This window comes from Thalassophryne amazonica, chromosome 5 (assembly GCF_902500255.1).
Source record: "Thalassophryne amazonica chromosome 5, fThaAma1.1, whole genome shotgun sequence".
Classification (NCBI taxonomy): Eukaryota; Metazoa; Chordata; class Actinopteri; order Batrachoidiformes; family Batrachoididae; genus Thalassophryne; species Thalassophryne amazonica.
In genome coordinates, this window is record NC_047107.1 from 24,609,133 (window position 1) to 24,681,221 (window position 72,089).

A 72,089-nucleotide genomic window follows, 5' to 3' on the forward strand; every position below is an offset into this window, starting at 1 on the left:
TTAGCAAAAAGGAAAGTTTTAAGCCTAATCTTAAAAGTAGAGAGGGTGTCTCCCTGATCCGAATTGGGAGCTGGTTCCACAGGAGAGGAGCCTGAAAGCTGAAGGCTCTGCCTCCCATTCTACTCTTACAAACCCTAGGAACTACAAGTAAGCCTGCAGTCTGAGAGCGAAGCGCTCTATTGGGGTGATATGGTACTATGAGGTCCCTACGATAAGAAGGGACCTGATTATTCAAAACCTTATAAGTAAGAAGAAGAATTTTAAATTCTATTCTAAAATTAACAGGAAGCCAATGAAGAGAGGCCAATATGGGTGAGATATGCTCTCTCCTTCTAGTCCCTGTCAGTACTCTAGCTGCAGCATTTTGAATTAACTGAAGGCTTTTCAGGGAACTTTTAGGACAACTTGATAATAATGAATTACAATAGTCCAGCCTAGAGGAAATAAATGCATGAATTAGTTTTCAGCATCACTCTGAGACAATACCTTTCTAATTTTAGAGATATTGCGTAAATGCAAAAAAGCAGTCTTACATATTTGTTTAATATGTGCTTTGAATGACATATCCTGATCAAAAATGACTCCAAGATTTCTCACAGTATTACTAGAGGTCAGGGTAATGCCATCCAGAGTAAGGATCTGGTTAGACACCATGTTTCTAAGATTTGTGGGGCCAAGTACAATAACTTCAGTTTTATCTGAGTTTAAAAGCAGGAAATTAGAGGTCATTCATGTCCTTATGTCTGTAAGACAATCCTGCAGTTTAGCTAATTGGTGTGTGTCCTCTGGCTTTATGGACAAATAAAGCTGGGTATCATCTGCGTAACAATGAAAATTTAAGCAATGCCATCTAATAATACTGCCTAAGGGAAGCACAAAAACCAATCATATCTTAATGATGATCCATGATTAAATCATTAATCAACAATGATTTTGAGGACAGTGATCTGATGTTCAGGAGACCCAGGGTAAGGACCTCAGTGGGGATGACAGTCTCACTGTTCGGAACCCGGCGAAGCAAGCCCAGGTTCCGAGAGCGCCACTGGCGCACATCAATCCGGCGAAGACATGGACATCCGGCCCGACAGTCCTCAGAGCTGACCAGCGGCACCACACAGGCTCTAACCGGATCCACAAGGTGCCAGGGCAGCACAGATCCTGCCAGAATTCTGTGCACACCTCGTCCGGAAGCCAAACAGCAGGCCAAACAGAGCTTCAGCTTCACCAGACATCCACTTTGTCTCGCGCGGCAACGACTGTGCTTTCGGCCGAAAGGCAGTGCAGGAGCACGGCACAGAAAAGCCTGCATCTCCGATAAAAATGGAGGCGGAAAGTTCTGTCCACCCGCCGATAACCACACCGCACCACGAACCGGGGGCTGGAGATCCAGCAGAGTTTGGCGATCATACACCCGCAGTGCCTCTGATTCAAAAACAGCATAAATTAAAAACAATAAAATAACAAACAGACTGGAGAGCAGCAGACGAGCAGCCAGACACAACGGCGCCATCTTGGCACTCCCTCAAACCAATGAATGGAGCCACAAAGCTCTATGATGTGATAGCTCGATGTGTTATCCTCTCTCCTCTGGAAAGAAAACTTGGCCTTCTTCAATGTCATGACAGATCCATACAACCACAAAAATATAAACAATGACAAAAAATATATATATACTAGAAATGTTGTAAATTTATTCAAGTTTTTGGATCTTAAACAGAATCAAACACTGGTATCCGCCATAACCAGAAATAACACAGCAATCAGAGATTTAATATGTCACATCACTCCATGCATATAGTCCATACTAAAAGTTGACAGCGGTAACTTCTGCTAAATTCTTTAGCAGTTTATTGGTTTAGTGTTATAAAAGTTAACATTTCAGTTAGCTTTTTTAAATTTGAGAATGGGTGCTGTAGTATTGTCATGTAGGTTTAGTGGTTTGGGTTGTTTAACACACTTGTTACCTTTCTGAATTAGATTGTCAAGTGTCTACACATGAACGCTCATGTTATGTGGTTATGAACCTTTGCCGTGAGTTGCAGTTTAGCCGGCTAAATTTGATGTTGGCCGTACCTAACATTACTTAAACTCTCCCTATCCCTGATGGTCATTGAATAATTCACACTCTGCACATATTTGTCTACGGAACCTGGGAGAGGTCACTTAAAGTGATATTTTTTTCTGGCCATGATAATTTGTGCGCACGTTTTCCTTTAATTGAGCCCACAAATTAACAAAATGTGCTCTCAAATTAATAAAACGTGCGCAAGTTTTCCTGGCCGTGATAATTTGTGCTCACGTTTTAATGGCCGTGATAATTCGCGCGCACGTTTTCCTTTAATCGAGCAATCGAATTAATAAAACGTGTGCACGTGTTCCTTTAATTGAGACCTCAAATTAATAAAATGTGCACACATTTTCTTTTAATTGAGCCCTCAAATTAATAAAACGAGTGCACGTTTTCGTTTAATTGACCCTCAAATTAATAAAAGGAGTGTTGTATGGCTGGGGGGGCCTGGCTGCCTTTTGTTTCTGTCTTCTGTCCTGTCTTTTGTTTTTCCTTCCAGGTGGCTTGCGTTTAGGACTGAGTGGCTGTGTGGCTGAGTTACCAGGACCTCACCCTGATCACCTGAGGCTGATCAAGTGCAGCTCGTCAGGACTCACAGCTGTGGTGCATCTACATGGATTGGAGCATGGTGGCATTTAAGTCTGGAGTACACAGTGTGTATTTGCCAGAGACTCGACCTTGTGACCAGACGGGTGAGATCATCGTCTCGAGAGCCATCTCATCATCAGTGGATGCAGAGACTGTACCAGGTTTGACACCATGGTCTGTGAAAGAGGAGGGGGTGAGGTCTCACGCTCGTCAGCACACTTCCTGAGGTACGTTAGGTTTTGTGACTAACATTAGTACAGTCAGTAAATGTGGTGTCCCTCACACCTTATTATATTGAGCTGTTATGTTAGTCGTTTAATCATCTTCCAATGCAGTTTGAGTATGTGAACAAGGTGTTCCATGTCTGCATGGTGGGAAGCTGATTAGTAATTAAGCCAGGAAGTGTTTGCTGTGTATGTACACCTTTGAGTGGTCTCTCTGTGTGTGGAGTGTGGACTCACATGATGGTTTCTCCTTTCACAGACTCGGTTTGTCGCGGCCACCTGGGGGGTGTCGGCGGGGTCCTTGGGTCCGAACTGGTTCTGGCTCCGGACCGTTTGTGCTGCTAGGAGCGCACCGCAAATCCACCACGCCAGACCGCGCACTTATTTGTTTGTACTTTTTCACATCACTGTTATGTCATTAAATTTTGTTATCCTTTGTACCGTGCTCTGCTTATTTCATACTGGGTCCTTCAAACGCTGGTCGGTTCTCCGTCCTGCGTCCGACACATAACAAGGAGCGAGCGTTTTCCTTTCATTCAAAATGAACTCCATAATATGACCTAAATTGTCATCCTTATGACGGGAAGAAGCTTCGCACTCAGTGTCCTTTTTAATGTGCTTAAACTCCAGATGGTGTCATGCTGGGCAGCTGGAGTTCTCTGTATGTCTTTGTGCACCCAAAACATGATGATACACTCTGACCACATCCATTTCTAATGGGGAAATGTATTACACTGCTGGTTTGTTGACTAATAGCCAACATTTATGTGTCACGACAATATTGAATGCACGTTTTACAAATTGTGGCCACGTTTAAGTAGATAGTGCCTTTGTTTTATTCAAATGATGCTTAAAATGTGCGCACAATATAATAAAAAGTGCCAACAATATAATAAAACATGCGTACAATATAACAAAACGTGCACACAATATAACAAAACATGCACACAATATAACAAAATGTGCGCACATTCTCTCCACATGCAAAACATTTTGCGATGAGACTTCCAGGGCTCCGTATTTGTCCGCAAGATCACTGAATCTATTGGTTGATTTATTGATTAGAGTGTTTCGAAATAAAGACTTTGACACACAGAACTGGAGAGTAGTAATGTAACATTTACCATTTAAAATGCAGCAAGTCAGTTGATCAACCAAATTTCTGCAACTTGCATTTTTTTAAAAGTCACGTTTTAAAGATGCTAGATTATAAATGAAGGCAAGTGACTTTTTTTTTTTTTTTAGATCTGGCATTATTTTTGACGTGACAGAGCAAAATGACTCAGTGCTTTTAATGTGCAGGAAGAAACACATTACACACACACTGCCATGAGAAGTATTCTGTTCATTAGCCTCAGTTCTGGGAGTGCATTTGTTCAAATATGACTCCACATAATGTGCTTGATTTTGATTCCTCCCTGTCCATCAGTGTCTCTGCAGGCTTGGCACCCTGTACATCCTGGGTTCACTCTGCAGAGAGAATCCAGGCAGGTGTCCGGGCGGCCCATGGTTCCCATGGTGATAGGTTCTAGCGGCAGTGGCTCTGGAGGGAGGAAGTAGTCTTTCTTGGTCTCGAGGTGAGTTGCCACCATTTTTACCATGGTGCAGCCTCTGAGTGTTGCCATGGTTATCTGCTATTAGAGGATGAATGGCAACATTAGTATGACTTAATATGCTGCTTGTTATATTATTATTATTATTAATATGTATATGTCACGGGCATGAATGAGCGAAGCCCTTCAGCATCGGTTTGTGGCTTTTTATGACAATGTGGTCCGGTTTGTGGCTTTTTCGCCACTGGGAAGATTTTTTGTGCCATTTTTGGATTGTTTTGTGCCATTTCCCATTTGTGCCTTCGTCTACCATAGAGTGAGCTTTGCGCCATTGCACGGAGCTTCGCTCGTATTATTATCATTATTATTATTATTATTATAACATTATGGATTTTAGTCTGTTTTGCTGTTCAGAATCAGAGGAAGCACAGTAAAAAAAAATCCTTATATGAATGACACTTGGCTAATAAAATTACTTCTGATTCTAATTCAACAAAATCTCACAATTCTACAGTTTCAACAGTTCATACAGATAAGATTGTATTCTGGTCTTTACTTTGTTATCTGCTGTGTAATAACATGCTTAAAAAACAGATACATTCTTTAATGACTAATATGAATTGTATTTTATTCAGTTTTGTTTTCCTAGGTGTGGCGAGTTCTCTTTTTAATCCCATCTCACCTTTGTGTACTTGCAGTGAAGCACTGTTGTTCCTCTGGCAGTCTGCAGCTTTTCTGGCCTCTTCCAGATCCATGGCAGCCTTCATTGCTGCTCGTTTATTCTTCTTCTTGTTCTCTTCATTTTGCTCAAAAAGGGGTAAAAAAAAATGAAAAAGCTTTGTTCATTTTCAAAATATGGAGTTTTGTGTTTTATGACAATTTTATTTATTTATTTTTTCAAATGAAGCAATAGTTGAAATAATGTTTTTTCTCTCTCTTTTTAAATTACTTTGGTAACAACTTTTTAATGTCCAACTTAATCGGTGATATGAACAGCTGATGTGAGGTTGAAGCGCACAGATTCTGTCACTGTGCTGCCCTCTGCTGGCTGGCTGGCTGGCCTACACACCTACAGATACTGTACTAGACTGTCGTGGTGAGAAAAGTGAGGAGCCAGATGGCGAGGCTCTCGATTTACCAGTCAACTTGTGCTCCTACGCTCACCTATGATCATGAACCTTGAGTAGTGACCAAAACAACAAGATCACAGGCACAGTCAGTGGGACTCTGAGTAGAGCTGCTGCTTCTTTGCATCCAAAGCACACAGCTGGGGAGGTTCAGGCATCTGGTGAGGATGTCTCCGGGTCGTCTCCCTACCAAGGCCTTCCAGGTATGTCCAACTAGGAGGAGGCCCCATGGAAGACCCTGGACATGTTGGGAGGATTATATTTCCCACTTGGCTTGGGAATGCTTCAGGTTCTCCCAGGAAGAGTTAGAGGATTTAGCAGTAAATGGGGAAGTGTGGGATGAGCTGTTTCCTGTACTGCCACTGTGACCCCTACCCAATAAGTGGCAGAAAATGACTGAATTAATTAAGCTAAAGTGTCACAGTGGGAAAAGCAGGTAGACTATGTTCTATGGTTTTATTCTCTGTGATTAATAAGGAAAGTATTCGATTAATGGAGTCACTCAGTTAGTGAGTGAATGAATGGACTTGTAAATTTTCCATAAGTATTTCTTTAAAAACTACTGCTCAACTCTGACACTAATTGGTTCTGATAGAAACAGGTGAGGACCGATGAGCCTCCTATATATGGGTGATTCTTTAACTACGGGCACTATTGGCCTTGTAAATGTAATTTCCACCACACCATTGCCTTACAATAAAAAGCGCCTTGGGGCAACTGTTTGTTGTGATTTGGCGCTATATACATGTGCTCTGATGTCACTGTTTATCTCCATAGAAACTACCCAAACAATCTTTCATACAAACTGTTTAAAGGGACATTACAGTGTTGTGGTGGAAATTACGGCAATAGTGTGGGACAACTACATTTTGTTTAAAAAAATCACAACAGTTGTATGACATTGAATACCCCAATTATGTTTTGATTATTTTACTGATATTTTATTCAGAGATATTTTAAAACATTAGAAAAAACGTTTCTTTACCATTCATTTTTATCATTGAAGATCAAAAGTGTGGGTGTGGGACAAGCACAAAATGGCAATATTTGCATATAATGATGCTGAAAAAGGTGAAAAAGTCATCATACACTACTAGAACAAAGTTCTTAACACACTTTCATTGTAAAGATAACTACACTCAACAAAAATATAAACGCAACACTTTTGGTTTTGCTCCCATTTTGTATGAGATGAACTCAAAAGATCTAAAACTTTTTCCACATACACAATATCACCATTTCCTTCAAATATTGTTCACAAACCAGTCTAAATCTGTGATAGTGAGCACTTCTCCTTTGCTGAGATAATCCATCCCACCTCACAGGTGTGCCATACCAAGATGCTGATTAGACACCATGATTAGTGCACAGGTGTGCCTTAGACTGTCCACAATAAAAGGCCACTCTGAAAGGTGCAGTTTTGTTTTATTTGGGGGGGGGGGGGGGGGGGATACCAGTCAGTATCTGGTGTGACCACCATTTGCCTCATGCAGTGCAACACATCTCCTTCGCATAGAATTGATCAGGTTGTCAATTGTGGCCTGTGGAATGTTGGTCCACTCATCTTCAATGGCTGTGCGAAGTTGCTGGATATTGGCAGGAAGTGGTACATGCTGTCGTATACGCCGGTCCAGAGCATCCCAAACATGCTCAATGGGTGACATGTCCGGTGAGTATGCCGGCCATGCAAGAACTGGGACATTTTCAGCTTTCAAGAATTGTGTACAGATCCTTGCATCCTTATCCTGCTGCAACATGAGGTGATGTTCTTGGATGTATGGCACAACAATGGGCCTCAGGATCTCGTCACGGTATCTCTGCTGTGCATTCAATATGCCATCAATAAAATGCACCTGTGTTCTTCGTCCATAACAGACGCCTGCCCATACCATAACCCCATCGCCACCATGGGCCACTCGATCCACAACATTGACATCAGAAAACCGCTCACCCACACTATGCCACACACGCTGTCTGCCATCTGCCCTGGACAGTGTGAACCAGGATTCATCCGTGAAGAAAACACCTCTCCAACGTGCCAAACGCCAGCGAATGTGAGCATTTGCCCACTCAAGTCGGTTACGACGACGAACTGGAGTCAGGTCGAGACCCCGATGAGGATGACAAGCATGCAGATGAGCTTCCCTGAGACGGTTTCTGACAGTTTGTGCAGAAATTCTTTGGTTATGCAAACCGACTGTTTCAGCAGCTGTCTGAGTGGCTGGTCTCAGACGATCTTGGAGGTGAACATGCTGGATGTAGAGGTCCTGGGCTGGTGTGGTTACACGTGGTCTGCGGTTGTGAAGCTGGTTGGATGTACTGCCAAATTCTCTGAAATGCCTTTGGAGACGGCTTATGGTAGAGAAATGAACATTCAATACACGAGCAACAGATCTGGTTGACATTCCAAGATGATCTGCAATGCCCTCTAGTGGATGTTTTGGTTAACATCCATGCCAGTGTACGAGGTCTATTAGAAAAGTATCCAACATTATTTTTTTCAAAAACCATATGGATTTGAATCACGTGTGATTGCGTCAGACAAGCTTGAACCCTCGTGCGCATGCGTGAGTTTTTTCCACGCCTGTCGGTTGCGTCATTCACCTGTGAGCAGGCTTTGAGTGAGGAGTGGTCCAGCCCCCTCGGCGGATTTTCATCGTCAGGAAATGGCGTAATGATTTGGGCTTTTTTTCCATCAGAATTTTTTCAGAAACTGTTAGAGACTGGCAGCTGGAAACCATTAGAAAAATTTATTGTTGGAGAAAGTGTAGTGACACGGACCCACAACAGGGGGCGCAAATGAACGGTCAATAGATGAGCCAAAAGGTAACAATTTAATGTTGTGAATGTGCACAACAAATATACAGACAATCTCAGAATCTGATAGCAGTCAATACACAAAGGTGACGTGTGGGCAGGCTCGAGGATAGAAGACGTCTGTCCTGAGAAGAGCCGGAACCACACGATTTCCGCCGCCACCAAACCTGGTGAATACTGGAGCCGCCAAGTCCCGAATTCCCAGGTGATCACCGTCCCCGACTGTCGGATCTGGTACTGCTGGCGAGGAGCACAGTGAGATGTGGGTGTGTGCACACCCAGTAACAAAAACAGAAGGTGGAAAGTCACCTCCACCTCTAATCACACACTCGTGCAGCTCCTGTTCTAACCACTTATCTGGTTGGAGTGTGAAGCGAAGCCGTCGCGGATCACACTTTATGCCAATCTCACAGATAAGGACACACCAACAGGAAAACGGCTGCAAAGAAGAGTTTAGACTAACAATACAGTCTCAGAATAGCAGAGAATATTACCTTCACAGGTAGATGATATCTCGGCAACGAGGTGGAGATGACGTCCGGTCTTTATGGAGTGAGATGATGTAGTGTAGATGGGTGACAGCTGTCAAGAGATAATGAGTGACAGCTGTCACCCCCGGCTGTGTCCGTGGCAGCAGCGCCCTCTCGTGCCTGAAGCCCGCACTTCAGGCAGGGTGCCTTCTGGTGGTGGGCCAGCAGTACCTCCTCTTCTGGCGGCCCACACAACAGGATCCCCCCCTCAACGGGCGCCTCCTGGCGCCCGACCAGGCTTGTCCGGGTGACGGCGGAAGAAATCGGCCAGGAGGGCCGGATCCAGGATGAAGCTCCTCTTCACCCAGGAGCGTTCCTCGGGTCCATACCCCTCCCAGTCCACCAAATACTGGAACCCCCGGCCCATCCGACGGACGTCCAGGAGCCGGCTTGGACGGTGCGCCGGCTCCTGGAGCACAGAGGGGTGAGGTGTGGTGAGGTTTGAGCCTTGACACATGAAAGACCGGGTGGATCCGCAGTGAAGCCGGGAGTTGGAGCTTCACTGCGGCAGGACTGAGGACTTTGAGGATTTTGTATGGTCCGATATATCTGTCCTTGAGTTTCGGGGAGTCCACCTGGAGGGGGATGTCCTTCGTGGATAGCCACACCTCCTGCCCGGGCTGGTAAGCAGGGGCCGGGGATCGCCGGCGGTCTGCATGGGTCTTCGCCCTCGTCCGGGCCTTCAACAAGGCAGAACGGGCGGAGCACCACACCCGACGGCACTTCCGCAGGTGGACCTGGACCGAGGGCACACCGACCTCTCCCTCCACCACGGGAAACAATGGGGGCTGATACCCCAAACACACCTCAAATGGGGAGAGGCCGGTGGAAGAGGACACCTGGCTGTTATGCGCATACTCGATCCAGGCCAGATGTTCACTCCAGGCCGTTGGGTGTGCGGACGTCACACAGCGCAGGGCTTGCTCCAATTCCTGATTGGCCTGTTCTGCCTGTCCATTGGTCTGCGGGTGATACCCAGACAAGAGGCTCACAGTGGCCCCAGTTCCCGGCAGAAGCTCCTCCAGACGTGTGAGGAGAACTGGGGACCACGATCAGAGACGATGTCGGTAGGTATCCCATGCAGACGGACGACGTGGTGGACCAGGAAGTCTGCAGTCTCCTGGGCCGTGGGGAGCTTCGGGAGGGCCACGAAGTGGGCCGCCTTAGAGAACCGGTCCACTATCGTGAAGATGGTCTTCATGCCCTGGGACGGAGGGAGGCCCATGACAAAATCCAGACCGATGTGGGACCAGGGGCGATGAGGCACAGGAAGTGGCTGAAGAAGTCCCTGTGCCTTCTGATGGTCTGCCTTGCCCCTGGCACAGGTGGTGCAGGCCTGGATATATTCCCGGATGTCGGCCTCCAGGGACGCCCACCAGAAGCGCTGCCGGACCACTGCCACGGTCCTTCGCACCCCCGGATGACAGGAGAGCTTAGAACCGTGACAGAAATCCAAGACAGCAGCTCTTGCCTCTGGTGGGACGTAGAATCTGTTCTTCGGCCCTGTTCCGGGGTCCAGGCTCCGTGCCAGGGCCTCCTGGATGGTCTTCTCCACATCCCAGGTGAGGGTGGCCACTATAGTGGACTCCGGAATGATGGGCTCCGGTGGATCCGACAGCTCAGTCTTGACCTCATCTTCATGCACCCGGGACAAGGCATCCGATCTCTGGTTCTTGGTCCCGGGGCGGTAGGTGATTCGGAAGTCAAAATGCCCGAAGAACAGTGACCAGCGGGCTTGCCTGGGGTTCAGCCGCTTGGCGGTCCTGATATACTCCAGGTTCCGATGGTCAGTGAAAACCGTGAAAGGCACAGACGCTCCCTCCAACAGGTGTCTCCACTCTTCAACAGCCTCTTTCACCGCAAGGAGTTCTCGATTGCCGATGTCATAGTTCCGTTCAGCTGGGGTCAACCTGCGAGAAAAGTAGGCACACGGGTGAAGAACCTTATCGGTCTCTCCGCTCTGGGATAGCACGGCTCATATCCCTGAGTCAGAGGCGTCCACTTCAACCACAAACTGCACCAGAACTGGTGCAGACGAGAACCGGCGTTTCAACTCCTTGAACACGGCTTCGCACCGATCCGACCAAGTGAAGGGGACGTTTGGAGAGGTCAGGGCTGTCAGGGGGCTAACTACCTGACTGTAGCCCTTAATGAACCTCCTGTAGAAATTTGCGAAGCCGAGGAACTGTTGCAGCTTCCTACGGCTTGTTGGTTGGGGCCAATCTCTCACCGCCGCAACCTTGGCCGGATCAGGGGCGACGGAGTTGGAGGAGATGATGAACCCCAGGAAGGACAAAGAGGTGCGGTGAAACTCACACTTCTCGCCCTTCACAAACAGCCGGTTCTCCAACAACCGCTGCAGGACCTGACGTACATGCTGGACATGAGTATGTCGTCCAGATATACGAAGACGAATCGGTGCAGGAAGTCCCGCAAGACGTCATTAACCAAAGCTTGGAACGTCGCGGGGGCGTTAGTGAGGCCGAACAGCATGACCAGGTACTCAAAATGACCTAATGGGGTGTTAAATGCCGTCTTCCATTCGTCTCCCTTCCGGATCCGAACCAGGTGATACGCATTCCTAACATCCAGTTTGGTGAAAATTTGGGCTCCATGCAGGGGCGTGAACACTGAATCCAACAGGGGTAGAGGGTATCGATTACGAACCATTATGTCGTTCAGCCCCCTGTAATCAATGCATGGACGGAGTCCGCCATCTTTCTTGCCCACAAAAAAGAAACCTGCACCCATCGGGGAGGTGGAATTCCGGATCAGCCCGGCAGCTAATGAGTCCCGGATGTAGGTCTCCACTGATTCGCGCTCAGGACGTGAGAGGTTGTACAGCCTGCTGGACGGGTACTCAGCGCCTGGGATCAAATCAATGGCACAATCATACGGATGGTGCGGGGGAAGGGTGAGCGCCAGATCCTTGCTGAAGACGTCAGCAAGGTCGTGGTACTCAACCAGCACCGCCGTCAGATTGGGAGGGACTTTATCCTCCTCATTAGCATTTACACCGGGAGGAACCGAGGATCCTAAACACTTCCGGTGGCAGGTTTCGCTCCACTGAGTCACAACCCCAGACGGCCAATCAATCCGGGGATTGTGTTTAATCATCCATGGGAAGCCCAAAATCACGCGGGAGGTAGAAGGAGTTACAAAAAACTCAATCTCCTCCCGGTGATTCCCAGATTCCCGGTTACAGGTAGTGTCTTGTGTGTGATAAAAGGGAGAAGAGTGCCATCTAGTGCTCGCACCTTCACTGGCGAAGAAAGCACCACCGGAGGGAGCCCTACCTCCCTTGCCCATCTGCTATCCAGCAGATTCCCTTCTGACCCCATGTCCACCAGTGCTGGGGCTTGAAGGGTTAAATCCCCACTCAGGATTTTAACTGGGAGTCGTGTTGACAGATGTGTATGACCCACGTGAATGTTTTGACCCCCCCTCAGCCCAGTCACTAAGGGCAGGCGTTTGTGTTTTGACCGTTTGAGGCAGTCTCTCTGCTGATGCTCACTCGAGCCGCAGACAAAACACTCCCCGCGGACCAGCCTCCTCTGTCTGAATGTGGCCCTGCTCGTGTCCCTAGCACCGTCAGCAGGGGGAGCTGTAGCCACACGGAGCGCTGTGGCTGTGGAGCGTGGGGAAGACGGCTCTCTTTCGGACCCGGGAGGAAGAGGGACGGCTTGTGCCTGACCACGCCCTTCGCCTCGCTCCCGTCGGCGTTCTTCTAACCAATTGTCCAATCGTATAACCAAATCGATAAGCTCAGCCAAATCCCGCGGTTCCTCCTTAGCCACCAGGTGCTCCTTCAGGACCAACGACAATCCGTTTATGAAGGCGGCACGGAGCGCAGTCATATTCCAGCCGGATCTCGCAGCCGTGATGCGGAAGTCGACTGCATATTCAGCTGCGCTGCAGCGCCCCTGTCTCATTGACAGCAGCACGGTAGACGCGGTTTCGCCTCTGTTAGGGTGATCAAAAACAGTTCTGAGCTCCCTCACAAACCCAGTATAAGAGGCGAGGAGCCGTGAACTCTGTTCTCAAAGCGCTGTAGCCCAAGCGCGTGCCTCACCTCGAAGCAAATTAATCACGTAAGCCACCTTGCTGGCGTCAGACGCATACATCACGGGACGTTGTGCAAAGACGAGCGAACACTGCATAAGAAAGTCTGCGCACGTCTCCACAAAACCCCCGTACGGGTCTGGGGGGCTTATGTATGCTTCAGGGGATGGTGGGGGGGGGGGGTCATTGAACGACCAGTGGAATGTCTGTATTCGGCACCGGGTCGGCAGGAGGAGGAGCTGCAGCAGCGCCCTGAACGCGCGCTTCCACCTGCGCGGTGAGAGCCTCCATCCTGCGATTAAGGATGAAGTTTTGCTTGGTTATCAGGTCCATCCGAGCAGTAAAGGCGGTGAGGATGTGCTGCAACTCACCAATCACGCCTCCAGCCGACGCCTGCGCACCCTGCTCTAGTGACACGGACCCACAACAGGGGGCGCAAATGAACAGTCAATAGATGAGCCAAAAGGTAACAATTTAATGTTGTGAATGTGCACAACAAATATACAGACAATCTCAGAATCTGATAGCAGTCAATACACAAAGGTGACGTGTGGGCAGGCTCGAGGATAGAAGACGTCTGTCCTGAGAAGAGCCGGAACCACACGATATCCGCTGCCACCGAACCTGGTGAATACTGGAGCCGCCAAGTCCCGAATTCCCAGGTGATCACCGTCCCCGAATGTTGGATCTGGTACTGCTGGCGAGGAGCACAAACAGTGAGATGTGGGTGTGTGCACACCCAGTAACAAAAACAGTCAAAAGGTGGAAAGTCACCTCCACCTCTAATCACACACTCGTGCAGCTCCTGTTCTAACCACTTATCTGGTTGGAGTGTGAAGCGAAGCCGTCGCGGATCACACTTTACACCAATCTCACAGATAAGGACACACCAACAGGAAAACAGCTGCAAAGAAGAGTGGAGATGAGGTGGAGATGACGTCCGGTCTTTATGGAGTGAGATGATGTAGTGTAGATGGGTGACAGCTGTCAAGAGATAATGAGTGACAGCTGTCACCCCCGGCTGTGTCCGTAGCGGCAGTGCCCTCTCGTGCCTGAAGCCTGCACTTCAGGCAGGGCGCCCTCTGGTGGTGGGCCAGCAGTACCTCCTCTTCTGGCGGCCCACACAACATTTATCTGGCTTTCGGTGAAAATGTTACGGGCTTCACAGAGAATAAGGAGTGTTACTGTCGCTTTAAGGACGGCCCCCAGCGGCTGTGGGGCGCGCCGCGCTCCAAAGCTGCCATCGACAGGCTGAACGACCATTTCATTTCTAAACGGATGGCTGTCTGGATCCGTGACCATCGTTTGCCATTTCTCTGGTTATCACAAGAGCTGGACATCAACCATTTTCCAGCAGATTTCACTTTTAACAAGAGATTTTGTCATGGAAAGCCGAGCGGAGGCTTCGCGCGTCACGATGGATTCGCTACTGGAGCGAGACAAAACCATCTCCGTTTTGGTCTTACAGGACGGCTTTGAGATGGCGTTCAGACAGTTGTCGGTGGTTTTTCCATCGAGTGATTATCCGAGAAATTGTGGATGTGCCTGGACATGCCAGAACATGTCCCGTGAGGCTTCATCACGGCGTTGCTGTGCGCCATGCGGCACCACCGCGACGCGTGGAATTCCTCCGCACGTCTGTCTCAATGTGCCAATGATGTCCACGTCTTTTCACAAATCCTGTGCTAGTCAGACAACGTCCCGGATAAAACACAGCGTCCAGTTTGGAAATGAATGGCACATTCCACTGTTACAGGAGTTTTTGTCATGGAAAGAGGAGCGGAGGCTTCTCACGTCGCGGCGGTGCCGCATGGCGCACAGCAACGCCGTGATGAAGCCTCACAGGACATGTTCTGGCATGTCCCAAGAAGAGGTTCGATTATCTCAAGCAAGCCCTGGACCTTGTAGAGGCCAACACTTGGCTGTACGACTATTTCCCAGACCTGGAAAGGCTGGATGAGTTTTTTGCTGCAGAGAAACTCCCAGCCTGGATTGCACAGCCTGAGCTCCACCTGTCATCCAGCCTGTCACTCACAGACAGTGACTCCGAGTGGGAGGACATTGAGGATGAAATGTCATCTGAGGCTGAAGGTCAGGCACTTCAAGACATTGCCACAGTGTTTTTTAAAATACAGGACTTGTTTTTTGAGTTTTTGGGCTGTTCTGATCGGTGGCACAGTCAGAAGATTTTTAAGGCAGTCGATGAAATATTGCAGGCCGAGCCTGACATCGTTGTTGCATATCCGGACTTGGCAAACATTAAAACGCTGTTCAGGCAAGGAAAGATCCCTCCTTATATAGAGGACCACATGGATTTTTTGTTTGAATCGACAATCCACGATTCAGTATTGAACACGCTTCGTTTCATCACCCTCTCTGACACTGCTGTCTCACTTCCTCCTTCAGCAACTTCAGAACCTCGGCTGTCACCTGCAGCAAAACTGACCACGCCCAGCCCGCTGCCAACGCCGGCTCCATGGAGCACATTAACGCGAACGGCAGTCATGCCGCACCAGCCAGAAAGTCAGACGCACCGGCCGGTAGCAATACCATCACCGCCCACTCCTCGTCTGGCCCCACAGCCTGCACTAAGGAAGAAGCACTCGCCTCAGCTCCTGGCCTCAGCTCTTGCATGCTCCTCTGCCACAGACGCCAAAGCGCAATCTTTGCCCGACCCCTCTGGAGGGATGACATCAGTGGATTCACCCCCAGAGCCATTGGGAAAATCAACATCACCTTCGCGCACATCGGCACCTGCCTGGGCTTCCCCAGCATTCCTGCCTCCTTGCAGAGCTGAGCCGTCCACACATTCTGAAGCATCTGATAAAAATGACACGCCACCTGAGTATTCAGAAGTGGAGCGCTCACCATTTGAATCTTCTGCCAGGAAACATGCTGCATGCCCGCCACAAGGTGCGGAGCAGCTGATCTCACCAGCGTTAACCATCTGCTCTTCAGAGGAACCCACTCCGCTCAGTACCTCCAGCACGCACTCACTTCCAGAGCCGCCAACACTGCTCACGCCGTCTGAAGTGCCAGGTCTACTGGAAAACATCATAGCTTCACGTGTGGAATCTTCCGCAATGCGCCTTTCTCTGAAGTCATTGGCATCTTTGGGAGCACCCACGCCACACCCATCTCCGGGAACTCCGGTCAAGTCTGCATCACCAGCACTTCTACCCTCCACCAAAGTGACAGTACCGCTCCAGAAAAAGAACAAAGACGACCCTACTGGTAGGACTGTTAATTTTCCCCTTTGCTTAGTTATAGTTCTCGAAATACTTTTCCATGTATTGTGTCCGCTGGAAAAGCAGTCTTTCCTCTCCAGTCAGTACCTTTTCAGATTGTCTCTGGATATGGCCTCTAGGGGACTGATGACGTTTCCTTTAATTTTGTTTTTCTGTGTACCTATATGTTTATGGACCAGGCACCGTTCACATTTTTGTTTGAAACCAATCCGCCTCTCACTTTGTAGTTTAGCTAAGTTCTCACTCGGGTCCTTTTTTACATCCTCAGTTTTTGGTTTCTCCCTAAATATGGTTCACTGGATTTTTCTCTGTATGCAAGGTTTGGCTGATCAATTTTTTCTCCTTTTTTGTTCTTTTGTTGGTTGGTTCCATATTGGCAGCTCCCTCAGTCCTGTTTCTTGGTTTTCCCGGTCCTTTGCCCCACACTTCCACTCCCCTAGTGGTGCCTTTGTTAAATTATTGCTTTCCTTTGACCCCCTTAGCCTTTCATTTAGTTGGGTTTTTCCTTTTTTCTTAGTAACGTCCATTTATTTCTCAGCTCATTTTGCCACTTGCTTGTCTTTTTGTTCATTGGTTTATTGTTTTACTTTTTGTTGTCAGCAGAAGCGGCCCTTTTCTTGGTTTTCAGACATTGTTTGTACGTGGGCTGTGTTCACAGTATCTTTGGTCACATCCATTTTCTCCGAGCTACTTTTGTGGTTTAATTGTTTTACTTTAGTTAATATTTTGTCAATTCTGGTTGTTCCATACAGACGTTCCATTTATGAGAAGGTTATTCTCTCCATCAGCAATACTGTCAAGTTATTTTTTTTAAGGTGGCCGTTGCTGTTCCGTAGGTCCATGGCCCTAGGGGGTGTGGACCACTGTAACATTTTATGTACCTTTTCGGACCCCGGTTCACCCAAGGTTTCTGCCATCTGTCCCAGCCAGTCTCCTGGCTGCCCTCCTGAACCTTCCTTAGTTCTGTATAGTCGACAGGTCTGGCCCCCCAACTCGCCAGTGGTGGTCAGGGGGCCTTCCCATTCTTCCTTTGGTTCTGCTGGGGTCCATAGCCGGCCTCTGGCCTGACCTAATCATTTCGGTCTGCCTCATGGTCGCCCTCCTCTATACAGTTCTCCTGGATGCTGGCCCGTGTTCCCTTTTGGTAGTGCCCTCCAGCCATTCCCCCGTCCTCCCACCCGCTGTCGGCTTGGGTCTGTGGTTCTCTGGGGGCCGCCGGTGTCGGTCCGTTGGGGGGGAGTTACTGTCATGATCCAGCCCTGTTGGGCCCGACTGTTATTATTTTGAAGTCTTTTTTCCACTTTTGTGCTCTGAGCTTTCAGGCCATGTATCATAGTCATGCTTAAGCTGGTCTTGTTTCTTGTTGTCAGGTTTTCATGTTCATGTTATCATTGGTTTTGTTTGTCAGTCATCCTTGCATTTGTTCACTCTTGGTTCCTTATGTAGCTGTAGTTTAGTTCTGTTCATCACATTGTGTGTATTATGCTTTGGTCACAGTTTTTGGTGGTTATTTACCTGCAAGTGTTTCCTGTCTGGTTATGTTCCTTTAGTTATTTATTGCACTCTATCATTTATTTTGTGTTGCTTTATTATACTTTAGTCACAGGGTTTTGTTATTTATCTGCAGTGCTTCTTATTTGATTATGTTCCATTTGTTATTTATTGCATTTTCTGTTTATCTGTTATCTTGTTTTATTAATTGCATTATTCTCTAGTCACTGTGTTTGTTTATTCTCTGTTTTTCAGTTGTTTATTTTGCTCTTCTCATTTGTGTATTCAGTTCTTATGTTCAGGCTTAGTTTGTTACCGGTCATAGTTGTTCTGTGTTCTGTCCATGGTTTCTGTTATTGCCTCTTGTTCTTTGACTACTCCAGCTCTTGTGTCTTTGTCTCCCACACTTTGATTCAGTCTGCTTTGCATTTTCACTCACTCCCGCTCTTGCACCTGCTCACACATCTTTGTCTGTTTCATCACCCCACTCTGTCTTCCTGCCTTCACTATCTTGTCTCATGCCTATCTCTGTTCACTGGTCACACCCCCTTCCAGAACCTTCACCGACACCTGAATCTTATTTCACTAATCACACCACCAGTTATTTAAGTACTCACAGTCTCACAGTCCCTTGCTTGATTGTTGAATGTCTTTCACTTTCCAGCTGTTGTTTCCTGCCTCCTTTTGTCTTGTATTCAGCCTGCTGGTATTAGACCTTGTTTTGTCCTTGACCACGTTTTTGTCTTTGCCTTTGATTGCCACCACGCTTTGTATTTTGACCTCAGCCTGTTTTTTCGACAAAGCCTCAGCCTCACGTCTGTCGGTACCTTTGCCTCATTGCTGGACCACCTGTGAACTGAATCCCTGCCTTCTTCAACGATTAAACCTAATTCTAACTGCACCTGCTGTGAGTTTGCATTTGTGTCCACCTGGTTTGTGACCCATCCTGACACCACTAAACATTACAATTACCATTTGTAGTTTTTTCTTCAGTTCCATGTTGGCTTCTTTAGAACTTTTGGATGTGGACTGCAAATAATAAATGGCCAAGCTGAAAAATAAAACAGCAAATGAAATAGCTGTTAATAATCTAAAACTTTATTTTAAATTATGCCAAAATTATTATGCAGAAAATGGGGTTTTCACTTTCACACACTGTAAAACACTATAAGCTAAGTCACCACGAAGTGTAATTCTTGACAATCCTGGGCCATCCGGTTTAAGCTTGACGCCACCAAGCAGTCACACTAGTAGTCACTAGCAGTCAATACTGCTAAGACACTGACGCTACATCGTTATGACAGCGCAGCAGTATCTAGCTAGAACCATTTTAGTGCCAGGTAAATTATGTGATTACGGCTCACAGCCAAGGGTACAAGGGCCCCCGGTGGGGGACAAGGGAGCAGAGCCCCCTGAAGCTATTGGGTTTTATACCTCTAAAATGTTATTGGCAAGCCCTATTTTAACCAATTTTGTGTGGCATTTATGTAGTAATATTTGTAAAACCAAAGTTCTTGTTAAAATGTTTCTGTCAAAGTCTAAGTTACTAAAATAAATAACATTGAAAAGGTTAAAAACACATGAATATTTGATAGGCATATATCATTTGCGCTCTCCTTCTTCTCTTTTATGACAGTTTTTTCCAACATGTTTGAGTAGGATAGCTTCACTTAAAAAAAACAAACAAACAAAAAAAAACCCCAATATAACCATTGTCTTGTTTGAACAAGAGTTGAACCTGGACTGATTTGATTGTCAGTTTTTCACTGAGGCTCCCCCCTCTCTCTCTCTCTCTCTCTCTCACCATGCTTTCTCTTGCCCCTGCCCCCCCTCCTACTCCTCATCTCCTCCTCATCACTCTCACTAGCTACGTTTACATGGACACTTTATTTCTGATCTGATTGAATTCTATCCGATTGGTGGATCAGATTGTCCTGTTTACATGAACATGCCCTAAAGCGATCCGCTTGCTGTGCGTGTTTACATGCACCGTGGTTACGATCTGATTCAGTCAGTAGAGCAATCCCATAATGCTTTGCGTTGTGACGTCTGCTGTTTGTGACATACGCAAATGAGTTATACCCTGTTAATGCGGTTTTCGTCCAAGTCTTTTGGAAGCTGCTTTATCTGGAGCCTTTAAACTGTAAAACAAACCATAAACTTCTGACTGTATCAGCATCTACAGACACTGACACTCTAGATTATTTTAATGGAACATTTTAATGGAGTTTTTTTTTTTCCTTTAAGTCAGAGAGGAGAGAGAGGCACAGCGTTTCCACTCTGATCTGTCTTCAGCGAATGCTGAAAGCAGCTCACTGCTGATCTCTCTGCTGTTTGCGGCTGAGATATGAAGAAGATAAGACATATATTTCTTATTTCTTCAATTATTTGGTTGAAATTGCAAAATAAAACAAAATTACAATACTATAAGATTGAAATATGACTGAATTGGGACATTCTTCAGCAACATTTCAGTTCAATTTTTGGAAAATCCATGTCCAGCAGGACAGAAAATTTGAACCTGAGAGCCGGGAGGAAAATTGCAGTACTGGGTGGGTACTGCCCGGCACCACACACTGTAGCTAAAACCGTGATCATAACACTCCTCCACAATCTCAGCTAGACCTGACAAAACATTAGCAACAATCACCAGGAATTTTGATGACATCAATTCAAAACATCATTAATAATTTAAGATGCCAGTACTGTACAAGTCAAGATTTTGAAAAATGTCTCATCACAGCCTATCACGACGTGGTGCCCAACATCAGGGAAAGGTCAACAATGCTCACAAAGTCTGAGACTGGTCTGCAGGGTGGTGTGAAAGTGGAAACTCCCTTTAGGTATTGCATTGTGCAAAACTGTTATATAAAGTTCATGTAAACTACTGCTGAGCCTTTGCTGACTCACACCATAAGCAAGATGAAGGGCAACACCAGTCCAGGGTTAGAGGCATAGCTGAAGATCTTACTAAACCAGGCTGGAAAGTCTGACTCCAGTGTCTCATGAATTACATCAAACATGCGGTTCTTCCCACTAAAGAGAAGAGAACAAAAGTCTCTTAAAGGTGACTAAGTAGACAGTAAAGTCAATTGACTGATTCTTATCATCACCTGAAGGGTCCACAGTCAAAAGAAGGAGGAATAGAGACGATGGTGTAGATGGCAGGCAAAGTGGATAGGAAGAGGATGACCAACAACATGGCCATGTAGAAGTTGTTGGAGCCAGAAGCCTTGAACACCCTTTCCTGTGGCACATTACAGCACATCACAGCCCAGCACTGCAGGTACATGGAGACATGCAGCCGCAGAACATTCAGAGCTGGTAGGCAGGGTGCGTAGAAGGCACCCATCCTAGGAAAAAAAAGCAAGAAGCATTTACAGTGACCTTTGCCATACTAGAATATAACACAATGCTAAAATACCCTTGGCTGTATGAACATTGTGTTCTTTATAATTTGCAGTTGTTTAATTAATTAAGACCTATTGTCTTATATACACTTTGTACATGTTCAATAAAGCCCTTCTATCAATCAATCAATCAAAAACAATATTTACGTTTTAACGACATCTGCATGAGGCTTTGCCAAGAGCAGAAGTTGTAAATCAAATAATATTTGTAGATTACCTTCTGTGCAATTTAACTCCATAGGAAGTTAGCTTTGGGTTAGCAAAAGTTAATGTGCACGCTAACGTCTGCGATTTTGCTCCAGAGGTCTTTTTAAGTTTTCAGTTTTATAAGTATTTATTTATCGCTAGCGTTTGCATAACAAATGACAGCGTGGTGATATTAACACACAATCTAAACAGAGTTTTGGAGCTAGCTAAACCAGCCTGTGATGTCATCATGCTATCATTGGCAAAATGAATTCTAAATCACTTCAGAGGTGTTATTAGTTCCAAAACTAGTATTTTCACTTTTAGAAGTGTTTATTTCTCTCTAGCTTAACATAATATATGAGAAACATGTTGTATAAACACATAAATGAAGGGATTTTAGGCAGACTTGCCACTGACGTCATGGCGCAACTCTACTCTGACTGTCACCCCTGGCACTCAAATAAAACCCAAATAGATTGAAATAGAATGTGACTTTTTAACCTCTTAAAATACTTAATATAATAGGTCAAGGTTAGCGATCTTTGAACTTGACCAAGGTCTGTGTCCCAAGAATGTTCTGTGTGAATTTCAAGAATCTGGCAGTAATAGGACTGGGCTTACACTGAGCATGGACAGATGGACGGACGGACGCAAAGCCTTTGCAATACCTGATGGCCATATTTGATGGCCTTAGCTCAAATACAGGTTTGTGTATCATATGTGCCTTCTGACAATTTTACATCTTTTTAAGAACATTCTTCTCCGTTCCTCTCTACCACGTAGCTGTATAATTGCTTAACCAAAAGATAAAAGTTGTACTATGCGCAGTTTCTCCAGTCGCATCCACAGACGTTTATAAACCCTTTAGAGTTGTCATGGGCGTCTTGGTGGCTTCCCTCATGAGTGTCCTTCCACGGTCACCCAGTTTTTGAAAACTGTCCGCTACAGACATGTTCAACATATCTTGCCATACTGCTTGTATTTCTTAATGATTGGTGGAAATTTAATCCAGGACATATTCGTCCATTCATTTTCTATAGCCTCTTACTCCAATCAAGTGTCGGAGAAGGGGGGGGAGGGTCTGGAGCCTATCCTTGCAGTCATAGGGCAAGACACAGGGCACTGCATTTGTGAAGTAAATAAAAACAACAAAAATACATGTGTTTTGGACCCTCCTCATTTATAGCAAAGCAAATGTGTTTCTCCTACCATATCATGCCTTGATTGAAGATCAATCCCAAGACGTTTCCACTCACATCAAACTCTGAGTAAGATGGCTTTTAAAAACAGAAGAAAACAGCCAAACAGGCAAAAGATTAACTCTTTCAGAAAACAGATGCACATTGCTGATGACAATGAGATCAGCCATTCAAAGGTGACTCACAAATCCAGCCTCGAGGTCCCAGCACCAGCAGTGGTTGAGAAAACGAACCAGCACAGCTCTCAGGAAATCACCAATTAGCAGCGTGATGTAGGTTGTCATGGTGTCAGATATTATCAGCCGAACAAACTCCTACAAAGGATATAGCAATCATATCCTAAGTATTCTGCTGTATTATAACATAATAAATAGTGAATTTATTATTGTATTCTTAGTCATATTTTTTGTTCTTTTATTGGTGATGATCATTAAATGGATTTATCATTTTGTCCATCACTAACTATAATAAGAATTATTGCATTTGTGTGTGTATATGTGTGTGTGTATACATAAATATATATGACCCAAAAATAATTGATTTTTTAAAAATGTAATCAGAACTAATAAAACAAAGTTGTGGGAATTAAATTACATTATTCTTCATTTATGGGCTACTTTAACCTAATGTGTATGTGTGTGTGTGTGTGTGTGTGTGTGTGTGTGTGTGTGTGTGTGTGTGTGTGTGTGTGTGTGTGTGTGTGTGTGTGTGTGTGTGTGTGTGTGTGTGTGTGTGTGTGTGTGTGTGTGTGTGTGTGTGTGTGTGTGTGTTACTAGAGCCCGACTGATATATCAGCCGGCCGATATAAGTGTTGTGAAAATAATGTTTCCTTAGTGTTTGTGTTTCTTTCCTCTCACAATTACTTGTCTGCAACTGAAAAAGTTTTTCTACCTGTAATATAACCTATATCTAAGTTGCAGCAACAAGAGGTACAAGATCAGATGCATTTCACAACTCTTTTTAAGGATATGTATTTGCTAATTTCACAAAGGTTTAATTCTTGATTGCATTTTTTGAACTTGAAAATTCTTCTCTGTTATAAAGTTAATCAATATGAGGACAAAGCTTCAGCTTTTAGCTCATACCTTTTTTGTTAAGGGTCCAAAAAAGAACATTTTATTCATTAAAAAAAAATCATAATAATAATATTGGCTGATTTGTCGGCTATCGGCAAATCAGCCGATTTATCAATTATCTGCATTTTTTTCATCCAAATATCGTTATTGGCATTGGCCCCAAAAAATCCATATCGGTCAGGCTCTAGTGTTAACACATATTACAGGTGGTTCAAAAGGAGTGGTAAGATGGCCAATGGCAGCTTCAGCTTTTTCCATCATTTTACTCAGTCAGAGTTTTGTTAGCATTGTGGTTTCTAATTTATCCGTGATAACCAACAGGTGTTGCTAAAGTTCCATTTTTCACTGCGATCATCATCGGTCTTTCCGTTGTTTTTGAGGATGTTTTATCGGGAAAAACATCATTTCTGTCACGATTTTGGCCGGCTCTGGGCTTCAATCCTCATTTTTCCTCCTTCTTTTACTCACCGGCTGCCCCAGCTCTGTTTTATTAGCCATTTTTCTTGGGTTTATTGTGTTTTATTTTGCTTTGCTTCTTTGCTACTTTTATACTTTAGCCATTGTCCAGTTTTGTTCAGACAGTTTGTGTTTCCATTGTTTACCATTTGTTTATTTTGTCCATCTCATTTGTGTTATCAGTTATGCAGTAGTATCATGTTTTGTTTTCTGTTAATTATTAGTCTTTGTTTGTTTTGTCATCTGCTTGTATTCTTCAATCATAGTCAGCTCCAGTTCAGTTTTGTCTTAGTGTTTATTTTTTGATTCAGTTCTTATGTCATTTATCTTCTGTTATCTACTGGTTCGCTTTTTGTTCTCATGTTCATGCTTAGTTCTGGTCTTGTTCATTATGGTATTTTATTCTGTTCCAAGTTGCTGTTCATGCTCGATTCTTAGTCCTCTGTTTCTGTTTGATCTCTGTTCTGTTTGCCCTCACGCCCATCTGTTTTGGTTCACTTCACATCACTGCACCTGCCTTGTATCTTTCACTCACACTCTTGCCACCAGCTCATGTGTCTTTGTCTATTACATCACTCCACTCTGTGTTTCCCTTCCTTCACTATCTTGCACAGTGTTTAATCTTTGTCCACTAGCCACACCCCCTTTCTAGAATCTTCCCTCCACACATGCACCTTGTTACCTAATCAGTCTGCACATGCACTTCGTTTACACCACCTGTTATTTAAGCCTCCACAGTCTCACAGCTCACTGCCAGATTGTTGTCTTTGTACACTTTCCAGCACCCATCACAGTCCTGTTTTTGTCTTGCCCTGTACTGAACTTTGCTCTGTTACCTCGACCCTGCCTTTTGCCTCATCCCAGATGTCGGTATTTGCTTGTGCCTCTGACCCCTGCTTGTTTTTGACTGCGCCTCAGCCTGATCCTGTTGGTACCTCTGCCACGCTGACTGACCAAATGTGTACCAAACCTTTGCCTGAAATAAAGACCACGTTTTCTCTTTCACCTAAGTCAAGTCTGGGAGTCTGTATTGCGGGTCCAGCCGCCCCGAGTGACGGGCTCCTGCCCGTCCTGACAATTTCTTTATGTTGTTTGCAGACTCTGCAGCGGATCTGTAATCAACTGCTTCTGCAGCGGCTGTTCTTGAAGCTTGAAGCAACAAAGCAGTGTTCGGACCCACTGCTTTGTTGCTTCATTGCTTTTCTGCTTTTAAGAAATGGCAAGTCCGCTTCTTAGCCCCGCTCAAAAATGTCAATCGGGAGTCACTTTTGTGTGGATTAAACTCACTAACTGGGACTCTTCTTGCGGGCAAGAAATGAGAATCATCCTCCATTCCGTTCGCACAGCTCCAAACACTTACAGCTCTCTGCCAAATCAAGTTAGAGTCTGGCTGGAATTAATAACTTCAAAGCGAATCACCATTTTAAATCAAATGACACCTCTTTCCAAACGTTGTAACACAGACAATAAACTACAACAGAGTAAAATGTTTTTTCCTCCGAAAATAAGATGCCCTGCGTTCTTTATGAATTACAATGCTGTAAGAGCTCAGTTCAGAGGTATGGAGAGACATTCATGCCATTAATATCTGAAAGGAAATGGTTTTGACAAAAACTACAAATTTTGTTTATTTTTATTTCTGTCCAGAGATTAAGGATCCAGTGACCAATTTCATTTTTATTTACTTTAAGATTCAATAAAATGTTATTGACATAGAAAACCTGTAAAGCCTCCTTTCAGTACACAGAAAATTCACAGGAGGTATTGATAAGGGCGTTGTAATGTTGGCAGCATTGGCAGTGCTTATTATGCCTATGTCATGACGAACCTATAAATGGATAAAGAACTGGAGCGTGGGTGACTCACAGTGTGATGAAAGAAGCCTGAACACCCCCCTATCTTCAAGTCCAAACAAGCTAAATCCGAACAAGCTAAGCTAACAGTTCACCTCGGTTCGGGTGTTTATTAAATGATATTTTGGGGAACTTCCCGGTGGTTCTCATAAGTGTTTTTGTTGGTCTGGGCATTAAAAGTTATGAGCCACTTATTTTTAAGTAATTGTTCATCGACTTAACGGATGACGATACCAACAGCTGCTAAAAGTGCTAATGTGTGCTAACACTGTTAGTATAAAACATTAAATAAGAAGAGAATTTCACAGATGAGAATTTCACTCAGTGCAAATACTGCAGTACACTCAAAAAACTGACTTACTGGATTGGATTCCCATCTAATAAATACAATCCCAACTAAATTAAATTATCATGCACAGATGTGCTTTTTTCAGTTGGAAATCCTGCACATAATTGAATTGAGTTCATCCAATGAGTCTTTTTTTTTTTAGTGTAGAGACATCTTAGATGATCTGTTTCACTATACAACAAGTTGTATTATTGCAAGTGTTTGTAATAAAATCCTTAGACACAGGCCTCCACAACAGCTAGCAGCAGCATCAAACCGTCTCTGAGCGACCGATGCTGTGAGATTCAGATGCGCTGGGCTCATTAAGTGTCACTAAAAGCGACCACGCCCCTAATTATGCATAACATTTAGTCTTAAAACATCTTAAACTAAAAAGTTAGAAAAAAAATTGCCCTTGCACAGTTGTCATGGAGGAGGAAACTATCTCTCGAGACCAAAACTACTTTTTTTTTTGTACCAGGCTGTAAACATGTTTATTTCTGCTATAAAGTTGGACATTTTAACATGGACTTGAATCGGAACCTGTTTGCTTTGGAGCTTTTTCTTTTTTCGAGTGGGCTTTATCTGAGCCTGTCAAAGCTTACTGCCTGGTTATTGTGCAACGATATACAAGCACAAACTGACCTGGCCCACCATCGTTTCCCAACAGGGTCCTCTGGGCATGTCAGCGGGTTGGATTCTGGAGGGTGGAGCAGTGCTGTTTTCTGATACCGTGCCATTGTAAAGACTGGCTTCCCACGTGGTGACATTAAACTTAATTATCTTTTCCTCTTCCCTCTGTAACGTACAATCACATTTTAGTTTAATCACAATATACCATTACAGTAAAGCCTTACAAATTGATGCACAAAAGTTCTCACTTTGAGGTTGATTTCATCCATGAGTGCAATAATGAATGTGTAAAGATTTCCCAAAAAAAGGGCAAAGATGCGTCCCAGCTGCCACTGCAGGGCCACACGAGGGTGGTAGTTCTCCAAAGTGCTAATAACGTCAAACAGCATCGGGCAGAACATCCCCAGCAAAGACATGACCATGTTTACCTGAGAAACACAGTCCTCACACTGTAAAAGCTAAAAACAAAGCCATGTGCATATCAGTGTTGATTTGTTGAAATAAAGGAAACTACGAGGTCTGTGAGAAAAGTATCGGACCTTTTTATTTTTTTCAAAAACTATATGGATTTGAATCACGTGCGATTACATCAGACAAGCTTGAACCCTCGTGGGCATGCAAGAGTTTTTTCACGCCTGTCGGTTACGTCATTCGCCTGTGGGCAGGCTTTGAGTGAGGAGTGGTCCAGCCCTCTCGTCGGAATTCATTTGTCTAACAACGTGCTGAGAGACTGACGCTTTGCTTTATCAAAATTTTTTCAGAACCTGTGAGGCAGATTGAAGTGGACACCAGTTGAGAAATTCAGCTGGTTTTCGGTGAAAATTTTAACGGCTGATGAGAGATTATGGACTCACTCTGAGGCGCTGTCGTCAGCCTGTTTCGAGCTGAAAACCTCCAAATTTAAGCCTCTGTTGACCCAGGACGTCGTGAGAGAACAGAGAAGTTTCAGAAGAGCTTGGGATCTGCGGTTTATCCGGACATTCCACTGTTAAGGGAGATTTTGTAATGAAAGACGTGCGGACGGATTGGCGCGTTGGCAGGCGCCACAGGAAAAACACCTCCGTTGGAAGCCTTAAGGACAACTTGGAACATGTCCAGCTGTTAAACAATTTCTCAGATACTCACTCTACTGAAAGCCATCAAAAGCCGCCTGGTTTTTACAAATGGTTATCAACACGGAGGTGTTTTTCCTGTGGCGGCGCGCTGCGCCGGCTGCCTACCGACACGCCAATCTGTCCGCACGTCTTTCATTACAAAATCTCCTTTAACAGTGGAATGTCCGGATAAACTGCTGATCCCGAGCTCTTCTGAAACTTCTCTGTTCTCTCACGACATCCTGGGTCAACAGAGGCTTAAATTTGGAGGTTTTCAGCTCGAAACAGGCTGACGACGGCGCCTCAGAGCGCAGCACGACATCCTGCTCCGTGGGAAGTCCTTAAAGCGACAGTAAGACTCCATAATCTCTCATCAGCCGTTAAAATTTTCACCGAAAACCAGCTGAATTTATCGAATGGTGTCCACAAAGCAAAGCGCCAGTCTCTCAGGAAGTTGTCAGACAAAGGGATTCCGACATGAGGGGTGGACCACTCCTCACTCAAAGCCTGCCCACAGGCGAATGACGTAACCGACAGGCGTGACAAAACTCACGCATGTGCACGAGGGTTCAAGGTTGGCTTATGTAATCGCATGTGATTCAAATCCATATAGTTTTTGAAAAAAATAAAAAGGTACGTTATTTTTCTCGCAGACCTCATAAACAATAGCAGAATTACAAATCATTCATACATACTCCAATCGAAGGTAATGGGGACCTGGAGTGTATCCCAGCAGTCATAGGGCTAGAGACAGAGTACCCCATGGACAGGCTGCCAGCCTATCACAGGGCCACATATAGAGAAACACATTCACATGCACACCTACGGTCGGTTTAAAGTTTCCTATTCAGCTAGGGGTCTGAGACACGCTTTGTCCCCTGTTTACAATGGGGTACTCAGGTCAAAGCAGTTTCAGTCTTCTGTTCATGGTAATGAGTCATTCACGTCATCAGGAGACTCGTCAGGAAAGCCGTCAATAGGGGCGTCAGTAGAGGCGTCAGCCCCATCGGTAGGAGAGACAGCTACCCTGTCATTAGGAGGGTGCTAACTAGAGCACAATAGGTGCTAATTAAAGCTATTGTTTAGTCACTAGCCAATAGCAGTCTGCCTCTCGGTAGGAGGGGCCGGTTATGTTTAAAACTCCAGCTTTTGTGGCTTATGTTTGTTCTTCTCTACAAGAGTCAAGACAGAAGTCAGACTACCACAGCAAGAATTTTAGCTGAGGAAGCTTCTGCAATTTGAAGTGAAACGTCCTCGCATCAAGCAACCCAGTCCAGTCGAAGATTCAAGCTTCTCTACTATTCACCTATGTGTCTCTGGAATTGGGAGGAAGCCGGAATACCAAGAGGGAACTCACACAAACATGGGGAGAACAGAAAGGGATCAGGTCCCAGAACCCAGAACTTTCTCGCTGTGACTAACTATGAAACCACTGTGGTGCTACATGAAAATCATATTAATACTGCAAAAACATATGAATAAAAATGTGAAATAGTGATTTGGGATTAGATACTTAATTCTCAAATTCCACATTCAATGGCTACTTTGTTGGGAAGAAGTCCCTTGCAAGTCAGCCACCAGGCCATTTTGATCTAGATCGCTAGTGGTGTGACTATAAGTAAATTAAATTTTAGGGGTATGATGTCACTATGGTTTATTTCTCATTTATGATCAGCCACATCTGCTTCTTGGCCCAGATCCTAGTGATTTCACTCATGCATGATTTACAGTGGAGAGATGCAGCCATTTTCCATTTTCACCATTTTGGTTCGACTTCTTATAACTTGCTTACATTTGTAATTATGCATTTATCCAACATGACTTACAAGGGAAGAATAAAAATAATTATTATATTACTGCAATAATAGCAATAGATCAGAAGAAAATGTAAAAATAGTGTCACTGGACAGAAATGCTACTTATGGTGATGTTTATTTTATTTTTTCTGACACTGAGGAGCTCCTGAGAGTTGGGACTGATTCTGTTTTATTTTTCTCTCTGTCTGAGATGCGGTTGGATCCACATGCTGGATTGGATGATTTCTGTGGCGGATGTGGGACGGACTCTGCTGTAGGAACGGATCCAACAAGTAGCATGATGACCCCCCACCCCCACCCAACCCCTTCCCCCACTGATGGTGGACTGGACGCCTGCATGGACTCTTGTCAAATATTGGTGTGTTTTCTTCTGTATTGTTATCCTTTTTTGTAGCATGGCCCAAGCAGAGGGTCACCCCTTTGAGTCTGAACTGCTTGAGGTTTCTTCCACAAGTCATCAGAGGGAGTTTTTCCTTACTGCTGTCGCCTGTGTGCTTGCTCTAGGGGTTGGTAAGATTAGACTTTACTTGTGTGAAGCGCCTTGAGGCAACATTGTTGTGATTTGGGGCTATATAAATGAAATAAATTGAAATTGAAACTGGGACAAGGTTAAGGGGTCCTACTAGTCCTACAGTAGCTCAGGCTGGCCTTGAAACCTCTGTCTACTGCATCTCCAAGATCACCCAGATCTGGGTCTATACCCAGATGTAGATCTTTTTGGTTTCTATTTCCAGTGATATAATTCTGAAGAAAAAAAAAAACTCACTATCTAATGCCAATCCAGATCAATGAATGATGCAGATTGAACAATTAATCTTGACATGGTGAGTAGAAAATTGTAATGTGATAGATGATACTGCAGTTGAGCTGCTGTGATATCTTGGATCAAGAAGACATCACCAAATAATTGATAATTAAATAGTTCCAAGCAGAACAGCAAGTACAAGTGTTCCTAATAAAGTGGCCAATGAGCGTTGCTTGGATGACATAAAAAAACAGTTCTCAAAAACTTGCTGTAGTGCTTTTTGATGATTTATATTTTTGAAAATCACACCCATGCTGTCTTTTCTGCTACTAAAATTGTAGACACTTTTCTCTCTTTTCTCATGTCTACGGTACCTCATTTCTTTCCCACCACGTATGGTTTTCAAGTCCTTCAAGGGCAAACTTCTGAGAGCGCCGCACGACAAAATAGATGAGATATCCACTTCCCGCTAAGCAGCACAGGACCAAGAAGTTGGCAAGCACTCGCAGGAAACGCGTCAGATGGATATTGTCATCCTTTTGACTCTCTTGTTCCTCTAAAATCGCTTCCTGGAAGAAAAAAAAAAAAATCAGAAAGGGAGTTAAATTAAAAAATATGTAACATTTGGCACATGGTGTTAAATGTCTCCAACCAAGGTTACTTTAACCTTGAAGCTGGTGGTGATGGAGGCAAATTTGTTGTCTGCTGTTTCAGGGTTTCCTATCAAGTAGTCCCAGCTGGTAAACATTTTCCAGCTGAAGTTGAAGCTGATGTCATCTCCAATCCCTGTCTCATTGGCATTACGGGCCATCCTTCAACAAGAAATGATTAGGGATTGTTTGAAATAGTACTTTGATAAGATTTACTCATTTTACAGAACCGTAGTCATATTACGTAATTGGGTTGAGCACTTACGTTCTAATGACCACCATATAGCTATAGGCCACCGTGCTCACGCCAACCAGGAAGTAAGAGAGAGGCATACGGAACTTGAGCCAACCAATAGCACGCTGGTTGTTGTAGTAACCATAGAAGAGGACTGAATACTGAGCGTAACCCTGTCAACATCAATTTTAGTTGGAGTGATTTGGTCAAGTGACACTTAAAACCCAAAGGGTTGGGGGCAGAGTTCATGATTTTATGCTACGACTATTTCCTATGAACAACTATGAGGCTGGTATCTTGGTGTGGGAAAAATACTGATGTATACTGATGGATATTAGTAATGACATACAGTGCACCTGGAAAGTATTCACAGCACTTTACTTTTTCCACATTTTCTTATGTTACAGCCTTATTCCAATTATTATTTTCTCTCAAAATTATACTCACAACACCCATAATGACAACATGAAAAAAGGATGTTTTTTTGCAAAGTTATTAAAAATTAAAAAATTAAGAAATCGCACGTACGTAAGTATTCATCACACCCTTTGCTCAAAACTTTGTTGATGCAGATTTGACAGCAATTACAAGTTTCAAGTCTTCTTGAATATGATGCCACAAGATTGGTGCACCTATTTTTGGGACGTTCTGCCCATTCCTCTTTGCAGCATCTCTCAAGCTCCTTCAGGTTGAATGGGGAGTATTGGTGCACAGCCATTTTCAGATCTCTCCAGAGATTCAGGTCTGGGCTCTGGCTGGGCCACAGAGGAGCGTTCACGGCATTGTCCTGACACCACTCCTTTGATATCTTGGCTGTGTGCTTAGGGTCATTGTCCTGCTGACAGATGAACTGTCACCCCAGTCTGAGGTCAAGAGTGCTCTGGAGCAGGTTTTCATCCAGGATGTCTCTTTACATGTCATCTTTCCCTCAATCCTGACTAGTCTTTCAGTTCCTGCCACTGGAAAACATCCCCACAGCATGATGCTGCCACCACCATGCTTCACTGTAGGGATGGTGCCTGGTTTCCCCCAAACATGACACCTGGCATTCACGCCAAAGAGTTCAATCTTTGTCTCATCAGACCAGAGAATTTTTGTTTCTCATGGGCTGTGAGTCCTTCAGGTGCCTTTTGACAAACTCTAGGCAGGCTGTCATGTGCCTTTTACTAAGGAGTGGCTTCTGTCTGGCCACTCTACCATACAGGCCTGATTGGTGGATTGCTGCAGAGATGGTTGTCCTTCTGGAAGGTTCTTCTCTCTCCACAGAGGAATGCTGTAGCTCTGACAGTGTGACCATCAGGTTCTTGGTCACCTCCTTGACTAAAGCCCTTCTTCCCAGATCACTCAGTTTGGACGGGCGGCCAGCTCTAGGAAGAGTCCTGGTCGATCTGAACTTCTTCTGTTTACAGATGATGGAGGCCACTGTGCTCACTGGGACCTTCAAAGCAGCAGAAATGTTTCTGTGCCTTTCCCCAGATTTGTACCTCTAGACAATCTTGTCTTGGAGGAGTCTGAAATTTTCATCTTAGGTGCATGTCCACTGTGAGAGACATAATCTAAAAAAAAAAAAAAATTCCTTTTCAACTTTTTCACATTGTCATTATGGAGTATTGTGTGTTGAATTTTGAGGGGGAAAAATGAACTTCATCCATTTTGGAATAAGGCTGTAACATAACATGTGAAAAAAGTGAAGTGCTGTGAATACTTTACAGATGCACTGTATATTGACATGCAGTGATACAAGGTACAATGCAGTAAAATATATCTAACAAAGAATATTATACGAGTATGAGGTTGCACATTAACAAACTGACCCCAAAGTCCCATAAAACAGCGAAGTCCATGGCACTGGCCTCTTCAGCCCTTGGGACAGTCTTCCTTGGGATGCTGCCATAGGGTCGGCCCATTAGTGCCTGTTAGCAGAAAGCAGGGACACAAATCATGTAAACATGCAGAGTAAAAATAAATAAAGCAATGGCTTTATGTTCCAGTCAGGAAATGTACCTCTGGCACCATGACCAGGCCAAAGGTCAGACCGAACAAGATCATGTTGATTCCATACATCCACCTCAGGAAAATAAAGTAGGAAGCAACTGAGGAACCAAAATGACCTAAAATAAGAAATAAATGAGGGAATAAATATATTTTTTACATTAATAATAACTATGTAGAAGAAGGGGTACAGGAAATGACTGTGAAGCCTTCAAGACTAGAGCTCTTGGCGAAAATCTATTGTACCTTCATTAATGGTAAATATCCACCAGGTGGAGATATTGCTCCATTTCAAGAACCTTGAGTACAGGTTGCTGTGGGACACAACAACGAACCTGTTTTTAGTGATGCAGTGCAGCTCCACCACCTTTTCTGCTTCTGCTTATGGCTCGGAGTTACCGTTGCCTCACAGTTAGCAGATCCTTGGGCATTCCAGTGTATGCATAGGGTTGTTCCAAGCACTCCATTTCCTCCTAGTTTTCAAAGAGGAATTAGGCCAAATGCTCCTCGATGTGAACTGACATGAACCTGACCTGCGTATGCTACACTATGATTCCACACTACGGAACAGGATAAGTGGTGCAAAAAGTCAGGATGGAAGCTCAGTGGCATCCACCAAAGTCAACTGCAACTGCAACTTTTGCTTCTTCCAGGTGGCTTCTATCTGAGACCATCAAAGCTTACTGCTCGGTCACACCAAAGTACTCACCAATACAGGAATGAGACTTCGGCCTCAACAGAAAATAGATCAACATAGAAGCTGTCATACAGTTGGCCAAAAGTCTCACTATGTTTTAATCTCTCATTACTTGTGTGGTGCATTAGATAAACTGTCTTGTATTTTCTTTTTACACACATTTTTCATTCTTGAGAAGTGGAAATGAAGCATTAAAAAAATTTTAATATACCAGACTTACTTTCAATTTCCTTGATCTTCATCTCCCATGGAATGCAGGTGGTTTTAAAGTTTTCAAAGTCCCGTTGAAACTTCATCCATTTCTTTGAAAAGAAAGCATAATAACTTTGCACCATGCGCACCCATACAACTTTAACAATCACTACTGTCAAATGGATCCCTTGCCTTGGTCATCATGACCTTGTATGCGTACAGTTTCCTGCCTTTCCCTTTCCCCAGAGCTCCTTCATATTTCTCGACAAACTCCTGTGACTCCCTGCAAGACAGAAGATAATTAGGGAATAACCCTGTTGCGACTGTAATCCAGCATTAATGTCCACAAATCATCAGACACAAGAGGGTTATTCCCATTCTAATCCAATTCCATCGTTTGCACGGTTTGTTTTTCTGTAAGTAATTCGGTTGGCGAAGCTTGCCAGAGCAACAGCATCGTCGTCGCTGCTCCAGTTTCTCTCGCTCTTTTCTTTTTCTTATTCTTCTTTGTGTTTGATGGTGGTTGGCAGCCTCTCACTCTCAGCTGACGGCACAATTATTGACATCCGCGTAGCAACGTGTGCGGTCAGGGCTCGGAGTAATACATCATATGTGAAACGGTTGAATAGTTTGCCACCGCTGACGGTATATTTTATGGTCTGAAATTTCACACGATTAACCAATCAGATTTGCGGAACAAATGTAATTGGATTTGAATGTAGATTTTATGCCTCTGGTTTATAACTGGTCTAGGGGATTCAGATTCCTGATCTTTTCACATGTGCATGTCTATTTTAGTGACTTTTAAGGCCTTAAAAGTGCTTTTTATATATACAACCCCTGGCAATAATTATGGAATCACCGGCCTCGGAGGATGTTCATTCAGTTGTTTAATTTTGTAGGAAAAAAGCAGATCACAGACATGACACAAAACTAAAGTCATTTCAAATGGCAACTTTCTGGCTTTAAGAAACACTGTAAGAAATCAAGGAAAAATAATTGTGGCAGTCAGTAACGGTTACTTTTTTAGACCAAGCAGAGGGAAAAAAATATGGACTCACTCAATTCTGAGGAATAAATTATGGAATCACCCTGTAAATTTTCATCCCCAAAACTAACACCTGCATCAAATCAGATCTGCTCGTTAGTCTGCATCTAAAAAGGAGTGATCACCCTTGGAGAGCTGTTGCACCAAGTGGACTGACATGAATCATGGCTACAACATGAGAGATGTCAGTTGAAACAAAGGAGAGGATTATCAAACTCTTAAAAGAGGGTAAATCATCACACAATGTTGCAAAAGATGTTGGTCGTTCACAGTCAGCTGTGTCTAAACTCTGGACCAAATACAAACAACATGGGAAGGTTGTTAAAGGCAAACATACTGGTAGACCAAGGAAGACATCAAAGCGTCAAGACAGAAAACTTAAAGCAATATGTCTCAAAATTCGAAAATGCACAACAAAACAAATGAGGAACGAATGGGAGGAAACTGGAGTCGTCTGTGACCGAACTGTAAGAAATCGCCTAAAGGAAATAAGATTTACATACAGAAAAGCTAAACGAAAGCCATAATTAACACCTAAACAGAAAAAAACAAGGTTACAATGGGCTAAGGAAAAGCAATCGTGGACTGTGGATGACTGGATGAAAGTCATATTCAGTGATGAATCTCGAATCTGCATTGGGCAAGGTGATGATGCTGGAACTTTTGTTTGGTGCCGTTCCAATGAGATTTATAAAGATGACTGCCTGAAGAGAACATGTAAATTTCCACAGTCATTGATGATATGGGGCTGCATGTCAGGTAAAGGCACTGGGGAGATGGCTGTCATTACATCATCAATAAATGCACAAGTTTACGTTGATATTTTGGACACTTTTCTTATCCCATCAATTGAAAGGATGTTTGGGGATGATGAAATCATTTTTCAAGATAATAATGCATCTTGCCATAGAGCAAAAACTGTGAAAACATTCCTTGCAAAAGACACATAGGGTCAATGTCATGGCCTGCAAATAGTCCGGATCTTAATCCAATTGAAAATCTTTGGTGGAAGTTGAAGAAAATGGTCCATGACAAGGCTCCAACCTGCAAAGCTGATCTGACAGCAGCAATCAGAGAAAGTTGGAGCCAGATTGATGAAGAGTAATGTTTGTCACTCATTAAGTCCATGCCTCAGAGACTGCAAGCTGTTATAAAAGCCAGAGGTGGTGCAACAAAATACTAGTGATGTGTTGGAGCATTCTTTTGTTTTTCATGATTCCATATTTTTTTTCCTCAGAATTGAGTGATTCCATATTTTTTTCCCTCTGCTTTGTCTAAAAAAGTAACCGTTACTGACTGCCACAATTTTTTTTTCCTGATTTCTTATAGTGTTTCTTAAAGCCAGAAAGTTGCCATTTGAAATGACTTTAGTTTTGTGTCATGTCTGTGATCTGCTTTTTTCTACAAAATTAAACAACTGAATGAACATCCTCTGAGGCCGGTGATTCCATAATTTTTGCCAGGGGTTGTATATAAATAAAGTGGCAAGAAATTTTACCGTAAAGTCACAAGTTTCTTTTTCATGGACCAGGGCTTTCCCCTTAGACTTTGGATGAGTTTTTTCCTCTCGTCCACTGCCTCCTTCAGCTTCTCCAGCTCCTCTGGTGTCAGAGCCTCAGGCTTCACCTCCTCATCATTATCTTCTTCCTCACCATCATCTTCTTCACTTGACTCTTGCTCTGAGCTAAGAGAAAACACAGTTTTGTGTTTTGCATCTTGCTGTTCTTTTTGGGGTTATTTTTGTGCATTACAAAGTTTTTCTTTACACACAACCAGATCTGGGCCTGTACCCATAAAGGATCTCAAAGCTCTCTCAAGGAGCTCCTAACTTAGCCCTAAATTTCCTGGCAAGGAATCTTAGCCTAAGAGTGAGCCAGCAGGTGTCTGAGAGCAACTCTGTGCAAAGAGGGGACAGAAACTCCTATCTTTGTGAGGAGGCGGGGTTGACCCCGTTGCTAGATATGATGCAGTCCTCTAAGAGCTGTGATAGGTTGTCACGGAAAGGGGAGAAATGAAATAAACAAATGTGCTCTGCCCTCTGTCATGAATGGACAGAAAAATCAACCAGTCATATTAGCTGAACTGCATTAAGACGTGTAATCATGAAGCAATGAATTGCTACACAGCTTGAAAATGTTGGAGCATACCTCATTCACATGCCAAAGATCTATATATTAAAAGTGTGTGTGCGTGCTCTACTAGTTGATTTACTATGTTCATTGTGAGTACATAATATAATTGTAAATACATTAAAAATACATGCATGACACAAGAAAGTGAAAACACTTATTTCCACTGTGGTCCTTTTAATAATCAAATGACAAAATAAATGTAATAATAATATACAAATAATGAATGTTTATGAGTTCAGTGGTACAAATATTTCATGAGGTGAAAGCAGGAGCATGCCATTCAACGAGCCTCGTAGAATGGTATGTTCCGCTTTCACCGAATTAAAGTAGACCTGCATTGAAATAAATGCAGTCAGATCTTTGGACCAAAAAAATGATTTATATTTACACATAAGATCCTTCTGAATGCAGTAAAGTAAATCTGCAAGCTCAGATCTGTTATTCAACAGAAAAATCTTCGTTTAAAAATGACAAATTTACAGCTAAAATTTGGCCATCTGCAAAACTGTCATCACATCCGGGATGTTGCCGAGATGCAAGAGAGAAGACCCTATCCCAGCATGCATTGCACCCGCCAACTGTAATTTGTGGATTTACGTCAGTTTGCATCTCTTACAAAAGCACCTTTTTATTGTCTTATATGGAAGGATCGACTCTTTTTAAAACTTCATATTGTCTTGCGCTACGTTTGTTGAGTATACATTTCTTTTATTTTTGCTTGAAAATAATTTTTGGGAACTTTTTCATACGCCCATTTGATTGCGTGGTGTCGCATTGAAAATCTATTGTCTTTAGCCTCCGGTGTTACCGTCGCGGGGTATGGATGCGGGACCCGCAAAGAATCCAAGTCATTAAAAAGATACAAACCTCTCTCAGTGGCCACGGAGCTCTGTGGCTGCGATTACCAAGACCGTGCGGCGCTGCGGATATTTCCGCAAGAAGTCTGTCCTTGCGGGCGTCCGAAGCGCTCTGCATCAAAACAGCGAGTGTAGTCTCTGAACTTGTTGCCAAGTTGGCTGCACCTCCATTCAGTAGACAGGGAGGTGGTGCCGGCTGTACAGCAGACACGAGGGCAGTGTGAGTGGCCCACTGCGGCATTTACCGAGCCCGTAGACTCGGTAAGCGCATTGAAGGCAGTGAGAGCAAGGCGTAAGGGTCGGGGAAGAATGTCGCCCGCTGTCGATGTCGCCACTGATCTGAGCATGCAGAGCTGTATCTCGCATTCATTGCAGCTTACTTTTGGATGTTGAAACCAGGATGTGTATAAGAGTAACATTACTAACAGATAAAATCAATTTCAATGCAAGATCAGACTGAAGGCGCTAGTGCTCCGTCTTCTCCCTCACGTCACGGCAATGTCCCGGATGTACAAACAGTTTTCATGGAAGGCCAAATTTTAGCTGCAAATTTGTCATTTTTAAACAAAGATTTCTCCGCTGAATTACAAATTTGGGCTTGCAGATTTACTTTAATGCATTCATAAGGGTCTTATAAATACATATCAGCTATTTCTTTCTGAGATCTGACGACATTTATTTCAATGCAGGTCTTCTTTAAATATTTGTTCCATTGAAAGAATTTAAAAACATTCATTATTTGTTTTATATAATAGCTAAAATAGATTCTTGTCATTTCTGCCATCTCCTCTGCTTAAGATACTCTTATGCTTCTTAAAAGTCCTCATCCCTCTCTTATAAACCAATGCACGAATTACAGCTAATGGGCAGATGTCCTCAGAATTTCCCTTGAATAGATCGTCCCACCAGGCCTGCCCTTTATCTCCAAGTTTATTTCTACTTGCAATTGAACCTCTGGCAGAGGCAATCAGACAGGATCCTGCCATAAAGGGCTTTATGGTTGATTGAACAGTCCACAAAATTAGCTTATTAGCTGATGATATTATGCTGTATATAACAGACCCATCCCAATCCCTTATTCGGCTACAACATTTACTTGATTCATATGGAACTATTTCGGACTACAAAGTAAATTATGATAAAAGTGAAATTATTCCACTTACAACATCTGATTATTTGGCATGTAAATTAATTTTTGCATTTAAATGGACTTCAAGCGTAGAATACTTGGGCATAACTTTGGATGCCAACCTTTAAAATCTCTATAAATTGAATTATACCCCACTTATTAAAAAACTGAAGAAGACCTGCACAGATGGTCTAACCTACCCATTACCTTGATTGTAAGAATTAACTGCATTAAAAAGAACCATTAAAATGTAGATCCTACCAAGGATGCAGTATCTCTTTCAATCACTCCCCATACCCTTACTACAAGCTTTCTTTAAATCTCTTAAAGCTGTGAGACAGTTCACATGGAATGGTAAAGGGGCTTGGAGGTCTTTAGAAATGTTATCTTGGGATGATAAGTCAGGAAGGCTTCAACTACCTAATTTTAAAAAATATTACTTTGCCGCTCAAATGCGATTTATTTTTATCTTATTTGAAGGTAAAACTGTTCCCTTCTTGGGTTCAAATTGCGTTTCAGTCTTTGAAAGATGATTCTTATTGTGATTTTGTTTATAAGTACGATTCAAAAACTTTGTCTAAAGTAAGTGACAACCAAATTCTGTTGCATCTCATTAAATTATGGTATGACATACATAAATGTTTTGGACAAAAAAATGGACTGTCCCCAAAGTCACCCCTGAAACGAAATCATCTCATTCCATTGACTGTAAACAACAAGATCCTGGACATCTGGCATCAAAATGGAATACATATCCCGGAGGACTGCTTTGAGGAAGGAACTTTGATGGCTTTTCAACAACTGAAAAACAAATACAACCTGTCAGACAAAACTTTTTTCTGCTATCTTCTATTGCAGTCATTCCTTGGCAGCAGTTTGGGTAAAAATATGGCACTACCTAACCTTACAGAGCTCGAAAAACTGTTATATAATGGTGTGTCTTGTAAACTCATCTCTAAAGTGTATTCTGTGTTGATAAAAGAATGTCCTAAACCAGCATTGTGTAAATCTAAAATAAGGTGGGAATCGAGACTTAAACATTACAACTGAAGAGGACCTGTGGTCTGATTTATCTCAGGACAGCACGTCAGCCACAACAAATTCACGGTTTAGACTTCCATCCATCCATCCATCCATTTTCTTCCACTTTATCGCGGGGGCAGCAGCTCAAGCAAAGCTGCCCAGACCTCCCGATCCACACACACCTCCCCCAGCTCCTCCGGGGGAACCCCAAGGCGTTCCCAAGCCAGCCGAGAGATGTAGTCCCTCTAGCGTGTCCTGGGTCCTCCCCGGGGCCTCCTCCCAGTGGAACGTGCCTGGAACACCTCTCCAGCGAGGCGTCCAGGGGGCATCCGGAAAAGATGCCCGAGCCACCTCAACTGACTCCTTTCGACGTGGAGGACTTATCCATTATAATTTTCTTCACCAGTTGTACCTGACTCCAGAAAAAATCCACAGGTCTAAGCCTGAAATTTCTGATGTATGTTTTTGATGTGCAACAGAAACTGGCTCTTTTGTACATTGTACTTGGTCATGTGTTAAAATCAGACATTCCTGGCTCGACTTATGCAACACCCTGTCTAACATGACCAAGATTTCAATTCCGATGGATCCAGAACTTTGTTTAATTGAAAATTTTACAAAAATTAAAGAACCATTAAACAAGTTCCAAACTAAATTTCTAGAAATAGCTTTGGCAGTGTCTAGAAAATGTATTACTGTTACATGGAAGTCTGATTCCCCTGTCCCTAACAAAATAGTATGCTGAATTGAACAATTGTGTGCCATTAGGAAAAATAACATACAGTTTGAGAAAGTCATTTCAAAACCTTTCTTAAAATCTGGCAACCTTTCTTAGATTACACAGGCACAACTCTGTAAATCAATTGGCCCTACTAAAGATATATCTTTTTTGTTTCAAAATTAGAGCAGCCGTCTTTTCTTTGGAGCATAAAAATAATTATTATTTATTACTTATTGTCTTATTTTTAATTTTATTTTCTCAAGTGAGCAGGGGAGGGAGGGAAGGAGGGGGACTTGTGTGTATGTCAGTTTCTTTTGTTCTTTGTAAATTTCAAAACTGATAAATAAAATATTGCAAAAAAAAAAAAAAAAAGTCCTCCTCCCTCCTATTACCAGTTTGACACCTTAGGAGCTCTCTTAAGATCTAAGGTGCTTTGCAGACAACTTTCATCTTACCAAGGGAAGGGCCCCTTAACACATAGTGCAAATACATGCAACTCCAGGGCGACTCAGAGTGAAACAGTTCGTATGATCAAACCACAAAACATTGCGCCGACAGGGAGGCATGCACGATGCCTGTGCAATGGTTTGTGCATCCGAGAACACACTGCCAACAGGTGCACGATGTGAAGAAAAAAAAATGCATGCCTGTGGCAGCCGGTCTGCTTTGTGTCAGCCTGATCCCATCAGATCTCAGAAGCTAAGCTAAGCAGGATCTGGTTAGTACTTGGATGGGAGACTTCTTTGGAACACCAGCAACTGTGTGTGTTTTTCCAGGTAAAATTGGAGTTGCGTCAGGAAGGGCATCCGGCATAAAACTTGTGCCAATTACCTATGCGGATCGGGCTGTAACCGCTGTGGCGACCCCGAACAAAACCGGGAGCAGCTGAATGAACAACAACAACATGAATGTGATGGTTTTGTGCATGCAGGAACACAGCAGCTTTTCACAGCAGCTGTGCCATGTGTAATCACATGACACAGCTGCTGAAAATAAAAAATAAATAAAAATTACATGCCACCCACTGGACTCAAACCCACACCTTCCAAAAACTTTGATTGCCAGTCAGAAACGTAGCACTGAGCTACAACCGCAGTCCTATGAAAGTTGCTGGAACCTGCCTGATATGAGGAAGGAGATGGACATATTTAAAATGATATAAACCCACAGATCATATAAAACACTGCATTTATCAAGCGGGCAATACAAATACGATTTGTCTGTTCCCCTGTAGATGACCCATGGTCACAGACATACAGTCATGAAGGGGCTGTTAAATAACCCTGGTTAAATAAAAAGAAAAAAACACCACATGATTTGAACCCACAAACTCTGATTACCAGACAGAAACTTTGCCACTGTGCTACAATCACTGTCTTATAATAGGAGTGTGAAATGGGTAAAATCAACAAGCAGATAAACATATTTTCAAAAAAAATGCGCTGTGATAACTGACTAAACATTGTATGGTACAGCGTATTTCTGCTGATACAGGATGGAAAGTGGCGTATTTGTCATACTATTAGCTTCACCTGGTCGTGTGGTGCACCGCTCACAGCCCTCACGGCCTGACATGCGTGTCCTGTCAGACGTGACATTCAGATCATCTGCTGCGTGTCCAAATGGACTGATGCCCTGTTTCTCCTCCCATCGCAAAAATTATATATGTTTTTATGTATAGTGAGGAAAATAAGTATTTGAACACCCTGCGATTTTGCAAGTTCTCCCACTTAGAAATCATGGAGGGGTCTGAAATTTTCATCTTAGGTGCATGGCCACTGTGAGAGACATAATCTAAAAAAAAAATCCGGAAATCACAATGTATGATTTTTTTAATAATTTATTTGTATTACTGCTGCAAATAAGTATTTGAACACCTGTGAAAATCAATGTTAATATTTGGTACAGTAGCCTTTGTTTGCAATTACAGAGGTTAAACGTTTCCTGTAGTTTTTCACCAGGTTTGCACACACTGCAGCAGGGATTTTGGCTCATTCCTCCACCCAGATCTTCTCTAGATCAGCCAGGTTACTGGCTGTCGCTGAGAAACATGGAGTTTGAGCTCCCTCCACAGATTTTCTATTGGGTTTCGGTCTGGAGACTGGCTAGGCCACTCCAGAACCTTGATATGCTTCTTACGGAGCCATTCCTTGGTTATCCTGGCTGTGTGCTTCGGGTGATTGTCATGTTGGAAGACCCATCCGCGACCCATCTTCAGTGCTCTAACTGAGGGAAGGAGGTTGTTCCCCAAAATCTCACAATACATGGCCCCGGTCATCCTCTCTCCTTAATACAGTGCAGTCGTCCTGTCCCATGTGCAGAAAAACACACCCCAAAGCACAGTGCTTAATTTGTAAAGTGGGAGGTCCCGGAGCGCAGAGGATGGGTGGCTCCGGTGCTGAAAAAAAAAGAAGGGCGGGGGGGCTTGCGAACAACGCTGTGCGCCACACCGAAAATAAACTGGCCATGTATTGTAGGCCTAATAACACTAGTAGTCACACCAAATCCGGATAGAGTACAAATTCCTGTGTACAGTGGTCCCTCGTTTATCGTGGGAGTTACGTTCTCAGCGTTCACACCGGGCGCGACGTGAGCGACTGCAGCCACAGGTTGCCATGTAATCCCAAAGACGCGTTTTGGCACCAAACCGCGCAGCGTGACGCGATGGATGCGAGTGAAACGATTTTGAGCGTTTTGTGCGTTTGTAGCGCGATATTGTGTCACGTCACGTCGTGTTGCCCTCCTCCCCAAGTTGAAAAATCGGAACTTTTTCGTCTCTTCGCGCCGCGATGACCAATCAGGGACTGAATATGCAGTGACGTGGAGATGTCTGGAGTTTGACTGAAGATGTGAACATGTCCTGTATCTGGTAGCAGCCTGTGAGCAGGACTTATGTCTCTTTTGTCCTTTATTTCACAATTATGAGAGAGTTTTTGGAGCGAGCAGCAGCCCCGCAGCAGCGGGGAGCGGAGTTTCTTTTTCTTTTTCTTTTACGTGTGCGCGCGAGGTTCCATGGAGATTATTTTACTTATTAACTACACAGATGTATAATGGTGACTGGTTTCTAAAGACAATTATGACAGAGTTTTTTTGGGGAAAAGAGTGAGGAGCAGCCCCACAGCAAGCCGCGGAGTTTCTTTTTTTTATTGTTTACATGTGCGTGCGTAAACGGGACAGTTGGTCCAAACTGGGTTCCGCAGAGGCGGAAGGACCGCTGAAAGCAGCCGTCATCCAGACGCAGCTCCTGCAGCAAATAATGATATTCTCTGTATTGGGAGCTTTTCACAACAACTCGCTCCGTGTGATCAAGGTCCGTCATGATGACTTGACGCCGAGTGGAATGGAAGCTCCTCCTATTTGATGATGCACCGGGGCAAATTTTCGCAGCGAAAGTCCACCCAAGCAAAGAGATACACCGTGTGAAGGAGACGCGTCCGTCCCCACGTGACCCCCGCGAATTTGTAGTGTCTGATCGCGCCCGGTGTGAACGCAGCATAAAAATAACCCGCGATAAATGAAATCTGCGTAGTCAGCGCTATTTTTTTACACTTATTATAGATGTTTTAAGGCTGTAAAACCCCTCACTACACACTTTTCTCAAACAGGCATTAACATTTTCTCACTTTTCTCTCTTGTGTAAACACTCTCTTTTTTCTTCTGTGTGAGAAGATTATAAACAGACACATGCAGAACACAATGCGCGGCTCTCCCTTCACTCACTGCCTCCGGGGGTACGGATGCAGGACCCGCAAAGAATCCAAGTCCTCTCTCGGTGGCCACAGAGCTCTGCGGCTGCGGTCAACATCCGGATCAAAACAGCGAGCGTAGCCTCTGGACCTGTTGCCAGATTTGGCGCAATTCCGCACAGCAGGCGGTGATTTTTTTTTTTTTTTTAATATTTTGTTAGTCAAGAGAGGTGGCGGATCACGGATCCACTATAAATAGCTGGCGGAACCAACGTCAGAGGTTCCGGAGCGCGCGTCCGAGGTTCCGGAGCGTGCTCGGCTTGCTCCCCCTCAAATTAAGCCCTGCCAAAGCATGATGCTTCCACCCCCATGCTTCACAGTAGGGACGGTGTTTTTGGGATGGTACTCAGCATTCTTCTTCCTCCAAACACGGCGAGTGGAATTAAGACCAAAAAGTTCTATTTTGGTCTCATCTGACCACATAACTTTCTCCCATGACTCCTCTGGATCATACAAATGGTCATGGACAAACTTAAGACGGGCCTGGACGTGTGCTGATTTAAGCAGGGAACCTTGCATGATTTTAATCCATGACATCTTAGTGTATTACCCACAGGAACCTTGGAAACAGTGGTGCCAGCTCTTTTCAGGTCATTGACCAGCTCCTCCCGTGCAGTTCTGGGCTGATTCCTCACATTTCTTAGGATCATTGATACGCCACAAAGTGGGCTCTTGCATGGAGCCTCAGTTTGAGGGAGATTGACAGTTATGTTTAGCTTCTTCCATTTTCTAATAATTGCTCCAACAGTTGATCTTTTTTCACCAAGCTGCTTGGCAATTGCCCTGTAGCCCTTTCCAGCCTTGTGGAGGTCTACAATTTTGTCTCTGGTGTCTTTGGACAGCTCTTTGGTCTTAGCCATGTTAGTAGTTGGAGTCTTACTGATTGTGTGGGTGGACAGGTGTCTTTACGCAGCTAACAACCTCAAATAGGTGTGTTGTGAAAGTGTCGTGACACGGACCCACAACAGGGGGCGTTAATGAACGGACAATGGATAAGCCAAAAGTAACAATTTAATGTTGTGAATCGCACAACGACGTACAGACAATAACAATATGGTGGACTGTCAATTATACACCAGGTGACGTGTGGGCAGGCTCGACGATAGAAGACGTCTGGCGAGAGAAGAGCCGGATCCCACACAGCTTCCACCACCAACGGAGCTGGAGAACACCGGAGCCACCAAGCCCTGTGCCCCAGGTGGCCGCTGTCTTCAGCAGTCAGACCCGGTACTGCTGGCAGAGAACAGAGACAGTCCTGATGAGTGTGAGTCCGCACACTCAGTAATCCCACAGTCTGTATACAGTTAGGAGGGAAAACCTCCACCTCCAATCACACACTCGTGCAGCTCCTGTCTAACCACTTATCTGGTTGGGGTGTGAAGCGAAGCCGTCGCTGATCACACCAAACGCCAATCCCACAGATAAGGCAACACCCACAGGAAAACGGCTGCAAAGAAGTTCAGACTATTAGTCAGTGTTAAGTACAGCAGAGAATATTACCTGAATGGTAGCTGATTTCTCGGCGGGGAGGTGGAGTTGCAGTCCGGCCTTTATGGTGGTGGTGATGAGTAGTGGATGAGTGACAGCTGGTACGGATGATGAGTGACAGCTGTCACTCCTGGTCGCTCCGACGCCCTCTCGTGCTTGAAGCCCGCACTTCAAGCAGGGCGCCATCTGGTGGTGGTGGGCCAGCAGTACCTCCTCTTCAGCGGCCCACACAACAAGGTGCTTCTAATTTGGAATAATAAGTGGAGTGGAGGTGGACTTTTTAGAGGCGGACTAACAGGTCTTTGAGAGCCAGAATTTCTGCTGATTGGCAGGTGCAAATAAATTATTTTAAAAAATCATACATTGTGATTTCCGGATTTTTTTTTTTTTTTTGGATTATGTCGCTCACAGTGGACATGCACCTAAGATGAAAATTTCAGACCCCTCCATGATTTCTAAGTGGGAGAACTTGCAAAATTGCAGGGTGTTCAAGTACTTATTTTCCTCACTGTATTTCCACACAAGCGCACACACACACGCGTGTCCGTCAAAACACTGGATGTGTGCTGCAGATGTGATGCCAGGACCGGAGATGTCCCAACAGCTGTGGGTAGCCAGCCACGCCCCCTGTCCTGTCAGCACAGAGACCAAGATGTCACTCTGTGATCAGATGACAGATGCCTCAACCTGCGTTGGGGGAGGGAGCAAACCACATGCACATATGTGCTGTGGGGGGGATTGGGGAGAGCGGGGGGATCACGTGAAACATACGCACACGTGTTTTCGGGGGAATCGACACTCTGGCACGCCACATGTGCACTCGGCAATTTCACAGTCGTGGAGCACTTAGTCAAATTTCACATCCAGCTCGACAGTGATTGTCTGCAGATTGTTTTCGTGATGATGGTGCAAATGGCCACACATTTTCTAAGTGCCATGTAAGCGGTGTTAGATGTTCGTCCTTGTCACCTGGAATTTGGCCGACACCTGCCGCGAGAGGGTTCGATGGGCTCTCACAGGGCACACTCTGTCTTTTAGCCACTGGCGTGCGCAAATAGTTGTAGCAATAGGTGTATGAGGCGTTGGAGGCAGCTATGAAATTACACGTTTTGCACACGATCCCTGCTTCATACGCACTTTCTGTGCAAATCAACCAAATTCGCACTGTGTGTGTGAAGGGGCCTGAAAATTCTAAGAAATGTTTAAGAATCAAAGGAATTCTAAGAATTTTCTTAGAATAATGTCACGAGGAGCTATTTTTAGCCTTCGGCTGCATCGTGGATACGGGCCCTGGTGATTTGGCAGCTGGTATCATAAAGGTTTACCTTGTCAAAACTATGTTCTTGTACTTTTTCTTCTTTGTGTCATCTACTTTCTTCTTTACTCTCCGCTCAACACCATCCTCTTCTTTTGCTTCTTGTTTGGCACATCCCTGCTTCTTTTTTCTCTTGGAAGTTCCTTCATCAGCATCTCTCTCCTCCAGGTCCATTTTTTGCCTGTTTTCATTTTTTGTATTTTTCTTGGCTTTTGCTGCACTGCCACTCTTTACGTTGGCCCGCTGTCTTTCCTTCTCCTTTCTCTCTCTTCTCTGTTTGTCTTGTTCACTCTTTCCTCTCCTCCTCTCTCGCTGTCCATCCTCAGGTCTGTCCTGTGATTCCTCCCTACTTGCTCCTGTTGCTTCTTGGGAAGATCCTTTTCTTTTTCCATTTCCCAACTTCTTTTTTTCTTTATTATTTCTTCTTTCCTCTCTGCTTTTTTCACCTTCCTCTTGAAAAGTGATATCCATCTCGTCACCTAACAAAAAAGGCAAATCAGTGTTTAGTCACTGTTGAAGTAAGTCTTTATATCCCAAATATTCACTACGTATCCCCGCATTTACACCAATAGTGACATTTCCTTTCAATGACTCTAAAGTCCTACACTGAAAAAAGAAAACATGACTTAAGTTTGCACATCAGTTGCACACAATCACAATGTGTTAAAATAACATAATTTTCTTGTGTTTCTAATTGACAACATATTTTTTCAGTATATTTCTATACTGATCTCATTAACATAATCCAAGTTGTTGGAATTATTTATATCATACAAACATGTACACACACACATACATATATATATATATACTCGTATATATATATATATATATATGAATGAGTGAAGCTCATCAGCATCTCACCATGCCATTTAGGTCCTTCAGACTTTATTTTGAGTAAATGCTTCAGGGGAGTATTAGCATGGCAAAACCTTTCAGCTTCTGGGGGGGAGCTGAAACACACAGCCAGGAGACTCTCCACCTTTTTAAGCATTTTTCTTTTCTTGCTTTTCAGATGACCCCCCCTCCCCAATTACAGTCCTCTTAATCCCCTGCCACTTTAAGCATTTTTTAATGTAGATGTAAATTAATATTCAAAGTTTTCAGCTAGTTGACAGTAGGGCTGTACCAAATGGCCAAATTATCATATCTCAATATTGTCATATAAATTATCATGTAAATGTCACTTATATACATGCTGTCCATATTCTTGAGAAATACAAAAGTTTCTTTCACCAAAACATCAAATCTTAGCTTTCATCTCAAATGTACTTTCTGTCAAATTGTAGCTGAACTTTCAGGTCTTCTTTTTAAGAAAGTCCTCCTCTACTGTTTTTCTGTGAATGAAGGTGTTGGCGGAAGAGTCCTTCACCCTCATTAGAACTATTGGCTGCACCTGCGGAGGATGTTCACGTGCAGGCCTAACGGCTTGCAGCACCTGTGGATGACGCTCACGTGCAAACTTAAAGACTTTCAGCTGAAGCAGATAATGAGATGGCGTTCTGCATTTAAGCCATGAGTGATTCGAGCAGAATTGCCGGGAACTCGACCTTGTGATGTTCGGTTGTGAGACGCTGAGGACCCCGCCAGGGTTTGACACATCGTGCCTGTGAAGGACAGGTGAGGGACACATGCTGTCAGCACGCATCAGAGGTGATGATTGTCTGAATAAGTGTTAACAGTAATTTGGTACTTTTTACGCAGTATATTTGAACATTGATGAGAATTGTGCAGTTTGCTCCTCACTGTCGTGGCGTATGGATTGATAATCCTCCATCTGTTGTGAGAAGCTGCTCATTTATATACAGTTCAAATTCAGACCTAAATGTGTTGCTGATAGTGTGTGCCTTTGAAGGATATGTATTGTAGCTCTGTTGACTTACCTCACCTTTTCCGTCCTTCACAGAGTCAGTTTGTCGTATCCACCTGGGGGGTGTTCGGCGGTGAATCTGAGTCCAGAAGCGCCGGGCTTCGATCCATTTGGGCGCTGGAGAGCGCGCCATCCTTCACCTCACCAGACAATCAAATATTTATGTTGTACACAAATTATTGCACAGGAGGGAAATAAATTGGTTTTGTTTTTGGAACCGCTTTCTGGTTATTTAGCGCTGGGTTCAGTCAGACGCTGGTCCGCTCTTCAGTCTGCGTCGGCACATAACACTCTACACCACTTCATCAGGAAGTTGGATTTTATATTTTTAATTAATTTATATCAAGTTGTAGAGATCTGCTTTCAGTTTGAGTTAAGGAAGATAATTTTAGAAAAAAATGTATTTGAAATGGGATAAACAAATTAAAATGTGTGAAATACCAAGTGTTCCAATACTTTTGAGGGCAATTGAGAAACACTGAGGAGCAGCATCTTACATCTCATATATAGCAGCATATATGCAGCAGATAAGAGAATATTTAGAGTGGAATCTTGCAAATGGTGATACAAACATCAGATATGGCACAAATAATCCACAGACATTAACTCTTTTAAAAAAACTGATTGGCCACTTGAATTTTCAATAGGGAGCCAGGTAGAGGTCAATTGAAGAATTACACAGGGGTCTAAAACAGGGGTGGGCAACTTGTTTCAGAAAGGGCCAAGAGTTGTGCAGGTTTTCTTTGCAGCCACTGAGTCCACCAGGTGATTTCACTGATTAATATCACTTTGAGCAGATGGAATCAGTGAATCAGTAAAATCACTTGGTGGAGTCAGTGGCTGCAAAGAAAACCTGCACCCTCTTGGCCCTTTCTGGAACAAGTTGTCCACCCCTGGTCTAAATTAAAAGATGCTCCAATTATATAGAAAACTACACCACATTATTTGCCTGATCATAAAGATTCCAAAAAAGGTATAGTTTGGACAATCTGTGGCTGAATGTTATGGAGTTATGAGGTAAAAGCAGGAAGAATGGTGACAAAGGTCAGTTTCAGTTTGTACAGGGGTAAAAAGTTAAAGTTGCTCCATTAATTTTGCTCCAGCTGTATTTGTGCATAATTTGATGCTTGTATCACCATTTGAAGGATTGTTTCAGTTATCTGCTGCACTAATAAGCCAACTGAGCATGAACCAGCTGCTGTCTGTTAGTTTAAAGATGTGTACGAGGTCTGTTAGAAAAGTATCCAACCTTTTTATTTTTTCAAAAACTATATGGATTTGAATCATGTGCGCTTGCATCAGACAAGCTTGAACCTTTGTGCGCATGCGTGACTTTTTTCACGCCTGTCGGTTGCGTCATTCGCCTGTGGGTAGGCTTTCAGTGAGCACTGGTCCACCCCCCTCGTCGGATTTTTATTGTTTAGGAATGGCGGAGCGACTGCTGCCTTGTTCCATGAAAATTTTTTCAGAAACTCTGCCAGACAGCCAGATGAAAACCATTTGTAAGATTCAGATGGCTTTCGGTGAAGATTCTATCGGTATCAATCAATCAATCAATCAACTTTTTTCTTGTATAGCGCCAAATCACAACAAACAGTTGCCCCAAGGCGCTCCACATTGCAAGGCAAGGCCATACAATAATTATGAAACACAGTCTACGTCTAAAGCAACATAACCAAGGGATGGTCCAGGGTCACCCGATCCAGCCCTAACTATAAGCCTTAGCGAAAAGGAAAGTTTTAAGCCCAGCTTTATCTATCCATGAAGCCAGAGGACACACACCAATTAGCTAAACTGCAGGATTGTCTTACAGACATAAAGACATGGATGACCTCTAATTTCCTGCTTTTAAACTCAGATAAAACTGAAGTTATTGTACTTGGCCCCACAAATCTTAGAAACATGGTGTCTAACCAGATCCTTACTCTGGATGGCATTACCCTGACCTCTAGTAATACTGTGAGAAATCTTGGAGTCATTTTTGATCAGGATATGTCATTCAAAGTGCATATTAAACAAATATGTAGGACTGCTTTTTTGCATTTACGCAATATCTCTAAAATCAGAAAGGTCTTGTCTCAGAGTGATGCTGAAAAACTAATTCATGCATTTATTTCCTCTAGGCTGGACTATTGTAATTCATTATTATCAGGTTGTCCTAAAAGTTCCCTAAAAAGCCTTCAGTTAATTCAAAATGCTGCAGCTAGAGTACTGACGGGGACTAGAAGGAGAGAGCATATCTCACCCATATTGGCCTTTCTTCATTGGCTTCCTGTTAATTCTAGAATAGAATTTAAAATTCTTCTTCTTACTTATAAGGTTTTGAATAATCAGGTCCCATCTTATCTTAGGGACCTCGTAGTACCATATTACCCCAATAGAGCGCTTCGCTCTCAGACTGCAGGCTTACTTGTAGTTCCTAGGGTTTGTAAGAGTAGAATGGGAGGCAGAGCCTTCAGCTTTCAGGCTCCTCTCCTGTGGAACCAGCTCCCAATTCAGATCAGGGAGACAGACACCCTCTCTACTTTTAAGATTAGGCTTAAAACTTTCCTTTTTGCTAAAGCTTATAGTTAGGGCTGGATCAGGTGACCCTGAACCATCCCTTAGTTATGCTGCTATAGACGTAGACTGCTGGGGGGTTCCCATGATGCACTGTTTCTTTTTCTTTTTGCTCTGTATGCACCACTCTGCATTTAATCATTAGTGATCGATCTCTGCTCCCCTCCACAGCATGTCTTTTTCCTGGTTCTCTCCCTCAGCCCCAACCAGTCCCAGCAGAAGACTGCCCCTCCCTGAGCCTGGTTCTGCTGGAGGTTTCTTCCTGTTAAAAGGGAGTTTTTCCTTCCCACTGTAGCCAAGTGCTTGCTCACAGGGGGTCGTTTTGACCGTTGGGGTTTTACATAATTATTGTATGGCCTTGCCTTACAATATAAAGCGCCTTGGGGCAACTGTTTGTTGTGATTTGGCGCTATATAAAAAAAAAATTGATTGATTGATTGATTGTATCTGTCTCCCTGATCTGAATTGGGAGCTGGTTCCACAGGAGAGGAGCCTGAAAGCTGAAGGCTCTGCCTCCCATTCTACTCTTACAAACCCTAGGAACTACAAGTAAGCCCGCAGTCTGAGAGCGAAGCGCTCTAATGGGGTAATATGGTACTACGAGGTCCCTAAGATAAGATGGGACCTGATTATTCAAAACCTTATAAGTAAGAAGAAGAATTTTAAATTCTATTCTAGCATTAACAGGAAGCCAATGAAGGGAGGCCAACACGGGTGAGATATGCTCTCTCCTGCTAGTCCCCGTCAGTACTCTAGCTGCAGCATTCTGAACCAACTGAAGGCTTTTTAGGGAACTTTTAGGACAACCTGATAATAATGAATTACAATAGTCCAGCCTAGAGGAAATAAATGCATGAATTAGTTTTTCAGCATCACTCTGAGACAAGACCTTTCTGATTTTAGAGATATTGCGTAAATGCAAAAAGGCAGTCCTACATATTTGTTTAATATGCGCTTTGAATGACATATCCTGATCAAAAATAACTCCAAGATTTCTCACAGTATTACTAGAGATCAGGGAAATGCCATCCAGAGTAATGATCTGGTTAGACACCATGCTTCTAAGATTTGTGGGGCCAAGTACAATAACTTCAGTTTTATCTGAGTTTAAAAGCAGGAAATTAGAGGTCATCCATGTCTTTATGTCTGTAAGACAATCCTGCAGTTTAGCTAATTGGTGCGTATCCTCTGGCTTCATGGATAGATAAAGCTGGGTATCATCTGCGTAACAATGAAAATTTAAGCAATACCGTCTAATAATACTGCCCAAGGGAAGCATGTATAAAGTGAATAAAATTGGTCCTAGCACAGAACCTTGTGGAACTCCATAATTAACTTTAGTCTGTGAAGAAGATTCCCCATTTACATGAACAAACTGTAATCTATTAGACAAATATGATTCAAACCACCGCAGCGCAATGCCTTTAATACCTATGACATGCTCTAATCTCTGTAATAAAATTTTATGGTCAACAGTATCAAAAGCAGCACTGAGGTCCAACAGAACAAGCACAGAGATAAGTCCACTGTCCGAAGCCATAAGAAAATCATTTGTAACCTTCACTAATGCTGTTTCTGTACTATGATGAATTCTAAAACCTGACTGAAACTCTTCAAATAGACCATTCCTCTGCAGGTGATCAGTTAGCTGTTTTACAACTACCCTCTCAAGAATCTTTGAGAGAAAAGGAAGGTTGGAGATTGGCCTATAATTAGCTAAGATAGCTGGGTCAAGTGATGGCTTTTTAAGTAATGGTTTAATTACTGCCACCTTAAAGGCCTGTGGTACATAACCAACTAACAAAGATAGATTGATCATATTTAAGATTGAAGCATTAAATAATGGTAGGACTTCCTTGAGCAGCCTGGCAGGAATGGGGTCTAATAAGCATGTTGATGGTTTGGATGAAGTAACTAATGAAAATAACTCAGACAGAACAATCGGAGAGAAAGAGTCTAACCAAATACCGGCATCACTGAAAGCAGCCAAAGATAACGATACATCTTTGGGATGGTTATGAGTAATTTTTTCTCTAATAGTCAAAATTTTGTTAGCAAAGAAAGTCATGAAGTCATTACTAGTTAAAGTTAATGGAATACTCAGCTCAATAGAGCTCTGACTCTTTGTCAGCCTGGCTACAGTGCTGAAAAGAAACCTGGGGTTGTTCTTATTTTCTTCAATTAGTGATGAGTAGAAAGATGTCCTAGCTTCACGAAGGGCTTTCTTATAGAGCAACAAACTCTTTTTCCAGGCTAAGTGAAGATCTTCTAAATTAGTGAGACGCCATTTCCTCTCCAACTTACGGGTTATCAGCTTTAAGCTACGAGTTTGTCAGTTATACCACGGAGTCAGACACTTCTGATTTAAAGCTCTCTTTTTCAGAGGAGCTACAGCATCCAAAGTTGTCTTCAATGAGGATGTAAAACTATTGACAAGATACTCTAACTCCCTTACAGAGTTTAGGTAGCTACTCTGCTCTGTGTTGGTATATGACATTAGAGAACATAAAGAAGGAATCATATCCTTAAACCTAGTTACAGCGCTTTCTGAAAGACTTCTAGTGTTTTTGACCGTTGTGAAAAAACTCACGCATGCGCACGAAGGTTCAAGCTTGTCTGATGCAAGCGCACATGATTCAAATCCATATAGTTTTTGAAAAAATAAAAAGGTCGGATAGTTTTCTCACAGACCTCTTATATAAGGAAAACTGAATTAAAGGGGAAATGCTGCTTTTAACAACCTGGACCTCATTTCTGGCATAAAATACAGTAGTTTACTCACGAATATGAGTTTGGTGTGATTAGAAGTCCATACTTCAAATGACATGTTCTGTTATGTGCAGACGCGAGTTGAGGAGCGGACCAGCGTCTGACTGAACCCAGCGCTAAAATAACCAGAAAGCGGTTCCAAAAACAAAACACATTTATTTCCCTTTTGTGCAATAATTTGTGTACAACATAAATGTGCGGTTGTCTGGTGAGGTGAAGGACGGCGCGCTCTCCAGCGCCCAAATGGATCGAAGCCCGACGCTTCTGGACCCAGACTCACCGCCGAACACCCCCCAGGTGGATACGACAAACTGACTCTGTGAAGGATGGAAAAGGTGAGGTAAGTCAACAGCTACAACAAATATCCTTCAAAGGCACACACTATCAGCAACACATTCAGGTCTGAATTTAAGCTTTATGTAAATGAGCAGCTTCTCACAACAGGTGGAGGATCATCATTCCGTACACCACGGCAGTGAGAAGCGAGCTGCACAATTCTCATCAATGTTCAAATATACTGCGTAACAAAATGCCAAATTACTATTAACGATCATTCAGACAATAATCACCTCTGATGTGTGCTGACAGCATGTGTCCCTCACCCGTCCTCCTTCACAGGCACGATGTGTCAAACCCTGGCGCGGTCCTCAGCGTCTCACAAACGAACGTCACAAGGTCGAGTTCCCGGCAATTCTGCTTGAATAACTCATGTCTTAAATGCAGAACGCCATCTCATTATCTGCTTCAGCTGAAAGTCTTTAAGTTTGCACGTGAGCATCATTCACAGGTGCTGCAAGTCATTAGGCCTGCACGTGAACATCCTCCACAAGTGCAGCCAATAGTGCTGATGAGGGTGAAGGACTCTTCTGCCAGCACCTTCTCCACAGACAAAAACCAGTTTGCATACCACCTGGAGAGCAAAGAAAAGAAAACAACACAAAAATGTCCAGCCAAACCCCCCAACACACAACAGTACCCCCCCATCAACGGGAAGCCTCCCCGCGACCGAACAGACCAGGCCCGAGAACAGCACCTCCCTCCAGGGTCCACGTCAGGAAGCAGACGGCGTAACGCTCCCAAGGTCCACAGCAGACAGCAGGACAGGGCACCGTGGCTGGAAGGCTGGCTGGCATCAACAAAAACCCCAAAAGAGTCCCATAAACAACCCAACATACAAGAAAAAACACAAAACCCACCCAAACCCTCCCCAGGGGACCGTCCCATCCAACCCCGGGAAGAAAAGAAAAACCCCCAAAGGCAATAACCCAACATAGCCCCAACAACACAATACAAACATAAATTCACAAAGAAAAATAACAAACAACCCCCCCCCCCCCAGAACGATGTGCAGAGCCCAACACCCCCCAGAAGACCTTTACCGCCAGTTCCAGGAGTAATAACCAAAACCGGGATCACACAGAGTGTTAAGGATTTTATATATATATATATATGTTATCACTGTTAAACATTTGGACCTTTGTCTTCTTTCTCATGAGAACGGTGTTGTGCTGTTTGCACTAACCCTGAGAATGTACGTGTTATTCAACCTTGTTTTAGCATGCTGGGGTCAATCTGAACTGGGAATGAAGAGCTGGATGTACTTATTATTATTATACAACTTGTTTTTGTAGCCGCTAACGACTGGGAGTGAAGCATGACGGGGTCAGTCATGAACTGGGAGTAATAGACCTGGAGGTTGTTTTGACCGTTGTGAAATTATGGCCTTGTGATATGTGATGCTTAGTGTGAAGACCAGGACACTCCAGGCAGATGCACAACAGCTGATAACTGCAACAGACGAACGAGATGTGCTGACCTCCGACGATAAGAGTAAAAGAAAGAAACTGTTTTTCCTTACAGCTGCACTTATTGACGTATGTGTTTATGTTACGGGAAGAAACTTGTCTCGCGTTGTCCCCCCCCCCTTAGGACAAGTTTTATGATGTAATGAGGGCCTCTCTAATAAAAAGAGCGGGAGAACAGGCCAGACTTTAGTGTAGCCTTGGTGTACAGCCTGCCTGCACTCCGCGCGTGATTAATTTGACTTTCTGTCTCACTGGTGTTTCTTGACTCTGTTTGTCTTATCAAAGGTTTTAAGAATGTTTGGAGGAGAAAATACCCAACATTGACTGGGGGCTACGTCCGGGAGCTCAACAATACCGGAGGTGTCCGGCGGGGGTCGCCAAGTCCAGACGTAAATCCTTGGCCAAGGTCCGATCGATTGATCGTGTCTGCAATTGTCGACCACCGTTGGCATCGTCTGGTTGACGAGATTTTCCCGAAGAAGACAGACAGGAAGTCGAGTCAGTGAGTAAAATTTCTTTGTAAACAGTACTGAGTGAGTGGTGATCAGATCACATAAAACAGTTAAATTCCGCAAGCGATGATACAGAATCGTCTGTTAATGAAACACAGTTAAACTCTGTAAGGAGGTCGGACTCCTCTACGATGGCGAGGAACGCACGTAGTTAAATTCCGAAGGAGGGTGCGGACTCCTCTGTTTATATACGCGTACCGGTAGGGGATAAAAGTGTGATCACATAAACAGTTAAACTCCGTAAGCGATGGCGTGGAATCGTCTGTTAATGCAAAGCAGTTAAAATCCGCAAGGAGGGTACAGACTCCTCTGTTTTAATACGTAAAGGAAATCCCGGGTAGAAATACGTGCACTGTAAAAAAGCAGTTAAATTTGGCAGGGACGGCGGAGTCCCCTAATGCAGGACATTAGTTAAATTTCACGGGAGGGCGAGCTCCCCTGGCATAAGAATACGCGTACGATTATTAAAAGTGTTTCTATGTGTAAATAGTGTTTTGTGTAAGTGTAAATAACTGTGTGAAAGTGTAATACTTTGGACAACGTTAGTGACAACCGTGTGTGGATGCGAAGGCAAGTGATTCCGCTTCCTACGGGGAGGTGAAAGGAATCAACCACACGACGGCAAATTAATTGTCACGTCCAAAGAAAGTGTGAAAACTTCAGATTTAGAACACCCTAGGTGTGCCCCCGTCTGAAGTCCAAATTATAACAAGGGATAATAAAAATGGGGGGTAAGACATCTAAAAATAAGGAAAATTTATCAACTGACGACTGGAAATTTATGGAAGCAAAAAATCCAAAAGCAACAAAGAAATTGGAGACCTGGATAAATAAACATGACTTTGACGGATGACTAAACCTGATCAGTATACAGAAGCTAAAGAAGGAGTTAGAACAGCAACATAAAGGTGATGAGAAAAAGATGCAGAAAGTAGGGGCAGATTTAGTGGCATTTTGGGAGGAGGAAGCAGAGAACAGACGGAAGGGAGCAGAGAAGCGACGATTAGAGAAAGCAAGGAAAAAGAAAGCTGTAGGTAAGGCAGAAGAAGATGTGATAATTCAGCACAGAGAACCAGAACAGCCTCGACAACCACCGCCGGCTGGATCGTCGGTGACAACAACACCTTTATATCCTCTACCAGAGGATGACGATGTACCGCCACCACAGTATGATTTGGCAGTAAAACCTAAGGTAAAAAGTGAAAAACCAGAAAAACCAGAAAAACCACAAACACGCAGTCAAGCGAAAGTGCCCACAGCCCCTCCCATGGTGGAACACAGTGACCAGGGAGGTGCCTATCCTATGATAGAAGTACCAAATCCTCGTGCAGGAACAGCAGGACATCGATCAACCATACTCGTATATCGAACATGGAATGCTGATGATATCAAAGCAGCAGTCGACATGATACCATCGCCACATGTCGATATTGAGGGATTTATGCAGGATATAGAAAACATTAGAAATTCTTACCACCTTAATGGACCTGAAGTCCAACAGGTGTGGATGAAAGCATGTGGCCCTAAATGGAGTCAGATACGTGGAGACTGGAATCCTGCAGACCAGGATGGCGTACCGTTGCCACATGATGATCCAGTCTTGAAAACAAGAGTGGAAGCTATGATTACACGAGCAAAAGGTGTGTTAGGACCAAAAATAAATTACACTGAAATTACCAGGACAACACAGAAAGAAGGAGAACCATGGACAGAGTTTAGATGCAGATTTGAGAGTGTATTTAGGGTCCATAGTGGCATATTGCCAGGAACACCAGTGTATGAACAACAATTGAAAAACGCTCTGATCCAACATTCCAATAAGGATATAAAAGCTTGGATACAGAAACATTGGATTGGATTGCCTACAGGCACATTGGAAGAAACACATACACACTGCTGTCATGCAGAAGGAGTCTTAAAGCAGAAAAAGACAGGGAACAGCAACAAAGGAGTGTATGTAGCACACAGAGATGATGAAATATGTTACCAACAGGGTAACTTAAGACAGCAGAAGCAGTGCAAACGCCCCCAAAAGCCATGGCAAAATAGACAAGGTGGACAGCCACAACGTCAAGGACCATGGCAACCACAACAGCAGCACAGACAGGGAGGGCCACCACGTGGTCCCCTGATTTGTTGGAACTGTGGGAGAGAGGGACATATGTATAGAAATTGTCCGAAACCACCTACTGAGGGAGCAGCAGGAGGAATTCCACAACGGAATAATCCTCCGCAGCCACAGTATCCACAATGATTAGAATCCATAATCCATGATTCCACATCAGATAGGCAGTCTGATTGTGATATGGATCTGTGTGCCTTACTGGGAAATCCGGTACCAAAACCAGAAGTGACTTTGTTGGTAAATGGACGACCAGTGACATTCCTTTGTGATACAGGAGCATGTAGAACCACATGTAATGACAACATACCTGTCCATCAATTAAGCAACGAAATCTTTAGGGTTCGCTCTGCAAATGGACAAACATCAGACGTCCCTATCACTAAACCCATAACGTTGGCAGATCCATTTGGCCTGACATGTACTATGTCAGTGTTGAACATGCCACAATGTCCAGTTAACCTTTTAGGACGAGACGGATTGACTGCATTGGGCTTGTCCATAATTGTGGAACAAGGGAAATTAGTTGTTGAACGCACAGGAGGCGTTAACATGGTAAGAGAAGAAAGCGATGACCCCACATTCCACTATTACTATACATTTGACATTTCAGAAGAAGATGCTGCAGGATGGGGTAAAGATGTCGTCTTGCAAGCGACAGCCCTACTAAAAAATCCTGAACAAAAGATGTCACCACCTGACCTGCATGTCACAATGTGGCATAAAGATCCTCCAGGTCCGGATGGTGACTATGAAAACAAATTGAAAAACATTTCACCTGTGAAGCTGACAATGACCGATTTGATTCATGATGGCAACTCAACAGCTGTCATAACAGTGACAGGTGCCACTGAAGACATTTTAAAATTGAGATTCACAGGTATGCCTTTGTATGTGTCACTTTGTAAGCCATATTTGACAGAATGGCAAGAATTGGGACTGACAGTCATAACAGCTTTGTCAGCCACTGATTGGAGCAGAGTTGGACCACGAACGGAGTTCAGTCCATCAACTAAATTGTATAAAGTGCCAGTTAATGTCCCATTGGTGCTGACAGCTGGAACACACATTGATGTGTCCACTTCTGTATAATAAAAATGTTATTGTGCTGTTTTGCACCTGTCTTAAAGTAACCCTGAGAATGTATTTGTTATTTAATTTTGTTTTAGCACTCTGGGGTCAGTCTGAACTGGGAGCGAAGAGCTGGATGTACTTGTTACTGATAGCACGACTTTGTTTTTTGTAGCCACTAACGACTGGGAGTGAAGCATGCTGGGATCATTCGGAACTGGGAGCGAAGAGCTGCTTTTATTATGTCTTTGTAAGAGAGAGAAAATAACTTTCAGATGCCTGTTGATTAAAGAAATTATGTGCGCCAGGGAGGTTGAGTTGGCCACTCACCCTCCCTTCGCGGACACACTAGAAAAGAGGGAGTAGAACCATGCTTCAACAGAGTCTGCTGCGGGTTAACGTACGAACGCCCAGCCGGTTAACAGGCGCACTCTGCTGAAGGTGTTGGCTCTCCACCTTAAAGGCGTCACGGTAAGAGAAAAATGCGCTGCAACCACTTGTGTTTGATGTAACTGCTTTTGTGGGGAATAAATATACGCCTTTTTATTCTAGCAAAATGCAGTCTGTGTGATCATTTCTGTGTGCCGATCTGACCGAACCTTGTGTTTCAAAACATTTTTGGCGTTGTCGGCAGGATACGGTTACGCTCAGACTACACACAGAAATGTCTTGCTTTAGATTGGGAAAGAGAGATGCGGAGGTGGCATCTCAGCAGGAGTCTTGCTTTAGATTGGGAAAGAGAGATGCGGAGGTGGCATCTCAGCAGGAAGAAGTGGTCCCGGGGTGGGATGGGATCACTTTTAAGGAAATAGGCCAGCTTCTACGGCGACGTGGGGGACGCCCTGGGCCGTGGACTGGAGCGATTCCCACCGCGACTCCGCCAGTTTTATGTGAAATGTTAAAACGGGTGGAGGTTAAAGAGAAAGCTCCGTTGGGAGGTATTCATGAAATGATGTGGATTTGTGCAGAAGCCTGGAAAGAGCGGGTTTTAACTTTAGATACAGTCCGCTCATCAGAATGTGCTAAATCACAAAAGGTGACAAGATTAGAACAACAAGTGAAGCAATTGGAAATTCAAGCCGAAGAAATAGACGGTGTACCAACTTCCTTCTTGGCTGAAAAATGTAAACAAAAAGGATTGAAAGTGACTTGTGTGTCAGGGATGCGCCCTGATATGTTTGAATTGGCCTCATTGTTGAAAGAAATTGTGCAGGGAGAAAAGAAAGGAGTGAAACCTAGTGCCCCTCCCCTACAGGAGGAGGAGGAGGAGGACTCTGATGATGATCAGCTGCAAATAGCTGCAGTCCGGAAAGGAAAGAAAGACAAAAAGAAGGGGAAAAATAAAGAAAGGCGTTCTTGGAGCTTTGACCCTTGCGAGGAAGATTAGGATGATGGTCAAACTCTTGTGGCCCGCCGAGAATTAAAACAATGGATGACAAGTGATATTAGACCCCATGTGTGATTGGAAATATTTTGGAAAAAATCAGTTCAAGTCACCTCGGCTTTAGTGGACACAGGAGCGGAGGCCTCATTGATTCATGGAAATCCAGAGAAAATGAAGGGACCTATAGTTCCCTTAACTGGATTAGGCGGACAATTGGTGTATGGAAAAAATATATCGATACCGCTTAAAATTGGAAATATGCCAATTAAAGTGTACACTGTAATAGTGACTCCAATTAATGAATGGATAATTGGCATGGATATTTTAGCTGGAATGACTTTGCATTTAGAACAGGGTAAATTTCAATTTGGGATAGCAAACGTAAGAATGATTCTGGTGGGAAAAGTAAAAATGAAACCTTTTCCCATTCCAGAGGCTACATGAATGAATGAATGAATGAAAACTGTTTATTTCGAACATTTGATACAACAACAATTACAAGATAGATCAGTAAAGACAACAACAAAAAAGTTCCTACTGTGTACCCAACATGTCCGAAAAGGGGTAGGGTGAAGCATCAGCTTATTTATCCCTACCCCTTCTTCCCCACAACCAGTAATACCCTTTGCCACATATACACATAAATTCCTACACACCTAAACCGATATCAATATATATATATATACATATATATACACACACATACATATACACATCAACATACACATATATACACATATACATATATACACATATATATACACAAACATAAATATACACCTACACATACCTACTTACATACAAAATACTATATATTTACAAGCCGAAGCAAACAACAAAAACACCCTAACCCTCATTACCCTTCCTCCTCCCTATACCCAGAAAAAACCATATTTTTGTACCGCTGTTTGAACTGGTTCATGCTTGGACATTGCTTGAGCCCCACTAATTAATCAGAAACAATATCGTATTCCTGGAGGACAAGCAGAAATTACTGCAACCATAAAAGACTACTTGGAGGCAGGAGTTTTGAAACCAGTGACAACAAAATGGAATAATCCATTGTGGCCAGTCCGTAAATCGGATGGTACATGGAGAATGACTGTAGACTTTAGAGGTCTAAATAAACACACGCCTCCATTAACTTCAGCCGTGCCTGATGCTGTGAGCATAATTGAACGAGTGCAACATCACAGCGGCACGTGGTATGCTGTTATAGACTTGGCTAATGCATTCTTTACTATACCAATCCCAGAGGATAGGATGGAACAGTTTGCATTTACGTGGGAAGGACGGCAATATACATTCACAAGATTGCCACAAGGATATTTACACAGTCCCACTATTTGTCATAGAGTGGTGGCGGAGCATTTGGAACAGTTCCAGGTTCCAATGAGAATGATGATCTCACATTACATTGATGACATTATGCTTCAAGGAGATACAGAAGCAGAAGTAGTGGAATATCTACCGAAATTAGTGACTCATATGAAATCATTTGGCTGGGAAATTAATCCAGCAAAGATTCAGGGACCAGCTCAAACAGTGAAATTCTTAGGAATAGTTTGGAATAAAGGAGAGAGGGAAATCACACAGGAAGCTAAAGAGAAAATAGCTAACTTTCCAGTACCTCACAGTAAGACAGACGCACAACGATATATTGGTTTATTTGGATTTTGGAGACATCATATTCCACATTTGGGACAGCCTTTATATCGATGCACTAGAAAGAAAGAAGAGTTTGTATGGGGAGAGGAACAACAATGCTCATTTGATATGGCAAAGGAAGCCATACAGCAGGCTGTGTCCTTAGGAAAAATGCAATCAGGACCAGTAGAACTTCAAGTGTCTGCTCTAAATGATTATGCTAATTGGAGCTTATGGCAAAAACAAAACAGGATACGAAAACCTTTAGGATTCTGGTCGAGAAAACTCCCGGACGCAGGTATGCGTTATACACCTTTTGAAAAACAGCTTTTAGCATGCTATTGGGCGTTGATTGAAACTGAATCACAAACGGTGGGACATGAAGTAATGATGAGGACACAGATACCTATTCTCTCATGGGTGATGAGTAATCCCACCACTCACCGAATAGGGACAGCTCAGGAGGCTAGTGTGATAAAATGGAAATGGTATGTGTCAGAGCGTGTAAAACCAGGTGAAAAAGGGGTGTCATTGCTGCATGAACAAGTAGCTGATGCTCCTGAGGAAGATGAGGAACCTTTTGAAGTTCAACCATTGGAGGAATTTCCTGTTAAAGCAGGAAAAAGGTGGGATGATTTGTCAGATGATGAGAAAAGTCGAGCATGGTTTACTGATGGTTCCTGTCAATATCAAGCAGGAAAAAGGCGATGGAAAGCAGGAGCTTTTAACCCACAATTAGGTCAGTCTCTGGAAGAATTAGGAGAAGGAAAAAGCAGTCAGTGGGCGGAGTTGAAGGCCGTGCATATGGTGGTCATGCAGGGAGGACCACAGGGCCTCCATATTTATACAGACTCATGGTCAGTGACCCAAGGACTACTTACCTGGATGCCTACATGGCATGCCACTAATTGGAAAATACATTCTAAAGAAGTTTGGGGAAGAGAATTGTGGGAAGACATTTGGGAAAAGGCTAAAACAATTCCTATTACTGTGACGCATGTAGATGCACACACTAATGGACAAGACTCAGAAGCTTTATATAATAAAGCTGCAGATCAATTAGTAAAAGTAATGATTGAATTAAGACAATCCAGCCCAGGATTGGCTAGATGGGCTCATGTCAAAGCAGGACATTGGGGGGTTCAAGGTACCCTAAAATGGGCCAGAGATCGAGGTATTGATCTAAAATTGGATGATGTGAAAACAGCAATCACTGAGTGTGAACAATGTCAACACCACCGGAAGGGTGTACCTCAACATTTGCATGGGCAGTTAAATCGTGGAAAAAGTCCTGGTCAAATTTGGCAGTTAGATTTTATTGGACCACTGCCCATGTCTAAGGGATGTAGACATGCATGCACTGCTGTAGATACATTTTCTGGGGTCTTGGTAGTGCATCCATGTAAATTTGCAAATCAAATGGCCACACTTAAGTGTTTAAAAATAATACAGCAGTATTATGGTTTGCCAGTACAGATTCAAACTGATAATGGCACTCATTTTACAGGAAATAAAGTGAAAGAGTGGGCCAAAGAACATCATGTTGAATGGATTTATCATATTCCCTATTACCCGCAAGCGGCGGGGTTAATAGAGCGAATGAACGGGCTTCTTAAAGAGACCCTACGGAAGCTGTCAAAAGATCGCACTATGCGACATTGGAAACAGGACTTGACTACTGCTGTGGATCAGCTGAACAATCGACCTTTAGGGTCGGGATCCACACCCTTGATAAGAATGATTTCAGGAGAAATGATAGAGCATACTACAGAAAGCATCAAAATGTGGAAAATTGATCCACAAGCGGAACTACCTGTCAGAGCAACTCCAGGCTCAGCAGGACTAGACTTAAGAACATTGACTACTGTCACATTGGTACCTGACCAAATTCAAGTGGTAAAAACAGGACTAGGCCTACAGTGTCCGAAGGGCACATATGGGCATGTCCTGCCACGTAGTGGTCTATCACTCAAAGGGCTAACTATTCAAGCCGGAGTGATAGATGCAGATTATCAAGGTGAGATTGGAGTGGTTTGTAGATTGTTTGGAGAACAACCCCTGATATTGAACAAAGGGGACAAAATTGCTCAATTAATCATTAAACCTTGTGAAATGGGGTTGGTACAGGCCTCAGATCAAGCAGGTGCCAAAGTTTGGGTGAAACAACCTAACGGACCGCCTAAGGCGGCAGAAATTATAGCTCAAGGGAATGATGCAACTGTTAGTATACTCTATCAGGGTGAAGAAAAATGGGTAAATGTGCCTGTATCAAAGTGTTATGTAAGAGAAGACTAATCGTTGTCATTCTACCCGTAGTTACACTTGTGTTGTCTAGGCTCGGATTGATGCCCTGCTGGGAGTTGCTGATCGGGCGATCGAGGACCACAAGAGGCGGGCGTCGCTATGGCAACCAGTGGAAGCCCCGGGATTGGAGGTGTCGGCTGCTGGGTCATACTCCTCCTTGTAGGTGGTGCCATGGTCTCCGGTTGTTGGGGAATGACGGAAGGACATTAAGTGAGAGAAGTCCAACCATGAGTGGAGCTCGTCTGGAGAAATCTCACTAAAACAAGTCAACAGGACAATTTTACTTGTGCCACAAGCAACAGTGAAGACAAAGGTATATTGGCAAGTTACCTTTCCAAAAATTCCAATTTGCAGAAGACGTCGAAGGGCGTGGTATGACACTCTATTAGGAGGAACAGGAACTGTCCTGGGGGTGTCGAATACAGTAGATAATGAGGTAACCAGAACAATGTTATCAAACACTGGGAAATACTCGTCCCAAGTAGTTCATCAGGTTGGAGAGTGGTTACCAACCGCATTGGTGGGGCAATTACAAAATGCTAATTTATGGCAAAAAAGTTTTCAATGGCAATTGAAATTATGGAATGAAACTTATGATGCATTTAAAAATATTTCGCATATGGGAAATTGGACAGCATGTACATTACAAACCATTCATGCAGAGGCTCAAAGGGAAAGATTTCAGCGAATAGTTACTACAGGGAACTATCATGATTGGAGAAGGATTTGGAACATTAGCAACACCTTATGGTTAAAGCTACATCCAGCATATACACAATGTAATGAAACAGTATGTACTGGGTATTGGACCCAGTACAATGTGACACAACCAAAGGTTGTTTGTAAATATCAAGTGTTACCTGTGATAACGACTAATGGCTATTGGTTCTTGCATATGGATGGAGAGTGGTTAGAACCAAAAACTAATACGACTTTTGATACCAAAATGTGTGACAAAACAGATAAAGGTATGGCCTGTGTGCTGCAAACGGGATATGCCAATCCATGTCTAACCGACTCAGAGGTTGTACTTTGTGACTGGACTAGGGAAACACCAAGAGAAATGTTGTGGCAGATTGGCCCACATGCTCTGTGTGTTGCAACAATGAAAAATAATTCACAAGTACCTTCGGTTCCGTTTACTGGCTGCCTGAACAATGTGCACTTATGGCATTGGGGAAACCGGACGTATCGTTTGACTAATTATTCTGTATCGAGTCGGCTGACTTCGGTACAGTGGGATGTATTGCATTCCCCATGGAGTCTTTCCCTGGAGCGTTTCAAATGCGCATTGGAACAATCTACGGAAATTCAGCAATTAATAGAGTCACTTACGTCCAACATCTCCAGTCTCATGGTGTCTACATTGATAGCTAGTGACCGGGTAAAACATGTGGCAAAATTAGTACAGCAAGCATCAGCACATCATTGGTGGGATATCTTTTCAGGGATGTCTGTCACTGCCAGGAGTACCTTAGTGCCACCTTTGATACTATTAATTATAGCAATATGTGTGATGACTTTTTGTAACACTTTTACATGTATCTATGTTATACGTTTAAGGCGAGAGGTGGAATGGGTAATATTTCAACGAATGCGATGAAATTGACACTGTTAATTCATGATCCTTTTGGAGTAAACCAATATAATGTTACATTAGACCCCACAACATCGGGTTTTGTATGAGTATATTGTTTGGGACAGGTATAATCACGACTATATTACTCAAAATTTTGTTTGTGAATCACTGGAAGAAATGTGGGAAATGCTATGGCAGGACATAATCGTTGGAATAGGCTGGAGCCCAGCCTTACCTGAATCTGTTGGTGGCTACATAAATTGACTGGTGCAAAACACCAAGAGTGGAATGTATAATAAAAATGTTATTGTGCTGTTTTGCACCTGTCTTAAAGTAACCCTGAGAATGTATTTGTTATTTAATTTTGTTTTAGCACTCTGGGGTCAGTCTGAACTGGGAGCGAAGAGCTGGATGTACTTGTTACTGATAGCACGACTTTGTTTTTTGTAGCCACTAACGACTGGGAGTGAAGCATGCTGGGATCATTCGGAACTGGGAGCGAAGAGCTGCTTTTATTATGTCTTTGTAAGAGAGAGAAAATAACTTTCAGATGCCTGTTGATTAAAGAAATTATGTGCGCCAGGGAGGTTGAGTTGGCCACTCACCCTCCCTTCGCGGACACACTAGAAAAGAGGGAGTAGAACCATGCTTCAACAGAGTCTGCTGCGGGTTAACGTACGAACGCCCAGCCGGTTAACAGGCGCACTCTGCTGAAGGTGTTGGCTCTCCACCTTAAAGGCGTCACGGTAAGAGAAAAATGCGCTGCAACCACTTGTGTTTGATGTAACTGCTTTTGTGGGGAATAAATATACGCCTTTTTATTCTAGCAAAATGCAGTCTGTGTGATCATTTCTGTGTGCCGATCTGACCGAACCTTGTGTTTCAAAACAACTTCACAATCCTGAGTGTTTCAGTTGAGTCCTGAAGAGGATGATCTTCTCTCTTCTGTACCATCAGGATTGTGGACAACAGGTCCTTCAGACGTAGGACTGATAAAAAATGCACAACCTGTAGTTATAAGACCAAAAACAGAATACAGACCATGTGTAAGACAGTATCCATTGAAACCTGATGCAATTGAAGGAATCAGGCCAGTAATAGAGAATTTATTAACAGCAGCAGTAATAGTGCCATGTCCAGATTCACCATGTAACACACCCATATTTCCTGTAAAAAAGGCTCCGCCCTCAGTGGGGTGGAGAATGATTCAAGATCTGCAGGCAGTAAATGCTGCTGTGATTAAAAGAGCACCATGTGTTCCAGATCCACACACCTTGTTAAATTCGCTGAGACAAAATTCTAATAGTTTCTCAGTAATTGACATAAGTAATGCATTTTTCTCTGTGCCAGTACACCCAGATAGTCAATTCTGGTTTGCTTTTACCTTTAAAGGACAACGATATACATTCACCAGATTACCGCAGGGTTACGCAGAGAGTCCAACTATTTATTCTCAAGTCATGTCAGCATGTTTAGCCAATTTCGTTCCACCGGCAGATAGCCAACTATTAGTGTATGTTGATGACATTTTGATTGCCTCTGACACACGAGAAAACTGCATAACTGACACAGTAGCATTATTATGTTTCTTATTTGATAATGGCCACAAAGTGAGTAAAAACAAAGTTCAGTTGTGTAGGGATAAAGTAAAATATTTAGGACATGAATTATCAGCCACAGGGCGCACGATCCTGTCTGACAGGAAGGAAGCAATTTTACACGCTCCAAAACCACAAACCAAAAAGCAGATGATGTCATTTCTTGGACTGACTAATTACTGCAGGGCATGGATTCCCTGCTATGCAGAATTGACTAGTCCGCTTTCTGATTTGATGTACAAGGATGATATTTCAATGTCAACCGTGTTGGAATGGAACAAAGAAGCTGAGGAAGCTTTTGTAAAAGTAAAACAAACATTAGTGTCATCCACAGTTTTGGCACTACCAGATTATAGTAAACCATTCATTCAAACAGTTGATTGTAAGAATAAGTTCATGACTAGTGTTTTGGTACAAGTGTATGGCTCAAAATTGAGGCCAGTTGCCTACTACTCATCTAAATTGGATGCAGTGGCAAGTGCTCTACCACCATGCGTACAAGCTGTTATTGCAGCCTCTATGGCTGTTCAAAGTAGCAGTAATGTTGTTCTATTCCATCAGTTGACACTGAAAGTTCCACATGCAGTTTCTGCACTTCTGTTGCAGACAAACATGAGCCTTTTGTCCCCAGCAAGACATCTTTCGTGTATGTCCTTGCTATTATCACAACCACATCTTACGGTAGAGCGCTGTACAACATTGAATCCATCCACATTGATACCTTTACCTGAGGATGGTGAGCCGCACAACTGTCTTGATGTAGCTACGGTCTGTACGAAAGCACGCCCAGACCTCCAGGACACACCCATCCCAAACAGTACAATTGTGTATGTGGATGGTTCTTCCACTAAAAATGCTTATGGACAAACACAATCGGGATATGCTGTTGTCACAAATTCAGAAGTATTGGATTCTGCTTCATTGCCATCGTCATTTTCAGCACAAGCAGCTGAATTAGTTGCTTTAACTGCAGCTTGCTATCTGTTTAAAGGTACGGCTGTAACAATTTATACAGACAGCCAGTACGCTTTCAGCACAGTGCATGTGTTTGCAAAACTGTGGGAAGAGCGTGGAATGGTGACATCATCTGGAAAGCCAGTGACTCATGCCACTCTCCTAACTGCACTACTGAAGGCTGTGAGATTGCCTAACCAAATTGCTATATGCAAATGTGCGGCTCACACCAAAGGCTCTGACAGTATTTCAAAAGGAAATGATTTTGCTGACAGAGCAGCAAAAGAGGCAGCAGCGGCTTCTTCTATTTTTGTTGTACAGGACACCCCTCCGGATTTGCATTTAGGTCATACACTGCTTGCTGACATGCAACAGCAGGCAACTGAAAGAGAAAAACAAATGTGGATAAACGTATGCAAATGATTTGTACGTATGACCACAAAAGAAACCCATATTGCCAAAAAATATGGGTAGCTGGGCAGCTATTATGAGCCATGGCGTGACGCATGTCTCATCAGGGGGTATGATATCGCAATTGCAATCTATTTTTTGTCTTTATGGGTTCGATGCATATGCAAAACAGCATTGTAGAGCATGCATGATATGTGCAAAACACAACTCACAAGGCAATTTGAGACCCCAAAGAGGCAAATTTCCAACACCACAATATCCCTTTCAAGTGATTCATATGGATTATATACAGCTGAGTAAACATGAAGGGAAGGAATTTTGTTTAGTCATAATTGATGCCTTCTCAAAATGGGTAGAATTGTTCCCTACAAAACATGCAGATGCACTTACAGTGGCTAAGGCATTGTGCAAAGACATCATTCCACGATTTGGAATACCAGAAACAGTCTATTCAGATAATGGAGCGCATTTTGTTAATACAATAGTGCAATACGTAGGAGAAGCGCTACAGGTCAATCTCAAAAATCATTGTGCTTATCATCCACACAGTGCAGGATTAGTGGAAAGGACAAAGGGCACAATAAAAATAAGATTAAGGAAATGTATAGAAGAGACAAAACGAACCTGGATTGAATGTTTGGACCTAGTAAAATTGTATATGAGAATAACACCAACACCATCAGGGTTAACACCATTTGAGATACTTTATGGACGACCATATCGTCTACCAATTTTGACATGGATACTAAAACAGCAGATGAGGAACAAACATTAGCAAATTTCATGAAAAAGACATTAACACAGAAAGAGATAACTTAAACACATTTACTGCCGAATAATTTTGATCTTCCACAGGACGGCCTTCCAGTAGTCTAGCCAGGAGACTGGGTGTTCATCAGAGTGATTAAGAGGAAGAACTGGTCCAGTCCTCGTTGGGAAGGTCCATACCAAGTGCTGTTAACAACACCAACTGCAGTAAAGATAGCGGAGAGATCAACGTGGATACATCACTGTAAGATACAGCGTGTGTTGGCTGCCTCCACAGTGTAAGGGGAAGTCTGGCTACAAAGGGAGTCTATTTAATTAGCAATAGATTGTCTCAATGCCAGTGAAGCAGGGAGATCCTTGCACTATTAGGTGAGGTGGTTAACAACACTGTATCCTAGCAATCATGACTGAACTACAGCAGACCCCGGAGCGGCGTGCACAGCGCCGCCGCTGCCGGACTGTTGGTAGGGCAGCCGGTTGCGTTGTGATCTTAGTGTGTTTCGTGCTCCTCGGATTCCTGGCCTGGTGGTTGACCCAAGAATTGCAGCTCACTGTGGACCGAGCCAGAGAACAACGCAAGCAACGTCAGAAGAGGTTTATTCATAATGTGAATGAGACAGATGGACACCCTCATATATACCATACTAATATGTGGTACAGATATGTTCATTTATTGGCTATGGAATTACGTTACTAATTGTTATGTTTATTCGCAAATACCTATATCCTCAACACACCCAGCTCTGACGGCTAAACCGTACCCTGCTAGGGTGACAGAATGTCTTATCATACGGATGCATAATCAAACTGTATTTCGGGGGCAGCAGTTCTCAGCAAATCTGATAAGATGTAACACCACTTGCCTCAGTGCAACCACTTATATGATAGGGATTTCAACAGAGGACGTACAAGCGTGCCCAAGTGCTGCTCCATTGACTAGACTGAAGGGAAACGCAAAAATATCATCACGTTAAATTGTCATCACAACGGCCATTCCCAATTT

General features: G+C 43.6%; 1 protein-coding gene across 1 annotated transcript; it reads right to left on the reverse strand.

The window, feature by feature from the left end:
* Nucleotides 1–4,244: 4,244 nt before the first annotated feature.
* On the reverse strand, nucleotides 4,245–48,006 carry tmc1 (transmembrane channel-like 1). Its single transcript, XM_034169820.1, has 18 exons — nucleotides 47,744–48,006; nucleotides 36,821–37,006; nucleotides 34,467–34,557; nucleotides 34,303–34,384; nucleotides 33,398–33,504; nucleotides 33,208–33,306; nucleotides 31,424–31,566; nucleotides 31,176–31,320; nucleotides 30,883–31,077; nucleotides 27,101–27,280; nucleotides 26,865–27,017; nucleotides 22,692–22,820; nucleotides 22,517–22,584; nucleotides 20,822–21,061; nucleotides 20,619–20,744; nucleotides 18,681–18,759; nucleotides 5,116–5,239; nucleotides 4,245–4,514 (listed from the first exon to the last, which is right to left on the reverse strand). The coding sequence occupies exons 1-18, from the start codon at nucleotides 47,905–47,907 to the stop codon at nucleotides 4,306–4,308; spliced, it is 2,520 nt and encodes an 839-aa protein (XP_034025711.1). The 5' UTR covers nucleotides 47,908–48,006; the 3' UTR covers nucleotides 4,245–4,305.
* Between the last annotated feature and the right edge of the window lie 24,083 nt (nucleotides 48,007–72,089).

Excerpts from the sequence above, each read along its gene's own strand:
- tmc1 (XM_034169820.1), bottom strand. The coding sequence starts at position 47,907 with ATGGACCTGGAGGAGAGAGATGCTGATGAAGGAACTTCCAAGAGAAAA. Across the intron at positions 33,505-34,302 it reads GAAGATCAAGGAAATTGAAA|GTCATTTTGGTTCCTCAGTT; the intron begins GTAAGTCTGGTA and ends TTCTTATTTTAG. Across the intron at positions 22,585-22,691 it reads GGGACCTCGAGGCTGGATTT|CCATCTTACTCAGAGTTTGA; the intron begins GTGAGTCACCTT and ends TGTTTTTAAAAG.